The sequence below is a fragment of the Bos grunniens genome, chromosome 5 (assembly GCF_055505025.1).
Source record: "Bos grunniens cultivar Pamir isolate PY7600 chromosome 5, Bosgru_T2T1.0, whole genome shotgun sequence".
NCBI lineage: Eukaryota > Metazoa > Chordata > Mammalia > Artiodactyla > Bovidae > Bos > Bos grunniens.
The window spans coordinates 75,434,546-75,495,493 of NC_141169.1; the positions used below are offsets into that span (position 1 = coordinate 75,434,546).

A 60,948-nucleotide genomic window follows, 5' to 3' on the forward strand; every position below is an offset into this window, starting at 1 on the left:
CAACTCTGCATTCAAATGGGTATATCTTTCCTTTTCTCCTTTGCCTTTCGCTTCTTTTCCATTCACAAATATTTGTAAGGACTCCTGAGACAGCCTTTTTGCATTTCTTTTTCTTGGGAATGATATGATCCCTGCCTCCTGTACAGTGTCATGAACCTTCGTCCATAGTTCATCAGGCACTCTTTCTATTAGATCTAATCCCTTGAATCTATTTGTCACTTCCACTGTATAATTGTAAGGGATTTGATTTAGGTCATACCAGAGTGGTCTAGTGGTTTTCCCTACTTTCTTCAATTTAAGTCTGAATTTGGCAATAAGGAGTTCATGATCCGAGCCACAGTCAGCTCCCAGTCTTGTTTTTGCTGACTATATAGAGCTTTTCCATCTTTGGCTACAAAAAATATAATCAATCTGATTTCAGTATTAACCATCTGGTGCTGTCCATGAGTAGAGTCTTCTCTTGTGTTGTTGGAAAGAGGGTGTTTGCTATGACCAGTGCATTCTCTTGGCAGAATTCTGTTAGCCTTTGCCCTGCTTCATTCTGTACTCCAAGGCCAAATTTTCCTGTTACTCCAGGTATCTCTTGACTTCCTGCTTTTGCATTCCAGTCCCCTATAATGAAAAGGATATCTTTTTGGGGGGTTAATTCTAGAAGGTCTTGTAGGTCTTCATAGAACCATTCAACTTCAGCTTCTTCAGCATTACTGGTTGGGGCATAGCCTTGGATTACCGTGATATTGAATGGTTTGCCTTGGAAACGAACAGAGATCACTCTGTCGTTTTTGAAACTGCATCCAAGTACAGCATTTCAGACTCTTTTGCTGACTATGATGGCTACTCCATTTCTTCTAAGGGATTCCTGCCCACAGTAGTAGATAAAATGGTCACCTGAGTTAAATTCACCCATTCCTGTCCATTTTAGTTTGCTGATTCCTAAAATGTCTATTTTCACTCTTCCCACCTCTTGTTTGACCACTTTCAGTTTGCCTTGATTCATGGACCTAACATTCTAGGTTCCTATGCAATATTGCTCTTTACAACGTTGGACTTTACTTCCATCACCAGTCACATCTACAACTGGGTACTGTTTTTCCTTTGGTTCCATTTCTTCATTCTTTCTGGAGTTATCCCTCCATTGATCTCCAGTAGCATATTGGGCACCTACCGACCTGGGGAGTTCACCTAAGATAGGACCTCACCTGTGGACGTCTCTGCCCACATGCATTTCTCACAAAGGTGGCAGTGGACATGGGGGCTCAGGTAACATTGCTTTAGGCGACTAGAGAAACAGAGTTTTGTTTTTAAGGCAGTTCAAAGTCAAGAGACCTAACATACTTAGGAGCCAGAGGAGCAAGTGCAGGAGGACAAGCATTGGCAGGCCAGATGTGGAAGTAGAGGGAGAGAACCACACAAGGCTTGTGAACAGCGCTGTGTCAGCAGAAGCGTCTCCCCACCAATGGGGAGGCAAAGGGCAGCCTTGCTCATCAAAGAAAGGGAAACGACTTATCCGAGATCTCAGAGATATAAAGAAAAATAGAAGCCCAGATCTGACTCTAAAGTTGGGATCTTCACCATCCTGATTTATATCCAAGGGGAAGGGGGTGGGAGGGGGGCTGAAACACCGAGGTCCAAGTTCTCCCTCCCCATAAGGGCCTGCTTCCCTAGGATAGAGGTCATGGGGCACCCTGGACCCTGGAGAGCCTGTGGAAGGACAGGAGGAGCGAAGGGTATGATTCTATCAGAAGAGCACTTGGCCATTTGCAATTCATTTACTTTTTTATCATGTGATTCTTCTAAAGAGGGGCAGAATTATTATTTTTATTATGTAGATAGGGAAACAGGCAAAGGCAGGGATGCGACTTCTCCCAGATCACACAACAAGTTAGCAAATGAAGTAAGGCTCAAAAATCATTTCAGACAAGCTCCTGACAAGCAGACTCTCCTGCAGGCAACAACCACACACTCTAGTCCTGGTACAAAGTACAAAACACAAAAGTGCAGAGTGCAGAACCGCCACGTGAGGGCTCAGGAGAAGCAGAACAGGAAGACTTTGAGGGGAGTCAAACACATATTGAATGACGGGCAAAGGATGAGATAGACATTTTTTGTGGATTTCCCTTGAAGGCAGCTGCAGTTCTTGGATGGATAGAAGTGACTGAAATTCTGATAAGTCTGCTACCCTTCTGGCCTGAAAAAACCCCAAGGACAGAGCCCAGAATTGCCAGCAATCCTCAGCCTTCCCCAGCATCAGGCTCTTTTCCAGTGACTCGCCTCTTCACATCAGGTGGCCAAAACATTCATTCTGCAAGAACCCCATGAACACGAACAGTCCGAACCGGATGAGAAGGTGGTGCACTTACTGTCGCGTGTGGGGTGCTTGGACCCAGAACAGGGTGAGGAGAGTCATTTTGTTGGTCGGAGAAGAGGGCACGTGTACATCCAGGAAGCACTCAGTCTGGAGCCTCTTGACCTGAGACTTTCCCCTCAGGGTCCAGGTCCTTATTACCCATTCATCCTTCTCATCCTTCAGCCTGACCTACTGGGCCCAGAATACAGTCTCCCAAGCCAAGCTCTCCTGTGTCCTGGGATTTTGACTCTGAGATTCTAGGTGCCAGGACCTAAGCCCCGCTGCTGGCAAGGGCCTCAGGGGCCAGACCATGAGCTCCTGGAGGGGGCCCAGACCTGCTTCCTGTGCTTCTTGAACTGTGCAGGTTTGGGGGCTTCTTTCCTTTCTCTGACCTGCCCCGGTTCCCTCCAGTGGGCCCTCTTCTGTGCTCACTTAGCCAGACGCAGTTTCTGTTGCTCAGAACCACAGGAATCTCACCTGAGACAGGGGTCACGATGGGATGGGAGCCTGTTAGGTGCTCACATGCTCCACATGGAAACAGAGAGTTGGTGCCCCATGGAGCAGGCCCATGGGGGTGAGAGCAACACCTAGATGCTCCCCTTTCCTCCCTGGACTGGAGGAGCCTGAGGCCATTCCATGAAGGCTCCTCAGAAGATCGTGGCAGGTGCAAGCCCAGATGGGTGACCAGGTCAGAGCATGGCCTTGTATGGGCCTTCCCTCCTTCCTGCCCACTCTCCCCAGCCCCTCAGTCCTGCCTCCAGGGATGGAGTGAGCCTGGCCTCTGCCTCTGCCTTCAAGGGACCTGAAGCTCCAACAGAATACTTTGGGCTGCCTGTTTTATTGAATGCAAGTCCATATTTCCAACACACAGTGAGGCCAAAAATACCAAAATGTTGGAGTTTGGAACCGAAGAAGGTTCATTGCAGGGCCGTGCAAAGAGACGGATGGCTCATGCCTTAAAAATCCCAGGCTCCCCGAAGCTCTCAGCAAAGCCCTTTTATGAGAAAGCTAAGCGAGGGGCCTGGTTAGTTGTTGCAACCTTCTTGGTGTCAGAGCCTTTTTTCTTGATGTCAGGTCATGATATTCCTGTGAACCTCCAGCAAAACAAATTATTCTCTTTTATGATAAGAAAGAACAAGGTCCCAAAGCTCAACCTTCACCCTCTGAAGTCCAGGCTCTGGCCAAGAGGAGAGGGGAAGCTCCTGCAGGAGTCCTGGTGAAACATGAAGGCAGCCTGGGTGAGGTGTGTGCTCTCTCTCTGCCCCTCTGTTTACAGCTGACCCTCTCTCACACCTGCACACAAGCCCTCTGCCCTCAATCACCCTTGGGTGCCCCGTGTCCATTTTGGTCCCCGGGGCCAGAGGAGGAGTATCCCCATACTCAGCCCAAGTCAGATGACACGGGCTCCCCCAGGCATCCCATGGGGCCTGGGGGCTCCAAGGTCTGAGGGAAATGACTGGATGGGAGCCCAGCAGGCAGGCAGGAGAAGCCATGGAGGACGTGCGCCCTGAGATCCTGGGAGACATGCTCCCGGGGAAGGAGGTCAGGCATCTGGAGCCCAGCTGAGCCCCTCAGTCAATGCAAGGAAGCCTCAGTGAATCAGCTCGTATTTATTGAACCAGAGTCTGGAGAACAAAAGGTGGGGAGAGACAAAGAAACCTGAAATGTCTTGCCCAGCCCCACCCACAGCTGAAGAAGAAACCGAGGGTCTGAGAGGCTGCCTCTCTTCACCTCAGGCTGGTTGATCACCTTGATACACCACAAAGTTCCTTGATCAGTTGTTGCCTTCTGGTGTTGTTGTTTCTTTCTTTTGTAATTTTTTTTTTTTAATCAACCTCTGTTTCACACAGCATTTGGAATTTCATAGGAACTTCATTAGTCACTCAGTGTATCCTGGTCCCAAATATCACCTGCATCTCGACAAATGTTCCACCCACTGAGTAGTCATCGCTGCCACCACCACCACCACCACCACCATCTTCATCAAGAAGTCACTGCCTAACTAAGATAAACCTGCTGGGATCAAAGGTGCATTGATGCTGGAGAAGGAGGGCTAGAGACCACCACCAGGGGGAGACTCTTCTTGCTGGGACAGCAAACCCTGGGGAGGGCGATAGAGGAGCCCAGGCTACTTCTCCTGGATCCCAGCTATGGTTCCTCTTTGACTTTCTCCCATTTTAAAGCCTTTCGTATTCCTGGCCTCTCGTTGTTAGTTGCCGTGCAATGAGGGAACTCTGCCCCCAATGTGTTCTTTAGTCCAAAATAAGTGGTTTCTCCCCTCCAATCACTCACTAGTCCCCTCCTCCTTAGTCTAGGCCCCAGGCTCCTTCCTTCTCTCTTCCACCTGTATGCATTCCTCCTCTGCTGTGCTCAGCTGCAGAAATGCCAGATTCCTAACACCCAGCTCCGTCAGTGTTGTCTCCCCTCCTTTCCCCTCTAACAAGGTGCTCTCAACCTTGGTCTCACGTGTGTCCCTGGTTCCTGCACTGCTCTGGGGGTGGGGGAGTCGGGCCTTACTTCAGCCTCTCATAGGTCTGTATGACCTGCTTAAACTTCTCCTCCAGCTCCTTGGCCGGCTGCCTCAGCTTCTCAGCCAACTCTGTCTTTGCCGCCTCATGCAAGTGCACTGACTCTTTTACCAGGAAGCCCACATCCACTAGAAGGGAGATTGCTGCAAAGCCTCCAGCAATATCCAGGTCTTTTAGGTCATTGCCAGAGCCACACCTTTGAAAGCTTCACTCACCTCCTTGCTGGTTTGGACAGAGACTTGCCCAGTGCTCGTGAAGCTTTTAGCATGGGCTGCTGAGAGTTGTCTTTCACCAGCTTTGCAGCATGGACATTTTTCCTAACCCCTTTCATGAATTTGTAGACTTTTGCCGTAGAAAAAGCAATCCCTAGTGCACACAGACATCGAGCTCCCACAGACACCTTTCTTTGATGCTAGTTGACAACAGCCCACTGGCTTCCATTTCCTCTGATAACCTACTAAGGTGTTCCATGATGCTGGTGGACACAGTGGTCACAGCAGCTGCTGCTCCCAGCCCTAACCCAATGGTCAAGAGCGCCACCTGGCCCCTGCTGTCAGGGGTGCCAGAGCCAGGCCAAGGGTGTTCAGAGCATCAGACACAGTGCCGGTAGAGCTGGCCACCACCTTGAAGATGGTACAGTCCCTGTGCAACTTGTCAACCCTGTCTGCAGGTGCATAGAGCTTTATGCTCTCTTCCAGCTCCTTTTTCACTGAGGAAACTCCTTTAAAAACCTCTCCCTGTCTAGCAGGTCCTGTTGGAATCTCTCTTGGTCTTCCATCTCCAAGTCTGTCTTCAACTCATTCAGAAATTCACGCAATGCCTCCACTTCTTCCCTATAACAAGGAACATCAAGGGATTAAGAAAGACACTTTGCTTGTCTGTAAAATAAGCTCAATGGATCTATTCTGCATAAACCACAGAGATTTTATTATAAATCACAAGGGAAATTTTTGCAAAAGTAAATTATTTTCAACATTAAACACGTTTGTACCTCATGGATACTCCATTATTCAATCATGAAATAAACAAGCAAAAGACATTTTAAGATAGTCTTAAGAGAGGTATTTGATAAAGATGCTCAGAGGCAGGTCAACAGCATCACTTCCAAAGGACTTGTGGGTGGAAAGTCCGCAGAGAAACTAACACAAGTGGGATTGGGGGAGAAAACCTTCATTCAAGGGCCTTAGTGTGCAGTGAGGAGTCAACTTGCTCTTTGCCCTTAGCAACTGGGAAGTGGCCCCTAAGCTCCTGGAATATTCTGGCTGATAGGAGTGTGCTTGTCTGCCTGGGCCTTTGGCCACTGGACAGTCTGACAAAGTGACATATGATGGTGGCTTCGAGTCATGTAATATCTGCACTGCCTTCCAGAGGAGCTGGACACTAGGGCATTAGTCTGACCTCTGGGAGTACTCAGAGACAACAGGCCAGGGTATTAGTAATTTGTTTTTAATTTTTTAGCTTGGAAATGGTCACAGTAATAGACAAATAAAGCATCACGATAATAAATAAAGACTGAGGCCTGGACCTATTCTCATTCAACATCACAAAAGGGCTTTTGTTGTTGTGCATTTAAAACTCTTTAACTCCGAATTAACTTACTGGCAACTAACAGAAAAGAAAGACTATGACAACATGAAGAGAGGCACAAATTGAGCACTGTAGACATTGCACGGATAAGCAAAATACAGAGTACACATACCCAGAGCTTTCCAGAAATCGCATCCTATGACAGCTCCCCAACTTACTTGATGCTATATTTCAGGCAAAATGAACATTTTAAAAAACGTCATGATTTGTTTTGAGCAGGGTGAGCACCCCTGGGGCAGTGCTCTGTGCGCCCTTCCGCACACTGAATCCAGGGCAGTTACTCGTCCTGAGGACAATGGAAGCTTCATGTGTGAAACCCGCCCAGACGCTGTCCGGAAGCTGATGGAACCTGAATTCTGCTCTGCAATAAACTGTAACTGGAATCCTGATATCCTTCAGTGCCCAGCACCCTGACCTCTCGGGGGTCACCAGCCTAACTCACACCTTACCTGGCGACAGCGTCACATACCTGCACCCTAAGGCCGTGTGCAACTTTATGGAAACTCTAAAGATTCAAGAGACGAGGAAACACCCGTCTGAACGGCTGAGCCTGAAGAGACCGGCACTTGCACAGCTGGTGGAGGAAATGTTTTCCTCTTGTTGGGGATGCGTGAGGCTCCTCAGAATCCCTCAAATGACACACAATCGCAGCCACTCACTGTGACCCTGGAGGGCTCCCTGAGCCACACGGCCTTCCACTGTCAGGGTGGCTCCACGTAGACTAGAAGAAGGTCCCAGATGGAGGGAGAAGCCAGGTCCCAGGCAGGGTGTGCAGACACAGTCACCCAGGGCCCTCTAGCCCAGTTTGAGGGGATCCTGTCAGGGAGGGAAGAAATGTTCCCCTCCCACTCAGGGGACCTCTGCCAGGGTCACAGCCCCTTCAGTTCTGTGTCCTTGGGGCCCACTCTCCTCACTCTAGTCCTGGTCCTGCTGCCTAAGCCTGCCTACTAGTCCCCCAGCCTGAACCCTCTGCTCCACTCTGACCCCTGGAGGAGGCCTGCCAGGAGGAAGCTAGCCTGAGGTGGGGGGATGTGGGAAACATTCCTGATGCACCCATGTAGGTTACCTGGACAAACGGGCCTCAATCACAAAATTCTCCTGGGTTTTGACTTCAGTGAGCAGGTCTTGCATCTCTTCGTTGCTTACTCTCTTCTGGATATACTCAATGATATCCTCAAAAAAGCTTTTACCCTAGCTGGATAAAAGACTAGGATGAGAAGAAACTATGGTGTAATGTAAATGGTAAATGGTACTGAGCATAAAGTGGTTAATGTTAATCTTCCTGAGCAGCAGTCACCTGGGGATACTCTAGAGGGATTCATCTGGGGTTATGGGTGGACTGTGTCCAACCGCCCCAATCATATGTTGAAGCCACAGCCTCACCCCCACCTCAATGAGTCTATTTGAAGATAAGGCCTTTAAGGTGGAAATTACAGTGAAATGAGGTCATAATTGTGGGGCCCAAATCCAAGAAGATTTGTGCCCTTATTTGAAGAGGAAGAGATACCAGCTCACTACTCTCTCTGTCTATCCTGCAGCATGAAGGGTTGTTAATTTTTTTTCTTTCTCCTGTTTTAGTAAGAGTGAAAGGAACCCAGGTCTCATATGGAGGGATCCCAGAGCACTAAATCTGTTTGTTTATTGATTGGGGTGTGGGTGGGTGTGGGAAATGACAGAGAACTTGGTTATCTGCAGAGGTGTTTGAGATCAGTAGAGCCAGTACCTGCCTGAGGTATCAGACCTGGTTCAGTTCAGTTGAATTCAGGTCAGTTGCTCAGTCATGTCTGACTCTTTGCGACCCCATGAATCACAGCCCGCCAGGCCTCCCTGTCGAAAACCAACTCCTGGAGTTCACTCAAACTCATGTCCATTGACTCGGTGATGCCATCCAGCCATCTCATCCTCTGTCATCCCCTTCTCCTCCTGCTCCCAATCCCTCCCAGCATCAGGTTCTTTTCCAATGAGTCAGCTCTTCGTGTGAGGTGGCCAAAGTATTGGAGTTTCAGCTTTAACATCAGTCCTTCCAATGAACACCCAGGACTGATCTCCTTTAGGATGGACTGGTTGGATCTCCTTGCAGTCCAAGGGACTCTCAAGAGTCTTCTCCAACACCATACTTCAAAAGCATCAATTCTTCAGTGCCCAGCTTTCTTCACAGACCTGGTAAGCACATGCTTATATATGAGATCCCTGGGCGGGTGTGGTGACACAGCATGGAGGGAGAGGTGATTCTGGGGGAGGGGGAGTTTTCCACCTGCATCTAACACAGTCTAGGTAGAGGGGACAGTTCCATACTCAGCAGGACCTACTGTGTGGCCCAGGCCACAGAGCACATTACATTTCATCCTCATAACAATATAGGGAAATATTCTTCTCATTTTACAGGTGAGGTCAGATAACTGTGCTCCAGGTCACACAAAGGGGAGGCGACAAAGGCCAGACTGGGGTTCAGTTCAGGGTCCGCTGATCCTTGCAGAGCAGCTGGGCAGGCGACAGGGCAAGAGTTGGAGGAAACAGCCTCTGTGGTGATGCCCCAGGGTTTGGGAGCACGAGGAGTCTCGGACCAAGAGAGAGGGCAGGAGAAGCTTCAGGGATGCTGCGGGACCTCCACTCCCTGCCCTGTCTGGTCTTGGGGACTCCATCTGCTGTCCTCTCTGGCTGTGGGCTGTTCTGGCCTCACTTCTGAGTCATGAGCTGGGATCTGAGGGACCAGGAGGGAGAAACCAAGCACCTTGGCCATGGCTCCCAGAGAAGAGGGCCAGAAAGGAGGCTATGGGACAGACCCCAGGGTGGGGGAAGTCCCCTTGGCCTCCATGGACACGAGGATGCTTATCTATTCCCTTCTGATTCTTGATTCTTCTCTAGGTTAATTCGGATAGTTGGCAGCATCTCAGTTCTGGGTCATAAGTAGGAACCACCCAAACAAGCAACAGCTGACTACCTGAGCAGTCCCGGAGGTCTTTTGGGTTCATGGCAATAGCAGGATCTCAGAGATCTCCTTTCAGCTCCTTGTCCGTGTCAGGCTAGAAGGAGGTGTGGCTTCACCCTTGGGAAGGAAAAACAGACTGCAGGCTCCATCATAAGTGAGCAGTGACTGCAGGGAGCAGCGAGGGGTTTGGTCTCCAGCGGCTTCCACTAGGACGGCCACCAGTGCCACCATGGACTTAGCCCAGCGTGCTTCTCTGTCCCCTGGGCTCTGCTGGCCACTAGTTAAGGAAAGTTACTCATCCTCCCACTGCTCTCCTCACCCTGAGTTAGAGTCCTGCTCTCCTGTTGGGGCACAAGGAGAAGGTAATCAGACAGGAGACAGCCATCTGCGAAGTTATAGGGGCAATAAAACCAGACACAGAAGAACAGATAGGAGGGGATACTCTGGAAATTACGTGAGGGAACACTTGTGTGTACTAATTGGTAATAACTAATATTGATTCATTGTCTATGACATGCAGGCTCCTGAAACTCACCTAAAATTAGGTCAGCCCAAGTTTTCATGCTGGTTCCAGAGCCTGGTCTTTCTGATCTACATCCCACATTTGTGATGACTATGCCCTATGCCTTTTTTAATATAAAAATATTTATTCGTAGACATGTTTATTAACAAATGAGTGTTTTCATTCTAAAATGATGTCTTGCTCCCTGTGCTCCAGTCTCTGCTTTAATAAATTTCCTGATGCTGCAGCTCCCACAGCCCAAGCCCTCCTAGCTTCTGCAACAGCCTTTATCCCACAAGGGCCTGAAGTCCCTCCGACCCCACCCAATCCCTGAAGTTCTGCCCTGGGTGGCTGAGGACCCCTGATGGTGCCCAGTCCTCTCTGCTGTCATCCCCTGACTGTTGAACTTTTAGGCTGTTTCTAATTATTTATGTAAATAATAGTGCAAAGAACACCTTTCTTGTAGAAAAGTTTGCCTTCATTTGATAATATTTCTTTAAGCTATTTCTGGAAGTAAAATGACTGAGTCTGAGGGTATCAACACGTAAAAATTTTTCATACCTAGAGCCACACTGTTATGCAAAGAAACTACCCATCTATATTTAGACTCATGATATAGGAGAGTGCCATCCCTTCAATCTTGTCAGTTCTCAGTTGTCTTTTTTTTTTTAAGCAGATCTTTATATTGAGAGATTTTCTTTTGGTTCTGGTTGTAAATATCATGTGCTGGGAGGTAAAGAAAGAAAGCAAATGTTGATTATGTTTAATCCTTTTTTAGAAGGCAAAAGAGCATTTATCAACTACCCCTCCTGAGACCCGACTGAAATGATAAAGATCATTATTGATATAGCAACAGCTATTGATGAGAGCCTCAGGTGTTTCTGATTTTGCTCTACACTTCAGTTGCTCTAAGATTTTATAAATTATAACGTATATTATTCCAATAACCCTGAGGTGTGTACTATTGTATCCCTGTTTGAAGATAAGGAAACTGAAGCATAGATGTTATGTGTTTCGCCTAAGGTCAGAAATCTTGTTCATGGTAGACTGGGATCCGATTCACTCTATGGGCTCAAGATGCCATACCTGGCCTCTCCTCAGTTCAGTTCAGTCCTTCAGTCCTGTCTGACTCTTTGCAACCCCATGGACTGCAGCATTCCAGGCTTCCATGTTCATCACTAACTTCCAGAGCTTGCTCAAACTCATGCCCATTGAGTCGGTGATACCATCCAACCATCTCATCCTCTGTTGTCCCCTTCTCCCCCCTCCTTCAATCTTTCCTAGCATCAGGGTCTTTTCCAATGAGTCAGTTCTTTGCATCAGGTAGTCAAAGTATTAGAGCTTCAGCTTCAGTGTAAGTTCTTCCAATAAATATTCAGGACTGATTTCCTTTAGGATTGACTGGTGTGAACTCCTTGCAGTCCAAGGGACTCTCAAGAGTCTTCTCCAGCACCATCGTTTGAAAGAATCAATTCTTCAGTGCTCAGCCTTCTTTATGGTCCAACACTCACAGCCATACATGACCACTGGAAAAACCATAGCTTTGACCCGACGGACCTTTGTTGGCAAAGTAATGTCTCTGCCTTTTAATATGCTGTCTATGTTGGTCATAGCTTTTCTTCCAAGAAGCAAACATCTTTTAATTTCATGGGTGCAGTCACCATCTGCAGTGATTTTGGAGCCCAGGAAAATAAAGTCTGTCACCGTTTCCATTGTTTCCCCATCTATTTGCCATGAAGTGATGAGGCCCGATGCCATGATCTTAGTTTTTTGAACACTGAGTTTTAAGCCAGTTTTTCACTCTCCTCTTTAACTTTGATCAAGAGGTTCTTTAGTTCTTCTTTGCTTTCAGCCATAAGGGTGGTGTTATCTGCATATCTAAGGTTATTGATATTTCTCCTGGTAATCTTGATTCCATCTTGTACTTCATCCAGCCTGGCATTTCTCATGATGTACTCTCCATATAAGTTAAATAAGCAGGGTGACAATATATAGCCTTGATGTACTCCTTTCCCAGTTTGGAACCAGTCTGTTGTTCCATGTCCAGATCTAGCTGTTGCTTCCTGACCTGCATACAGATTTCTCAGGAGGCAGGTCAGGTGGTTTGGTATTCCCATCTCTTGAAGAATTTTCTAGTTTGTTGTGATCCACACAGTCAAAGGCTTTAGTGTAGTCAATGAAGCAGAAGTAGATGTTTTCTGGAATTCTCTTGCTTTTTCTATGATCCAATGAATGTTGTCAGTTTGATCTCTGGTTCCTCTGCCTTTTCTAAATCCAGCTTGAACATCCGGATTTTCTCTGTTCACATACTGTTGAGGCCTAGCTTGGAGAATTTTGAGCGTTACCTTGCTGGTGTGTGAGATGAGTGTAATTGTGTGGTAGTTTGAACAGTCTTTGACATTGTCTTTCTTTCCGATTGGAATGAAAACTGACCTTTTCCAATCCTGTAGCCACTGCTGAACTTTCCAAATTTGCTGGCATACTGAGTGCAGCACTTTGACAGCATCATCTTTTAGGATTTGAAATAGCTCAGCTGGAATTCCATCACCTTCACTAGCTTTGTTTCTAGTGATGCTTCCTAAGGCCCACTTGACTTCACATTCCAAGATGTCTGGCTCCAGGTGAGTGACCACACCATCGTGGACATCTGGGTCATTAAGAACTTTTTTGTATAGTTCTGTGTGTTCTAGGCCAAAGGACCAGAGCACCCCCAAAATCCCCTTCCTTCTCGGGTATCCAGTCACATCTCAGGAGTCCACATCCTGAGCTGAGCCCACCTGAGCAGGTGTCACCCTCCCTCTGCACTGTTTAGGGGCCCCCGGGGGATGGGAGGAAGCCCTCAGACACACCTGCCTCCATATCCAGGCTCTGTCCCTGCTTAACCTGCTGCCTCAGACCCTGACCTCACCTCTCTGAGCTTCCATTTCCCTTCTTCTGTCAATTAGTGGCAATCATCCTTTTCTCAGACATGCATCCTGAGGATGGGGAGTTAGGCGGAGTCTTAACCCCCTGCTTACCCAGGAGTCTTCCTCTGCCTGAGTGTGAACAAGATCCAGTTGTTCTCAGCTCTGCAGATGCAGCCACCAGCTGTGCATCTCTTCAATAAACCGCACACACCCTCTGGGCCCAGATATACACCAGGAAGCAAAAGGGAAAGTGAAAGCCCTCATGTCTGAGTCATTCAGGCCTGCCCACCTACAGGGCCCCACCCTGGGCTATTGCCCCCTCCCTGTTGACCCCTTAGAAAAACAAGCTCAGCTCTGACAAGCCAGGTCCTTCTTGGCTCAGCACATCCTACCCTGGATCTGTGAAGGAAGACCTGCCACCAACAGAGCGTGAGGCCCTTGGCAAATCACTCTCCCACCCTGTGGGCTTCTTCCCAGCCCCTCCCTCTCTCCCCCTTTCCCATGTGATACCTGCCTGACTTGCTGATGTTGCTCTGGCCAATGGGGTAAAGGTTGCTGTCCAGGTCTTTGATCTAGAAGAGGAGAGCTGGATGCTTACCCCATACCACACCCCACTCCCCGCACCAGTACCCACCACTGAGCTCTGGAGCAAGGCCAAGGCTGGGTGAGGAGCCTGGAGTCAGGGTCAGTCCTGCTTCACTATGAGCAGGCTTTTCCAGATACAGGGAAAGCAGGACCTGGGGGTATAGTGGAGAAGGGGTTGGGAAGGGAACAAGTTGCGGTCAGCAAAGGGGAAGTAATGAGTTAGACTTGCAGACAAACACAGAACCTCAGCCCTGAAAGAATCTTACATCTGGGTGTCTCTGCCCACGTGCACTTCTACTAAAGGTCACAGTGGACATCAGGGTTCAGGCAGCTTTACCTTAGGTAAATAGAGAAAAGCTTTTCTAATTTTTTATGTTTAACAGGTAATGTAAGTCAAGAGTGGGTTTAGCAGCCTTCGGAGACAGAGGAGCTAAGCAACAGAGGCTGAGCATGGTGCAGCCACAGGCAGGAGGGTCAGCTGGGACTACACGTGGTTTGGAAGCAGGGCTGTGACAGAACAAGTCTCTTATCACCGATTGTCACTGACAGGGAGACGGGGCCCAGCCCAGCTCATCACTCATCTGAGTGTAAACACTTGGTAGATATTCTGTGCAAGCAACACAACTTGCTGAAAAGAAGCAGCTTTAGCGTAAATACTGACCTCTGCAACTTAGAACAACACTGCTCAGTTAGGTTTAAGCCCCAGGAACAAGCCAACAGGAGGCTGTGTGCAGCTGGTGTGAAGGCGGCTCTGTGAATTGCAAGGTACCTTTGAGACATGGGAGCAGCAGCTTAAAACCACCCAGTGCCAGGGCCTGCAGAGAAACTAGAAACCACACCAGAGGCCCTGCTGGGAGGGACTCGGGTCCTGGGTGGTGGGCACGTGCGTGTGGCACAGACCCCTGCCAGTCTCTCCCCACGTGGGACAGGACAGCAGGTGGCGACAGACAGCCGTGTGACCTGGGCTCAGGGAAGGCAGGTACACTGGCCCGGACCCAGGACAGCTGTGCTACAGAAACACCACGTGCTTGCTTCACTTCCTCCTGGGACAGGACACCCTGTGTCCTCCCGACCAATCAGCTCAACCTGGATGCAGGAAAGAGGCTGGAAGCACACAGAGGCCCCTCCCCGGACAGTCCTTCCCAGGCAGGGGACGTGGCCACGTTTCTGGACCCGGGGCCCAGCTTCCTCCTGTTCTCCGTGGGGGTGATACCACCTGCTCTCAGAGGTGCAGTGAGGATCCGATGAGGATCCAGGTGACAGTGCTGTCACAGCGATGGCCCAGCCCAGGCTCCACAGGAGTGAATTTCCCTGCAGGAAAGAGGAACAGGGAGTGGGATCCCAGTGAAGACTGGTATCAGGGGAGCAATATTCCTGGGGGTCGGGTCCCTACTGCACCTCCCTGTTGCCTGCACATGTATAACATACATGCAGAGTACTGAGAAAGGGGCTCAACAGAGCAGGAGAAGCACTGGCATCGCGCTGGGGCCCTTCACCCCTGACATCCCTGCGACATGCACCAGGTGGAGGGGATTCGTGTTTGTCTCCAGCTGGGGAAGTGAGCTGTGCACCTACTGTCATGTGTGGGGTGCTTGGACCCAGAACAGCGTGAGGAGAGTCATGTCTGTTGGTCTGAGAAGAGGGCACACGTGCATCTAGGAAGCACTCCATCTGGAGCCTCTTGACCTGAGACTTTATCCCCAGGGTTCAGGGTCCCTGTTACCCATTCATCTTCCTCATCCTTCAGCCTGACCTACTGGTCCAAAAACATAGTCCCTGGACCCAAGCTATTCTGTGTCCTGAGAATTTGACACTGGGATTCCTGGTGCCTGGACCTAAGGCCCCTGCTGGCAGGGGCCTCAGGGGACAGACCGTGAGCTCCTGCAGGGGGACCTGTCCTGCTTCCTGTACTTCCTGAACTGTGCGAGTTTGGGGGTTTCTTTCCTTTCTCTGACCTTCTCTGCTTCCCCCAGCACCCTCTTCTGTGCTCACTTAGTCAGACTCAGTTTCTGTTGCTCAGAACCACAGGGATCTCACCTGACACAGGGGTCACTGTGGAATTGCATCCACCACACACTGAGCTCAGTGGGGTCCAGCTCTAAGGGTTCAGGGAGACATGGGGGTGGACACTGAATGGTTCTGTATCCAGTGCCTGAAACCCTGCCCAGAAGTCTGTGCAGGATGGGAATTCTCCAGGAACTGATGAAGAAATGAACTCCTATTTCTGAAGGTCAGGCAGGCGATGGCCATGACTGCTGATGGTTCGATCCCTGAATTGACCCTTCTCCAGGTCCCCTGGAGAAGGAAATGGCAACCCACTCCAGTATTCTTGCATGGAAAATCCCATGGATGGGAGAGGCTGGCAGGCTACAGTCCATAGGGTCACAAAGAATCAGACATGACTGAGGGACTTCACTTTGCTTTTTTTCTTGCTGACATCTTCAGGAAGGAATGGAAGGGCCAGTTGAAGCCTCAGGGAAACACGGGCTGAGAGGGAGCCTGAGGCACTGAGGAAAGTCTTCCAAGGAAGGTTTGGACAAAAGTGCGGAGAGGGCTCTGCAGCACGTGGGGAGGGTCTTAGGAGACGTGCTGGGACCATTTCCAGGTCCCAGGTCTCTGGCTTCCTGCCCTGGGCTCCAGGCATTGGAGCCAGTTAGGTGCTCACATGCTCCACACATGGAAACAGAGAGTTGGTGCCCTGTGGAGCAGGCCCGTGGGGGTGAGAGCCAAACCCTGATGCTCCCCTTTCTTCCCTGGAGAGAAGGAGACTGAGGTATCCCATGAAGGCTCCTCAGAAGGTCCTGGCAGGTGCAATCCAAGATCGGTGACCATGTCAGAACATGGCCTTGGATGGACTTTCCCTCCGTCCCTGCTCCCATCCCCCAGCCCCTCAGTCCTACCCCTAGGGATGGAGTGAACCTGGCTTCCAGCTCTGCCCTCAGGGGCCCCCAGGCTCTTGCATGCTGCTTTGGTCTGCAGTTAAGGTTTGGCATCTGTGCTCAGAGTCATGGGCAGCCAGAGAAAAGCTGGAGGCAGGTACTGCAAAGGTCAATATACTTAAGGGTCATTCTAGCCCTGTGTGGGGAGTAGATGAGTGGGGCAGGGCAGTACCCAAGGTAAACACAGGAAGACAGTTCTGGAAGCTCCTGCAGAAGTCCTGGTAAAACATGAAGGCAGCCTGGTTGAGGCGTGTGTTGTCTCTCTCTCCCCTCTGTTTATGGCTGACCCTCTCTCACACCTGCACACAAGCCCTCTGCTCTCAATCACCCTTGGGTGCCCTGTGTCCATCCTGGTCCCCAGGGCTAGAGGAGGAGCATGGCCAAGCTCAGATCAAGTCAGATGACACGGGTATCCCCAGGCATCCCACGGGGCCTGTGGGGATCCAGGGTCTGAGGGAAACGATTGGATGGGAGCCCAGCAGGCAGGCAGGAGGAGCCATGGAGGATGTGCTCCCTGAGACCGGGGTGACAGCCTCCTGGGGAAGGAGGTCAAGCATCTGGAGCCCAGCTGAGCCCCTCAGTCAATGCAAGGAAGCCTCAGTGAATCAGCTCATATTTATTGAACCAGAGTCTAGAGAACATGAGGTGGAGAGAACCAGAACCACCTGAAATATCTTATCCAGCCTCACCTCCAGCTGAAGAAGAAACCGAGGGTCAGAGAGTCGTGTCTGTTGGCCCCAGGCTGTTTCATCTCCTGACACACCGAAAAGTTCCTTGACCTGTTTCTGCCTCCTTGTTTCATCCTTCTTTCTTTCTTTTAATCAACCTCTGTTCCTCCTCCACATTTGGATTTTCATGGAAACGTCACTGGTCTCTCGGTGCACTCTGGACCCAAAGAGCTCCTGGCAACGTGTCAGATGTTCCATCCACTGTGTTGTCACACCACTGCTGCCACCAACATCATCACCACCATCGTCATCAAGAAGCCACTGCCTGAAGATCTACACAGACAATTCTTCATGAAGACATACAGATGGCCAGCAGGTACGTGAAAACATACTCAACGTCACTAATTATTAGAGAAATGAGAATCAAACTACAATAAGTTATCTCCCCTACAGCGATCACAGGGGCCATCACCTACATCTACAATGCTCTGAAGCTGTGGAGAAAAGGGAACCCTCTACACTGTTGCTGGGAATGTAAATTGGTGCAGCCACTATGGAAGGCCATATGGAGTTTTCTTAAACAAGTAAAAATAGAGCAAGCATATGATTTAGCAATCTCACTTCTGGGCATATTTCTACAAAAAAATTAAAGCTCTAATTTGAAAAGATACACATACCCTGGTGTTCATAGCAGTACTATTCATAACGGCCAAGACACGATATTAACCTAAATGTCTGTTGACAGATTAATGAGTAAAGCAAATGTGGTACATGTATACACTCCATGGAATCCTACTCAGCCATAAAGAAGAATGAAATAATATTATATGTAGCAATAAATATGGATCTACAGATTATCATACTGAGTGAAGTAAGTCAGACAAATACGTGATACTAACTTATATGTAGAATCCAAAAAATAATACCAATGACCAAATGAATAGAAACAGACTCATAGACAAAGAAAACAAACTTTTTACCACAGTTTTGGGGGGATAGGTAAATTAGGAGATGGGATTAGCAGATACACACCAATAAACAAGGGACTGCCTACTGTAGTAGCAAAGGAACAGTATTCAATATCTTGTAATAAACTATAATGTAAAAGAATAAAAACGAATATAGATACACACACGCTCAGACGTTCTGTTGTGTCTGACTCTTTGCAACCCCATGGACTGTAACATGCCAGGCTCCACTGTCTATGGGATTTCCCAGACAAGAATATTGGAGTGGGGTGTCATTTCAACCTCCAGGGAATCCCTACCCAGGAATCAAACCTGTGTCTCTTGCTTAGCAGACACATTCTTTACCACTAGCGCCACCTGGGAAGCCCAGATAAATACATAGATACCTGTATAATTGAAGCACTTTGCTGTATACCTGAAATTAACAGAATATTGTAAATCAATTATCCTTCAATAAAACAAACAAATGAAAGAAGTCACTCCCTAAGTAAGACACATCAGCTAGGACCAAAGGTGAGTTGATGTTGGAGGAGAGGTCTAGAGACCACCACCAGGGGAAGACTCTTCTTGCTGGGACATCACAGCCTGTGGAGGGCGATAGAGGAGCCCCTGCCACTTCTGGATCCCAACAATCCTAACTGACGTTCTGCCATTTCCAACCCGTTCGTACACCTGGCCTCTCATTGCTAGTTCGCCTGCCTCTCCCTTTATTCTGCCTCCAGTGTCATCTTTAGTCCAAAGTGGTTTCTGATGGGAGGGGAGTTTGGGGGAGAATGCGTACATGAATATGAATGGCTGAGTCCCTTTGCTGTTCACCTGAAACTATCACGACATTGTTAATTGGCTATACTCCAATACAAAATAAAACGTTCTTAGTATGAAAAAAAGTGCTTTCTCCCCACCTCTCATTCTCTGGTCCCCCCTCCTCCCTTAATCTAGGCTCCAGGCCCCTTCCTTCTCTCTCCTCATCTATCACCTACATCCATCCCTTCCCTGATGTGCTCAACTAATGCCAAATTCCTAACACCCAGCTTCATTAATGTGGTCTCCAGCTCTTCCCTCTAACAAGGTACCTCTGCACTTTAGCCTCTCACATGTCCCTGGACCCCACACTGCTCTGGGGGTGGCTGAATCAGGTCCTCCTGCAGACGCTCATAGATCTGGGTGAGCTCCTCCAGCTTCCTCTCCAGCTTCCTGGCCCACTGCCACAGGTTTTCAGCTGATGCTGCCTTTGCACCGTCATGCAGGTGCTTTGAATCCTTCACCAGGAAGCCCACATCCACCAGGAGGAAGACCCCTGCAGTGGTCAAACCCACGATCTGGCCTCCTTTGGTAATTGTAAAAGCTGGGGCTTTGAAAACTGCCTCTTTCTTTTGGATGGATGGGGATGATAATATCATAAGGCCCATCAAGATGTTTGCTGCAGAGTCAGAAATGGCTTTGCCTGTCTGCATGTCATGGATGTGCATTTCAATGCATTGTACAGCTTTTGTGACTTTCTCTGTTGTGGGGTTGCTCTTGAGTATCTCTAGGAGAACCTTCCATTTTTTGATGAGAGTTGACATCATGCGACTGGCTATAGTTTCTACTGATGACCTCTTCATATGTTCCAGGATACTGGTGGACACACTGGTCACAGTACCTACTGCTCCCAGCCCTGTCACAGTGGCCAAGAGCACCACACTGGACCCCATTGTCATGAGTGCCAGAGCCAGGCCAACGATGGTCAGAATACCAGACACAGCACCGGTGCTGTGGGCCATCACGTTGGAGATGGTACATCCCTTATGGACCTTCTCAGCCTTGTCTGCGAGCTCACGGAACTTGCTTATGCACTCCTCCAGCTGCTGTTTCACCCGAGGAAACTGATTCAGAAACCTCCTCCTGTCCAGCTGCTCTTTGGAGAGTCTTTCTTGGTCCTCCTCAACCAAGGCTCGTTTCAATTCGTTCAGATATTTATGTAGTTCATCCACATCTTCCCTGTAACAATGAAGGTCAAGGGATTAGAAAGGCAGTTTGCTTGTCTGTAAAATAGGCTCCATAATATCTATTCTGCATAAATACAGATATGTTACTATAAATCATTAGAAAAGAATTTTATAAATGTAAACTTTTCTCTTTCAACCTTAAACACGTTTCATACTTTATAGATGCTCCATCTTGAAATAGCTAGACTTGGAATAGGTAGACGAAAGTCAGCTTAGGATACTGGCAACTTAAGAGAGGTATTTGAGAGAATTCCCAGGTGGCCCAGAGGTTTCAACTCTGCATTCCTGCTGTCGGCCTTGACTCAATCCCTGGTTGGGGAATGAGGATCCCACAGGCCATATGGCTCAGCCACAGAAAAAGTATGTGGTAAAGACGTCTCACAGGTGGGTCAACACCACCACTTTGAAAGAGTTTTTGGAGTGGGAACTCCACAGATAAACAAAGACAGGTAGGACTGGAGGAGAAAACCTTCATTCAAGGGCCTCAGTGTGTAGTGAGAAGTCTCCCTGCCCTTTGCCCTTGGCTACTGGGAAGTGGTCCCTAAGCCCCTAGAATTCTGGCTGATAGGAGTGTCCTTGCCTGCCTGGGCCTTTGGCCACTGGTCAGTCTGAGAAGGTGACAAGTGACCCAGGGTCACTGGGTCCCATGGTATCAGTTCTGCCATCTGGTAGAGCTGGACACTAGGGCACAAGTCTGACTTCCAGGAGGGGCTGGAGATGACAGGTCAGGGTAATTTGGCTTGTAAGCAAGTGAGTGTCCCTGATAGGCAGTACTCCGTGCATCTTATCACACACTGAATCCAGGTCAGTAACGTGTCCTGAGGATAATGGAAGCTTCGTATGTGAAACTTGTCCAGACTTTGCCCTTTGGCTGGTGGGAACTTTTATCCTTCCCTGTAGTAAACTGTAAGAGAAGGCGATGGCACCCCACTCCAGTACTCTTGCCTGGAAAATCACATGGATGGAGGAGCCTGGTAGGCTGCAGTCCATTGGGTCTCGAAGAGTCAGACACGACTGAGCGACTTCCCTTTCACTTTTCACTTTCATGCATTGGAGAAGGAAATGGCAACCCACTCCTGTGTTCTTGCTTGGAGAATCCCAGGGATGGAGGAGCCTGGTGGGCTGCTGTCTATGGGGTCACACAGAGTCGGACACAACTGAAGTGACCTAGCAGCAGTAGCAGTAGTAAACTGTACCTGGGATCATGAAGCTTTCAGTGAGTCCTGTCCATTCTATAGGGAATTCTTGAACCTGAGAGTTGTTTTGGGGATCCCCTAAATTTGCCATTGAAGTCAAAGTAAGGGCAGTCCAGAGCTTTGTGCTTATGGGCCTTTGTCCCTTACGGGCCAGCAGGATCCTGCAGGGTTCGTACAGCTCCTAACATCGGGAATAAAAAGACTGTAGGCAGAAACCCAGGACACAAATGGTGGTGTCAGGATTTTCCCACTTGTCCCAAAGGACATTCTGCTTGGTTCTCCTCACCAGAAAGAAGATCCTTGACCCCTGTCTCTTCCCAACAACTTTTTAAATGTTACTATTGATTGAGTACATACTCAGTGTCAGTCATTATGGGAAGCACTTTACATGCATGATATCAGTGTCCTCACAGTAAAAATGAAAAGATGAAGAAACTAAAGCAGAGAGTAGTTCAGTAACTTGTCCAAGGTCATATAACCTGCACCTTCCTTGCAGGTTTCATCTCTTCTGAACCCACGATCATTCACTGTCAGCAAATGACATGGAGGAAACATTCCTGATGGGATCATGAGAAGGAACATCCTTGACCCCAACAGTAGGGTCCTGCCTGGAGGAGGCGTTACTCCAGGAGGAAGCCAGCCTGGAGCTGGGGGAAGTGGGTGACCCTCCTGGTGCACCTGTGCCGGTTACCTGGACAAACTGGCCTCAGCCTTAATTCTCTCCAGGAATTCATTCAGCAGGAGTAGCAGTTCCTCTCTGCTCAGTATGTTCCAGAGACACTGAACGACCTCCTCAAAAAAGGTCTCAATATCTAGATGAAAGAAAAGGGAATAAGTTTATAAGAATATTTGGTGGGACATAAATGTTATTGAGTATAAAATAGTTAAAATTGATCTTGCTGAGCAGCAATCACCTGAGGAGCTCTTGGTGAGGTCACCTAGGGTTATGGATGGACTGTCCCCCCTCTCCCCGCCCCCATTTGTGTTGAAGAGTTAACCCCCTGGTGACCTTTCTGAAGATAGAGATTGTAAGGAGGTTAGGTGAAATGAAGTCCTACATAGGATTCCCAGGTAAATTGAGGTCATAGGTGGGATTCCCTGGGAGTTCTAGTGGTAAAGAACCTGCCCGCCAATGCGGGAGATATAAGAGAGCCAGGTTTGATCCCTGAGTCAGGAAGATCCCTTGAAGGAGGGCATGGCAAGCCACTCCAATATTCTTGTTTGGAGAATCCCATGGATAGAGGAGGCTGGCAGGCTGCAGTCCATGTGGTTGCAAAGAGTTGGACATGACTGAGCAACTCAACACACACACACAAAGAGAAGAAACAGCAAGTGTGATTTGTTAGTTATCACTTCCAGAATAGACAGGCAGCACCCTATAAATGAATGCTTTCATGTTTGGGCAGTGAAACAATTGAATACTTACATTAAATGGGATAAAGTAATGACTACAAATAGCCTCAGATCACTACAGGGTAAGATTAGTCCTCAATGAGTTATCAAAATCCCTGAGTGATTTCAGAGATCTGGAGGTTATGGAATTGTAGGTAAGATTGCTGGCCAGGCTATATATGTTTGTGTGGGCTGGGACTTGATATCAAATGTGTTTCTTGATAAATCTGCACAAAGAAGCATTATCCTTATTTCACAGAAGAGAAACTCAGACAGGACAATGGACATCCCAAGGCCACAGAACTGAAAGCTCTGAGGTTGAATCCAAGGTCAAGATTCAATCCAAGGTCAAATGTCAAGTCAGACATTTCTTGGACAAGACTTTGAATCCTTCTTCCATTTAAAACTCCTTTGATTTGTCCATTCTACTCTACAGCACACAAGGGGAATTCTTTGCAACTCATTTTTGGTGGTGAGCATGCAGTAGCGTATATAGAAGTACAAATATAATGTTGTACACACGAAACTTAGAAAACATTACAAACTCATGTTACCTAATTTTAAAAAAGACTTTAGGACCACATGCCATTGAGTAAAACTACCATGTGAGAGGATTCCTGCTTCTGATCACAGACTCTAGGATGGGCAGGGGAGGGAATCAACCAGATGGAGGAGGGGTGGAGCCAGATGTGATCCTCATCACCCCTCCCCTGCAGGTGGGAGGTGGCAAAGGCCAGACTGGGGTTCAGAGCAGGGTCCACTGACCCTTGCAGAGAGGCTGGGCTGGTGGCTGGGAAAAGCCGGAGGAAACAGCTTCTATAGTGATGCCCCAGGGTCTGGGAGCAGGAGGAGGCTTGGGCCAAGGGATAGAGCAGGAGAAGTCCAATGATGCTGGAGGACCTCCTCTCCCAGGCCTGCCTGGCCTTGGGGACTGCCATCTGCGGTCCATGCTCAGCGTGTGCTCTCCAGGCCACTGTACTGAGTCACTTGCTGGGTGGTGGGAGAGGCAGGAAGTCAGCACCTTGGTCATGGCTCCCTGAGGAGAGGGCCAGGAAGGAGGCTGTGGGCAGACCCCAGGGTGAGGGGAATCTCCTGGTCTCTCTTGGAAGCTCAAGGATGTTTATCCATCCTCTTCATGGTTCTTGATTTCTCTGTAGTTTAACTCAGCCTGGAAACACATTCCCTCAATTCTGGGTCACAAGTAGGAACCTTCCAGAGAAGAGAGAGCTGACTACCTGAGCAGTGTCTGAATTTTTCTGAGCTCATGGTGGCAGCAGGGGTTCCCAAAGATCTCCTTGCAACTCCTTGTTTGCATCAGGCTGGAAGGTGTGGCTTCACCCTTGGGGAAGAGAAAACAGACTGTGGGCTAGATCACGAGTGAGCATTGGCTGCAGGGAGCAGCGAGGGGGAGGCCTCTGGTGGGTTCCCCTGGGACGGCCACCAGTGCCACCAGGGACTTAACCCTCTGCGTTTCCCTGTCCCCTGGGCTCTGCTGGCTGTTAGTTAAGAAAAGTCACTCACCTCCTACAGCTCCTTCCAAGCTGAGTCAGAGTCCTGCTCTCCTGTTGGGGCACAGGGAGAAGGTAGTCAGACAGGAGAAGCCATCTGTGAAGTTATAGGAGCAGTAAAACCAGAGATGAAGAGCACATAGAAAGGAGCATAGAAAGGAATACTCTGGGAATTATATGAGGTCGGGACACCTGTGTCACTAATTGGTAATAACTACTATTGATTCAGTGTCTGTGATGTGCAGGCTCCTGAAACTCACCTAAACATGGGTCAGCCCAAGACTTCATGCTGGTGCCAGAGTCTGGACTTGAACCCAAGTCTTTCTGATTCAAATAGCAGGTTAATGATAACTATGCTGTACTCTCAACAATATTCAAAAATACTTACCTGGGGATATATGTTAATTGGTAAATGACTCTTTTTATTCCAAAATGATGTCTTGCTCCCTGTGCCTGAATCTCTGCCTTGATAAAGTTTCTGGTGCTGCAGCTCCCACAGCCCACATCCTCCTGCCTTCTGCAGGAGCCTTTCTCCCACAAGCCCCCTCCCTGCAGCCCTTCTCTGGGCAGCTGAGGACCTGGATGGCGCCCAGTCCTCTCTGCTGTCCTCCCCTGACTGTGGCACTTTGGGGTGTTTCTAATTGTTTGTGTAAATAATAGTGTAAAGAACACACTTCTTGTATGAAACTTTGCGTGTACTTGAGACCGTGTCCTTAAGCTGTTTCTGGAAGTAGAATGATTTGGTCAGGGCTCTAAACATTTTAAATATTTTCATACCTAGAGTCGCTCTGTTGTGCCAAAAAATTGCACCAATTGATTACAGTTATATTCATATATGAGGGTGTCAATTCTTTTAATCTTGCCAATTCTTAGAAGTCTCCTCTTCAAAACAGATCTTTATTGAGAGACAATTTTTAAATTCTGTTTGGGATTACATTGTCTTGGTAGATGATGGAAGAAAGCAAATGTTGATTACATTCAGCAGTATTGTAAGAAGACAAAAGTGCATTTATCAGCTCCTTCTCCTGACACCTGACTGAAATGATAGGAAACATGCTTACAGTTGTAATAATGGCTACTGATAGGAGGCGTCTCTGTGTTTGTGGTCTTTGTTCTGTACTGATAGTTGATCTAAGACTTTACCGAATATAATTTGGATCATTCCAGTAACCCTTGAGATATGTACACCAACTCCCCTCCTTTTTTCATAGATGTTATGTTACTTGCCCAAGGTCAGAAATCTTGTCCATGATAGATTAGGTTTCAACCCACTTACTGGGCTCCAAGAGCCCATACCTTGCCTCTCGGTGCTCTGCTGCTAATATAAAGCCGGGAATGTGGGCAACAGGAGCCCAGAGTCTTCAGCAATAGTTTGAAGACTGAGTGGATGAAGAAGTGACTGCTGAATAAAGAGGGGTGGAGGAAAGAAATGGAGAGAAGGTGTACAGGCTAGAGGAATGCTTACTTAGAGCAAAATGAGAGTGACACAGAAGGAGAAAGCAAGGGATAGTCCAGCAACCCACATCCCATCACATATTCACCCAACTCCACACCAGACGGAGGAAAATCTTAATTCAGAGACTCCAGAAAAAATATTTCTGTATTCTGGAATTTAGGGGTCCTCAGGCAAGCACTCTACAGGGCAGCTTACCAGTCAACTCTACTCCCTCTTAAATATGAATGGGTCATCCAGGATTAGATACATGGAAAGGATCACAATGTGGAAAAGATGACTTAGACAAACAGATGAGAAATGACAACAGGAGAGATGGATGGACAATTCTGAAGGAAGAAAATAATTTTTAAAACTTGAACTCAGATCGTTAAGTCAATTAGAAAGGATTTTTATTCATAAAATGAGATGCACTGAGAAGTGGGAAAAATTGAAACAGACAAAAAAAAATCTTGGGAATTAATAAGTGTTTACCAAATAAGTCTAAAGAAAGATTGGAAAAGAAGGTCAAAAAAAGCTTCCAGAAATTTTTTTAAATGACAGAAGAAATGAAGCTAAATGGCGAATCGAAACGTTGCTATTCACAGTCGTTCCTGAGCAAGTTACTTGAGAGTGAGGTGCAGAGGGAAAGAAAAGATGTGTGTGTGTGATGATGATGCAAAGGATAACCAAGAGAAAGAAAGATTCCTGAATGTGATCCAGGAATCAGGAACATCAACCCAGAGAGAAGGGAATCCAAGGATCACAGCTGGGCACACAGCAGATCTAGAGAGAAACCAGTTCAGAATGGGGTAAAAAGTCCAGAGTCTGTGGGGACAGGGGACTCGGTATCATATGAGGCACAGGTGCAAAGAAATGGAGGAAATTTGAAGACAGACAGTGCAAGGGGTGAAAACAAAGGCAATTCCAAACATCAGGAAAAACTGAAGCTGTGCCAAAATGTATGTGCAAATAGATAGTGTTAATACAAGTTACTCAAGGGAAAATATTTAAAACATCACAAAAATGTAAATTCTCTTCTTTGACTTTTAACTTTTAGAACAAGGCATTTAAATATGAGAACTTAATTTATTTGCTGTCAATCAATATAAACATTAAATCACACTTCTAGAAGTTGGGAACTGAAGCACAGAAGGGAGAAAGAGAAAGTCTCATTTTACAAAGTGGGGAATCAAGAAACACCAGTTGAACCTGAGCGCCTAAGAAACAATGGCACAAATAAAGTGCATATAACCACAAAGTTTTCTAATAGAAGAGTAAGATTAGTGATATAATGATATTAGGAGAAGATAGGGACGGATATAAGAAAAAGTATAAGAATAACTGAAATCATTATCTTCCCTGGTAAGAAGTAAGTTAATAGTATCAAACCTTTTAAATTAGGAAAAGAAAAATATGATACTTAATGTTTATTAGCTATTGTGGTTGACTTCCCACTCTGCACCAGGCAGCATTCTAAGTGCTTCTCAAGCATTTACTTATTTTTACTTCTCTCAATGACCCTGTAAGTAAGGATGTTATCTAAGGATGTTGCTTAATTACCTAAAGAAAAAGCAAACAACTGAAAGTGCTTTTTACTACGAGGTGTGCAGAACCCTCTGTATAAACTGATTTGTTTTAAATATATGCATTTAGTATTTTGGATTTTTTTAATTTTATAAAAGCAGAAGTCACTTCATAGTAGTTAGTAACCCATAAGAATGGATTGATTTCTGGCACCACCACATAAAAGTGGTGGAAGCAATTGGATTAAGAGACAATAAGAAGTAAGCTGACACCCGATGTGACAACTGTCAGTGTAGCAGACATGTTTGTGATGATGAAGCCAAGCTCTCTAGGAAAAGGAGGGATGATAATACACATAAACCAGGACAATCACAGTGACCGGTGGCCTTAAACAGAGCCATCATCTGGCAGCACCTTGCCCACAAACATGTGCACCCATGGGCTTCTGTCCACTCAAAGGAAGCAAGAGTCCTTGAAGGGGAGGTCAGTTCCACAGGTCGGCATCTATATCCACAGGTTGGCATCTATACACCCCCAAAGGCAAAGATTCTCTTGGAAACGTTTAGAGCAGCATTTAGAAGGGGCACCCACATAAAATGAGCTTCCCTGGTGGCTCAGATGGTAAAGAATCTGCTTGCAATGTGAGAGACCTGGGTTCGAGCCCTGGGAAGATCCCTCAGAGAAGGAATGGCTACCCACTCCAGTATTCAGGTCTAGAGAATTCCATGGACAGAGGACCCAGGCTCCTCTGACAGGCCATGCGATCACAAAGAGTCGGACCCAACTGAGCAACTTTAATGTAACTCACATATAATCATGGTGCTGACGATGGAAAGTGAATACTATGATTATGTTTCATTGGGCCAAGTTGAGTCTGAGAAAGGCCATGAGTTCATAACAATTCAAGGAGAAGAGTTTATATCAAGTGTGGCTAAGAAGGGAGACATAAAGCTTACAAAAGGTAGCTATGCTGCAAAGAGGAGTAAGTGTAGTGGGAAATATTTCACTGTTAACTGAATTTAATAATAAGAGGAGTATTAAAATCAATGGATATATTCCTTTCTGTCTGTTTATGTGACCATTATAAAGGACTGAGAAGGAAAGAATACCCCTGACATCCTAAGGCTGGCCTGGTATCACAACAGGGTGCTGCTCTTCTCCCGTTGGATGTAAAGGCTCTCACAGAATTCCAGACTCACACAGGGTCACCCTGAGAGCAGGAACAAAGGAGACAGCAAACACCCGTCACTGTGCCCCCATCAACACCACACCCCCTCCCTTGGGTGAAAAGCATGACTGCTCCTTCTTTACCAGTCACACCTTTATGCTCACTCTGGTCTCCTCTCTCCATAGATGAGTTACCGAGACCCCCACTGATAGAAGTGCCCCTCATTTTCTGTGTCACCTAATCTAGAGTGGACCCATTTCCTTAGTGAGTGAGTGAAAGTCTCTCAGTCATGTTCAACTCTTTGCAACCCCATGGACTGTAGAATCCATGGCATTCTCTAGGCCAGAGTACTGCAGTGGGTAGCCTTTCCCTTCTCCAGGGGATCTTTCCGACCCAGGAATCAAATTGGGATCTCCTGCATTGCAGGCAGATTCTTTACCAACTGATCTATCCGGGAAGCCTCCATTTCCTTAGAGCCTCCCCCAAATCCCCTCACCTGAGCTCCCATCCTAGAATCTTTCTATCACCTTCTCTCTGTGATGCCTGGGGTTGTCCCTCAGGAAGAGTAACTTGTTCACTAGGGAGTGTGCCTGTTGGTGGAGGCTGGAGGCACTGATTGTGTGATGGGAGAAAATTCGCACAGGCAGGTCTACCTTGAAGCAGGTGGGAGAAGAGAGCTGGCTGGTCCCGCTCCACCCTCTCTGCCTGGAAGCTGCATGACCCAGGAGCCAGGGAAGCCAAATGACATCATGAAACACAAGGACCAAGAGCCAAGGCAGAGAGAAGAGGAGGGCTTGGGCAGAAAGGGCTGGATCCTGGGTGATGCCAAAACTTTGTGAACGCATCTGAACCATCAACCTCATCCTTCATCCTTCCGTCGCATTCTTGGCCTGGTCCTGACCCTTGTCTGGGGCCTCAGATGCATGTGGATGCTGATAGTGCTTCCTCTGCTGGATTCCTATCCAGGCTTCCTCCTCTGTTAGCCTCTGATTGGTCCCTTTCTGGAAAGGCTGTTGGTGGGAGAGGGGAGGACCCTGGAGAAGACTGGCCCTGCCAGGCTGCATGGCCAGTCATGCATCCCTTCCCTCCTCGTAGGCAGACAGATTCTCCCCAACCATCTCCCTCCTGTGCCTGCAGTCACCCTCCCTGGGAAGGGAAAGGGGCATTAAGAAAGTCCCTGGCCGAGCACCCGCACCCTCTCGACTGCCCCAGCTCCTGTCTTCCTCACACTCTCTGTCTCCACAGGGCCTGCTGCACGAGACTGGCACCGCACTTGGCACAGGCTGCCCCTCTCCAGGACATGTGCTTCCCCACTGGCCTCACCGTGTGACGGGTTACTTGTCCCTGGAGGCTCAGCTCCAATCCTCCCTCTGCCACCTTCCCCCAGTTGCTCTTCAGCCCCTCTTGAAGGCCGCACTTTCCTGGTCATGGTCCTTTTGTTCAGTTTCTCCAGGTCTGAGAACCCTTCCCGCATCATCAGGGGCCCTGTCTCTTCTCTGCTGCTCCTCCTGTCCAGGGCCTCTGGGCACCCTCCACCCTTCTGGGCACAGCCGGTTCAAAATATGAGTGGCGGGACCCCTTATGGGGACATGAAACAAGCAGCCTCTCAGTGACACAGCACAACCCCACTTTCCCCTGTTAAAATTAGAAAGGGAGGGATGGGAGAAGGGGATAAAGAGGAAGAGAATGGAGAAGAAACTAAAGATCCTAATCAATCAATCTTTCAAAAGGATCCAACGTGCACCAGAGAGAAAAAACTGAAGGGACTGAAGGAAGCATTAAAAATAACATTGATTTGAGAAAGCCTTTCTAAATGCACACATTCCACAAGATATAATGGAAATTCTGACCTACTGAACTCTTGGAAATGAAAATTGCCAAGGATCCCATAAACCAGGTCAGAAAAAACATCTGCACCCACAGAGAAAATTGGAAATCAGCTTTTAAAAACTTAGTAAGAGAATAGAACAAACAATTCCCCAGGAGGTAGCTTGCCCAGGGTCACACAGCTCTCTGTGGGCAGAGAGGAGGCCAAGGCCAGGCCTTTGGACATGGGTACAAGGGCTGGGTGGGAATGTGGTTTTAATACCCCAACGTTTCTAGGGTTGTCTCTGCCAGTAAAAAACATAGATCTAAGCTCATGCCCCTCCTGTTATACTGATGTCTGTAGAGTTCGGCTTTTTATCTTAACATTGCAACACTGGGATGTATGTGGACCTTGTGCAGTGAGCCCTTCTCACTTCTTCCAGCAGCGCCACCTTCCCCACACAGGACCTCCCATCACCCACATCCTGAGCAGAGGTCCTGGCAAACACAGGAAGCCAACGCCCTTTGACTCCCCACTTGGTTTCCTGTCTATTTCCAAGGCTCACTGTCCCCAGGGCCTGGCACTGAGCCTGGCTTTCAGAGGTAGGGTTTTTCAACAAACCTTTATTCCTTGTAACTGAAAAAAATCTCCTTTCCCCCATCAGCCCCAGCCTAGCAGCCTGGGGACAGCTTTAAGGTGGCCAGGCCATAGGAGGGGAGGCTCTGATTCCCCTGTCCTCCTCTACCCTCTCTGTTTCCTCCAATTTCCCAAAGTACTAAGCACACCCAACACCCACCTTCCTTCTGGGGTCTCCCGCTCATGTCTCAGGAATCCACATCCTGAGCTGAGCCCACCTGACCCGCTGTGGCCCTCCCTCTGCTCTGTTTAGGGGCCCTCGGCTGGGAGGAAGCCTTCAGACACACCTGCCTCCACATCCAGGCTCTGCCCCTGCTTAACCTGCTGCCTCGGCCATGACCTCACCTCTCTGCACTTCCAGTTCCCTTCTTCTGTCAACTAGTGACATCATCCTTTCTCAGACATTCATCCTGAGGATGGGGAGATGGGCAGGGTCCCTCCCCTCTGCTTACCCAGGGGTTTTCCTCTGGCTGAGTGTGAACAAGATCCAGACGTTCTCAGCTGTGCAGAGGCAGCCGCCAGCTGTGCATCTCTGCAATGACCACACACACCCTCTGTGACTAGATATACTCTGGGAAGCAAAAGTGAAAGCAAAACCCTCACTTCTGAGTGGTTCAAGTCAAACAAACACCCTGCCCACCAGGCCTTCCCTGGGACTATTTCCACCACCAGCTGACCCGCTTAGAGAAAGAAGCCCAGTCCTGACATTCCACATCCTTCTTGACACAGTCCACTCCGTCTCGGGCTCCATGAAGGAAGACCTGCCACCAACACACCGTGAGTCCCTTGGCAAATCACACTCCACCCGCCTCATTCCATCTTCTCACCCCTCCAACCCCACACTCACCAGCCTGCCTGCCTCATTCACCTTCGTGCCACCAGCATGAGGTACAGTCCTAGAACAGACCAGCTGCTCAGTGCACACTGGTCACACTCTACTGCTGAGGGCCATGTCCAGGTAGCTTCTAGGATTCACTCACACTTCTAGGTTCTTCTTCCAGGGACACCTGCTGCATCCAACCAGGAGAAATGCTTTCTGCAAAGCCCAAATCTGGCATCACCTCCTCTGAGAAGCCCTCCATGACCTCACCTTAGAGTCCACTGTTTCCTGTTCTCCTCCCATGGTATCTAGAAGAGGGGCCTAAGGCCACCCCTCAGCCACTCTGTCCATGCACTTCCCCCCATCCCTTTTGATCAGATCCCTCTAGACTTAGCCCTGCTGGCAGGGACAGAACTAGTGCATTTAGTCCACATGAGGAGGGCTGGCCTTGGTGGTCACTGCCATAATGTGGATGCAGAAGTTTGTGGGAAGGGCTGAGAGCACACTGCCTTTTTCTATCTCGGCTTATCTCCACCTGACAACAGATTTTTTTCTCTCCAAATGGAGGACTTTTATCAGAAACCAGTGTCCTGGCGACTCAGAGAAGTCTGCAGTGGAGAGCTGGCCAAGTCTCCGTTTGGTTCCTGAGCAAAGAGCCTCTGTGGACGGGGCTGAGCGTGTGGCAGGTGCTGTGCTCGCACCGTCCACACCTTTCCTGTTGAATCTCACATCAGCTCTAGGAGGGCCAGCTCCATTTCATAGATGAAGAAATGCAGGTCAAGTTCCCACAGTCTGAGAGTCCTGCAGCTGGACTGCTGGTGAACTTCTCGGTTTGCCTCAAGCAGAAGTGACTGCAGTGGACCTGGATGCCCCATGGAGGCCCGCCTGCCCTTCCCTCAGGGCTGCTTCACCCCTGGAAATGTCCCTGGGCCATTATGGTCCCCTCCCCCCAGGTTTTGAGGGAGGGACAGGAGATTATTCCATGAGGATAGCCAACCATAGTTTGTTTTTAAAGCCAACTGTTATGTATCTGACGTGTTTTGCAGATAAGGGAGCTGAGAGGAAGGGAGAGGTGGGCACTTTGTTCCAGCAACTCAGGGACTTGTGTTTGGTGGGAGAATGTCAGCAGCTCACATCCTGCAAACATTCATTTGACACCCTGTTCCCAGAGCTCAGGGCTCAGGCCAGGACACAAGCCCCAGAGCCCAGACACAGAGGAGTCAAGGGGCAAATGGGCAGCTGCCCGGCCCACTGACCTGCACAAGTCTGCCTCTGACCCCATGGGAGCTGCTGGAACTCAAGGATGCCTCTTCCTCAGAGTTCGGGGTCCTCTGGGGACAGCCAGATCTGGGTGTCACACCTACAGAAGGGACACAGGGAGGAAGAGAGGGAGGCAGGGGTTTTTCTGCAGGGAAAATCGGAGCACAGTCACCATTCCCACCTGCTCACTTTAAACCTCAGGCAGAAATCCAGGAAGCAGCCGGGCGGGAAAGCCACGTGGGTCTCCCCGGGGGACACCTGCCTGGGTGAGGGCGGCCAGTCCCTGCTTCCTCAGTGCCTCCACACAGGACAGCTGGGAGCCCCGAGCTGCTGGTGGGCGTCCCGGGACTCACTTCCCGGCCAGGTAGCCCCTGCATCAGGCCTGGAAGTCGATGATGACATTGGTATCTTCAGGTTCTGCTCCTCCTCCAGGTGGGCCAGCACAGTAGCCCAAAGAAAACCTTGCTCTGGCCCATGTAGTACAGGTTGCTCTCGATCTCCAGGACCCTGATGTAGAAGAGGAGAGCTGGCCGCTGACCACATGCCACCCCAGCCACCACGGAGTCCTAGAGAAAGACCAAGGCCCTGGATCGGTCTTAACGCTCTGCGCACAGACTTCTCCTGATGCAGGGAAAGCGGGCTGGAGGAACTCCAGGAAGGGGGCACGTGGGGGCCAGCACGGGACAGGTAAGGAGTCAGACTTGCAGAGAAACACAGAACCTGGGCCCTGAAGGGATTTTACCTGCTGGCATCTCTGTCCCCATGCATTTCTAACAAAGATGGCAGTGGATATCGGGGCTCTGGTACATTACCCTAGGTAATTAGAGAAAGAGTGTTTCTTTAAACAGGTGAAGTCTAGAGGGGCTTCAGCATACTTAGGAACCTAAGGAGCGAAGCAGGGGAAGCCAAGAAAGTGGGGCCAGGTGCAGGATGGCGTGCAAGGGCCACAAGTGGCTTGGGAGCAGCGCTGTGACAGGGCAAGTCTCTCATCAACAACTATCATTGATGAGGAGGCTGGGCCCAGATTGGGTGTAACCCAGCATCCGAGTGAAACCAGTTGTTAGCTACTCTGTGCAAGCAACACAATTTGCTGAGAAGAACCAGCTTTCGTCTAAGCCAGGACCTCCACAGACTGAAGACACCCCTGTTCAATTAGGTCTGCGCCCTGGGTTCCATCCACTGGAGGCTGTGCACCATGCGGTATGAACATGTGCTCATAGGTGGCCTTGGCCACACCTCGATGGCTAAGCCAGCCTGCAGGGACACCCGGGGCCGGGGGCGGTGGCGGCGGGGGGTGGTGGGTCAGACACAGGGAGCCTTTAAGCGCTCATTCCCTTTGCCCCAACAATGTCATCTGCAGAGCCCACCCCCAGAAAAACAGTCTCAAAGATGAGGGGGAAACTTCATACACAAATATGTTCAGTGCAGTGTTATTTAAAAGGAAGGAAGTTGCAAGAGCCTAAATTCCAACAATATGGGCAGAGCCAACTTAGACATTTGCGATGTGTTAGTCATTCAGTTGTGTTCAAGTCTTTGAACTGTAGCTCAAGCCATGGACTGTAGCTCACCGGACTCCTCTGTCCATGAAATTCTCCAGGCAAGAATCCTGGAGTGGGTTGCCATTCCCTTCTCCAGGAAGTCTTCCCGACCCAGGGATATGAACTCGGGTCTCCCACATTGAGGGCAGATTCTTTAGGGTCTGGCCACCAGGCAAGTGAAGTAAAGTCGCTCAGTCGTGTCTGACTCTTTGCGACCCCGTGGACTGTAGCCTACCAGGCTCCTCCGTCCATGAGATTCTCCAGGCAAGAATACTGGAGTGGGTTGCCATCTCCTTCTCCAGGGGATCTTCCCAACCCTGGGACCGAACCAGGGCCTCCCGCATTGAAGGCAGACACTTTAACCTCTGAGCCACCAGGGAAGTTACCAGGCAAAGACCTTTTTAAAATATAGGGATGAACTGAAGTATGTACAGAAGAAATGACAAGATTTTTGAGGTTTGCTTCTAAAAACACAGCTGCACTGTAGGGAGATGGCCAATAATCTTACTGGGGGAATTATTTTACTTCTCTAGGTTTTACCCCATTTTCTGAATCTGAACCATTAGTTGTAGTGTTTTCATAATGAAATATACAGCTTCTTTAATTATCAGGTTAAAGAATGGTTGGGCATAACACGTCTGCTGTCTTTCAAAAACAATGTCCCTATCTTTGGAGGGAGGGCTCTGCCCAGACTCAGCAGTCATCACCGGTATGAGGTCCAGGACAGCACCCTTTGAAAAAGAACAACTTAATGTGAACTTCCAGGCATTTTTGAGAGATGGGAGAAGGATTTTAAAGATATCCAGCACCAAGGCATGAGAGAAACATGAAATTGTCAGCAGAGGCTCTGCCCGGAGGCACTCAGGCCCTGGGTGGCAGGCACATGTGTGCAGCACACATCCCTGCCCACCTCTCGCCACGGGGGATAGGACAGGAGGTGAGGACAGACAGCTGCATGGTCTGGGCTCCCAGGGGGGTGGGTACTCTGCACTGGACCCAGGATGAGCTGTGTTACAGAAACATCACATGCTTGCTTCACTTCCTCCTGGAACAGAATACCCTGCGTTCTCCCAACCAATCAGCTCAACATGGATCAGGGAGGAGGCTCAAGGCACCCAGTAGGCCACCGAGGATGGCCCTCCCCAGGCAGGGGCCTCAGCCACTCTCCTGGTCCCTGGGCCCAGCTTCCTCCTGCTCTCCGTTGGGGTGACAAGCACCTGCTCTCAGAGGTACAGTGAGGTCCTGATTAGGACCCAGGTGACAGTGCTGACACAGTGATGGCCCAGCCCAGGCTCCACAGGGGTGAATTTCCCCGCAGGAAAGAGGAACAGGGAGTGGGATCCCAGTGAAGACTGGTGTCAGGAGAGCAATGTTCCTGGGAGCCGGGGTCTCTACTGCACTTCCCTGTTGCCTGCACATATATAATACACATGCAGAAGACTGAGAAAGGAGCCTGATGGACCAGGAGATGCACTGGCATCGCGCTGGGGCCCTTCACCCTTGACATCACTGCAAGATGCAGCAGGGGGAGGGGATTCCTGTTTGTCTCCAGCTGGGGAAGTGGGCGGTGCACTTACTGTCATGTGTGGGGTACTTGGACCCAGAACAGCGTGAGGAGAGTCATGTCTGTTGGTCTGGGCAGAGGGCACGTGTGCATCCAGGAAGCACTCAATCTGGAGCCTCTCTACCTGAGACTTTCCCCCAGGGTTCAGGTCCCTGTTACTCATTCATCTTCCTCATCCTTCAGCCTGATATATCAGTCTAAGGATACTGTCCCCAGGCCCAAGTTATTCTGTCTCTTGGGAACTTGACATTGAGATTCCAGGTGTTTGAACCAGAGCCCCCTGCTGATGGGACCTCAGGGGACAGACTGTTGGATCCTGGAGGGGGACGTGTCCTGCTTCCTGTCCTTCCTGAGCTGTGCACGTTTGGGACTTCTTTCTTTCCTCTAATCTGGACTTCTTCCCTCTCAGTGCACCCTCTTCTGTGCTCACTTAGCCAGATATAGTTTCTGTTGCTCAGAACTACAAGGATCTCATGTGATACGAATCACCGTGGAGTTGCATCAGCCACACATTGAGCTCAATGGAGTCTAGCTCTAAGGGTTTGGGGGGAGATGGGGGTGGACACAGAATGGTTCTGTACCCAGTGCCTGAAACCCTGCTCAGAGAAGTCTGTGGAGGATGGGAATTCTCCAGGAACTGATGAAGAACCGATGAAGGAATGAACTCACATTTCTGAAGGTCAGGCAGGTGATGGCCATGACTGCTGACATCTTCAAGAAGGAATGAGAGGACTGGTTGAAGCCTCAGGAAAACACGGGCTGAGAGGGAGTCCGAGGCACCGAGGAAAGTCTTCCGAGGGAGGTTTGGACAAAAGTGTGGAGAAGGCTCTGCAGCATGTGGGGAGGGACTTAGGAGATGTCCTGGGATCATTTCCAGCTCCCAGGTCTCTGGCTTCCTGCCCTGGGCTCCAGGCATGGGAAACTGTAAGGTGCTCACATGCTCCACACGTGGAAACACAGAGAGTTGTGCCCTGTGGAGCAGGCCCATGGGGGTGAGAGCCACACCCAGATGCTCCCCTCTCCACACTGGAGAGGAGGAGCCTGAGGCATCCCATGAAGGCTCCTTAGAAGGTCTAGGCAGCTGCAATCCCAGACGGTTGGCCAGGTCAGAACATAGCCTTGGATGGACTTTCCCTCCTTCCTGCCCACTTCCCCAAGCCACTCAGTCCTGCTCCTGGGGATGGAGTGAGCCTGGCATCCAGCTCTGCCCTAGGGGGGACCGCAGGTTCTAGCAGGCTAGGCTGCAGCGAGGCTTTGAGCATCTGTGCTCAGAGTCATAGGCAGCTGTGGAGGAGGGGAAACAGGTAGAGCTAAGATCAATATTCTTAAGAGTCATTCTAGCCCCATGTGGGGAATAGATAGGTGAGGCAGGGCAGTGCCCCAAGGTAAACACAGGAAGACCATTCTGGACGTTCCTACAGGAGTCCTGGTGAAACATGAAGGCAGCCTGGGTGAGGCGTGTGCTCTCTCTCTGCCCCTCTGTTTACGGCTGACCCCCCTCCTCACTCCTGCACACAAGCCCTCTGCTCTCAACCACCCTCGGGTGCCCTGTGTCCATCCTTGTCCCCGGGGCTGGAGGAGGAATATCCCTGTGCTCAGCCCAAGTCAGATGACATGGGCTCCCCCTGGTGTCCTATGGGGCCTGCGGGGCTCCAGGGTCTGAGGGAAACAACTTTATGGGAGCCCAGCAGGCAGGCAGGAGAAGCCATGGAGGATGTGCTTCCTGAGACCCTGGGAGACAGGCTCATGGGGAAGGAGGTCAGGCATCTGGAGCCCAGCTGAGCTCATCAATCAATGCAAGGAAGCCTCAGTCAATCAGTTCATATTTATTGAACTAAAGTCTGTAGAACACAATGTGGAGAGAGGCAGATGGTCCTAGAATATCTTGTTTTGCTTCATCCCCAACTGAGGAGGAAATTGAGGGTCAGAGAGGCCTTGTCTGTTGACCCCAGGCTGGTTGATCTCCTTGATACACTGCATAGTTCCTTGACCTGATGATGTCTTCTGCTTCATCTTTCTTTCTCTTTATGCCAAATCAATCTCTGTTCCTACACAACACTGGGAATTTCATGGGAACTTCACTGGTCTCTCGGTGCACCCTGAACTCAAAGGGCACCTGGATACTTGTCAGATGCTCCATCCACTGAGTTGTCATCACCACTGCTGCCGCCACCATCATCACCACCACTGTCACCAAGAAGCCACTGCCTGAAGTTCTACATAGACCATTCTTCAGAGAAGATATACAGATGGCTAGCCAGCATATGCAAAGAGGCTGAACACTGCTAATTATTCAGTTCAGTTCAGTCAGGCACTCAGTCGTGTCCGACTCTTCACGACCCCATGGACCACAGCACGCCAGGCCTCCCTGTCCATTACCATCTCCCGGAGTCCACTCAAACTCATCTCCATTGAGTCAGTGATGCCATCCAACCATCTCATCCTCTGTGGATGCTAATCAAAACTACAATAAGAGATCACCCCCTACCAATCAGAAGGGCCATCAAGTCAAAGTCTACAGACAATCAGTATTGGAGATGATGTGGAGAAAAGGCAAGCCTCCTACACTGTTGCTGGGAATATAAATTGGTGTGGCCATTATGGAAAACAGTAAAGAAGTTCCTTATAAATTAAAAATCGAGCTATCAGGTAATCCAGCGATCCCACTTCAGGGCATATATTTGGAAAAGAAAAAGTTCCAATTTGAAAAGATACATGCACCCCATGTTCATAGCAGCACTATTTACAACAGCCAAGACATGGAAGCAACCTAAATGTCCGTCAACAGATGAAGGGATAAAGACAATGTGGCACATACAAACAATGGAATATGACTCAGCCATAAAAAGAATGAAACAATGCCTTTTGTAGTAACATGTATGGATCTAGAGGTGATCATACTAAGTGAAGTAAGTCTGGCAGAAGAGACAGATACATAATATCACTTATATGGAGAATCTAAGGAATAGTCTAGGTGGTTCCCTGGTGCTCTAGTGGTTAGCATTTGGTGGTTTTGCTGCTATGGCCACGTTTATCCCACGTCGGGGATCTGAGATCCCACAAGCTGCTTGGCATGGCCAAAAGAAAAGAGTCCAAACTTATGAACAAACCAAAACAGACTCATAAAAACATAATTTGTTGTTACTAAAGAGAGAGAGGGGTAAACTAGGAGTATGGGATTAACAGATGCACACTACCATATATAAAATGGATTAAAAAAACAAGGACTTTATGTATAACACAGGGAATAATAGTATTTTATAATAATCTGTAATGAAAAAAATTAAAAAGAATATAGGTATATACATAGATTATGTATAATTGAATCACTTTGATGTTCACCTGAACTAACAGAATATTGTGAATCAACTCTACTTCAATTAAAGAAACAAGCAGACAAAAGAACTCACAGCCTAATTAAGATAAAATGCTGGGATCAAAGGCGAGTTGTTGGAGAAGTCGGGCTAGAGGCCACCACCAGGGGGAGACTCTTCTTGCTGGGGCATCAGACCCCGGGAAGGGCGAAAGAGCAGCCCCTGCTACTTCCCCTGGATCCCAACGATCCTGCCTCTCTGACTATCCCCCATTTTCAGCCCTTTTGTCTTTCTGTGTCTCATTGCTAGTTCCCCTGCCTCTACCTGTATTCTGCACCCAGTGTCGTCTTTAGTTCAAAGTAAGTGGTTTCTGAGAAGGCTTTCTTATCTCTCCTTGCTGTTCTTTGGAACTCTGCATTCAGATGCTTATATCTTTCCTTTTCTTCTTTGCTTTTCGCTTCTCTTTTCACAGCTATTTGTAAGGCCTCCCCAGACAGCCAAGCAGAGATAAGAAAGCCTTCCTCAGCGATCAATGCAAAGAAATAGAGGAAAACAACAGAATGGGAAAGACTAGAGATCTCTTCAAGAAAATTAGAGATACCAAGGGAACATTTCATGCAAAGATGGGCTCGATAAAGGACAGAAATGGTATGACCTAACAGAAGCAGAAGATATTAAGAAGAGGTGGCAAGAATACACAGAAGACTATACAAAGAAGATCTTCAAGACCCAGATAATCAGGATGGTGTGATCACTGACCTAGAGCCAGACATCCTGGAATGTGAAGTCAAGTGGGCCTTAGAAAGCATCACTACGAACAAAGCTAGTGGAGGTGATGGCATTCCAGTTAAGCTATTTGAAATCCTGAAAGATGATGCTGTGAAAGTGCTGCACTCAATATGCCAGCACATTTGGAAAACTCAGCAGTGGCCACAGGACTGGAAAAGGTCAGTTTTCATTCCAATCCCAAAGAAAGGCAATGCCAAAGAATGCTCAAACTACCACACAATTGCACTCATCTCACATGCTAGTAAAGTAATGCTCAAAATTCTCCAAGCCAGGCTTCAACAATATGTGAACCATGAACTTCCAGATGTTCAAGCTGGTTTTAGAAAAGGCAGAGGAACCAGAGATCAAATTGCCAACATCTGCTGGATCATGGAAAAAGCAAGCAAGTTCCAGAAAAACATCTATTTCTGCTTTATTGACTATGCCAAAGCCTTTGACTGTGTGGATCACAATAAACTGTGGAAAATTCTGAAAGAGATGGGAATACCAGACCACCTCACATGCATCTTGAGAAATTTGTATGCAGGTCAGGAAGCAACAGTTAAAACTGGATATGGAACAACGACTGGTTCCAAATAGTAAAAGGGGTACGTCAAGCCTGTATATTGTCATCCTGCTTATTTAACTTACATGCAGAGTACATCACGAGAAATGCTGGGCTGGAAAAAGCACAAGCTGGAATCAAGATTACCAGGAGAAATATCAATAACCTCAGATATGCAGATCACACCACCCTTATGGCAGAAAGTGAGGAGGAACTACAAAGCTTCTTGAAGAAAGTGAAAGAGGAAAATGAAAAAGTTGGCTTAAAGCTCATCATTCAGAAAACTAAGATCATGGCATCCAGTCCCATCACTTCATGGGAAGTAGATAAGAAACAGTGGAAATAGTGTCAGACTTCATTTTTGGGGGCTCCGAAACTACTGCAGATGGTGATTGCAGCCATGAAATTAAAAGACACTTACTCCTTGGAAGGAAAGTTATGACCAACCTAGATAGCATATTCAAAAGCAGAGACATTACTTTGCCAACAAAGGTCCGTCTAATCAAGGGTATGGTTTTTCCAGTGGTCATGTATGGATGTGAGAGTTGGACTGTGAAGAAAGCTGAGTGCCAAAGAATTGATGCTTTTGAACTGTGGTGTTGGAGAAGACTCTTGAGAGTCCATTGGACTGCAAGGAGATCCAACCAGTCCATCCTAAAGTAGATCAGTCCTGGGTGTTCTTTGGAAGGACTGATGCTAAAGCTGAAACTCCAGTACTTTGGCCACCTCATGCGAAGAGTTGACTCACTGGAAAAGACTCTGATGCTGGGAGGGATTGGGGGCAGGAGGAGAAGGGGATGACAGAGGATGAGATTGCTGGATGGCATCACTGACTCAATGGACATGGGTTTGGGTGAACTCCGGGAGTTAGTGATGGACAGGGAGGCCTGGCCTGCTGCAATTCATGGGGTCACAGAGTCAGACACAACTGAGCAACTGAAATGAACTGACTGAAGTGGTTTCTGATGGGAAGGGAGTTAAGGGGAGAATGGATACATGTACATGTATGGCTGAGTCCCTTCACTGTTCAACTGAAACTATCACAGCACTGTTAATCGACTTTTCCTCAATACAAATAGAAAGTTTATAGTGTGAAAAAAGTGCCCTCCACTACAGGATAGCTAGGGACCCTGAGTGAGGATCAGGCTGGGTGAGGTAGGTGTCCCGGGACTCACCTCCTGGCCAGGTAGCCCCAGTAGCAGGCCTGGAAGCCGATCATGATGTCCGTGATCTTCAGGTCCCACTCCTCCTCCAGGTGGGCCAGCACACCGGCCTGGAAGAACACCTAGCCCTGGCCCATGTGGTACAGGTGGCTCTCGAGCTCCAGGGCTTCGATCCAGAGGAGGAGAGTCTGCTGCTGCCCATGGGGCACCCCATCCACCACAGAGCCGTGGAGCAAGGCCAAGGCCAGGGAAGGGGCCTGGAGCCTGGGTTGGCCCTGCTGCTCTGTGGGCAGCCTCCTCCTGGTGCAGGGAGAGTGGGGCTGCGGGGACGCAGGAGGGGGCAAGTGGGGGTAGCATGGGACAGGTAACCAGTAAAAGCTGCAGAGAAATACAGAACCTCGGCCCTGTAGGGACCTTACCTGCGGGAGTCTGTGCCCACGTGAATTTCTAACAAGGGTGGCAGTAGATAGTGGGGCTCAGGAGGCTTTACCTTAGGTAACTAGGGAAACAGTGTCCTTGTTTGTTTATTTGACTGCCCTGGGTCTTCCCTGTTGTGCGAGCAGGGGCTGCTTTCTCTAGCGGCAGCGAGTGCACTACTCTTGGTTGAGTACATGGGCTTCTCATTGCAGTGGCTTCTCTTTTTGCAGAGCACGGGCTCTGGGGAGCGGGCTCAGTGGTTGCGGTGCACGGGCTTAGTTGCTCCCAGCATGTCGAATCTTCCCGGACCAGGGATCAATTCCGTGTCCCCTGCATTGGCAGGCGGCTTCTTTACCACTGGACCACCAGGGAAGTCCCAAAAGGTTTCTTTTGAAAAAGGTACTTTAAAGTCAAGACTGGCTTCAACGTCCTTCAGAAGCACAGGGGTTAAGCAGGGGTGGCTGAGCAGTGTGGAGCCATGTGCAGGGTGACGGGCAACACCACAGGTGGCTTGAGAGCCTCACTGGGACAGTGCAAGGTGCTCCTCACCAATTGTCCTTGTCGCAGAGGCTGGGTCCAGACCAGCTCCACAGGCATCTGAGTGTAACCAGTTGTTAGATATTCTGTGTCAGCAGCACAACTTCCTGAGAAAACCTGTGGATTCTAAGTACGGACCTCTGCAGACTCAAGACACCCCCGTTGTCTTTGGTCTGAGCCCCAGGAACAAGGTAGCCAGAGGCTGTGTGCCACTTGGTATGAGGGCAGCTCTGTGAAATTCAAGGCATTTGTGAGAACTAGGAGCAGCAGCTTAAAACCAGCTAACTGAGGGCCAAGCGAGGAGCTAGAAGCCTCCAAAACTGGCCCTGCCAGAAGGGACTCAGGTCCTGGGTGGTGGGACAGACCTGTGCCCATCTCTCCCCACATTGGGAAGCACAGCAAGTGGCGACAGAGAGCTCTGTGGCCTGGGCTCCAAGGAGGTGGGTCCACCACCCTGGGCCCAGGATGAGCTGTGTTACAGAAACACCACATGCTTGCTTCACTTCCTCCTGAAACAGGACACCCTGCATCCTCCTGACCAATCAGCTCAACATGGATCCAGGGAAGAGGCTCCAGCTCCCGGAGGCCCCACCCAGGATGGCCCTTCCAGGTGGGGGCTGTGGCCACACTCCTGGACCCTGGGCCCAGCTTCCTCCTGTTCTCTGTTGGGGCGACAAGCACGTGCTCTCAGAGAGTCAGTGAGGTCTTGATAAGGACCTAGGTGACAGTGCTGACACAGCGATGGCCCAGACGAGGCTACACAGGGGTGAATTTCCCCGTAGGAAAGAGGAACAGGAAGTGGGATCCCAGTGAAGATTGGTTTCAGGGGAGCAGTGCTCCTTAGGTCCTGGGGTTTACTGCACCTCCCTGTTGCTGCACATGTATAACATATGTGCAGAGTACTGGGAAAGGAGCCCACAGAGCAGGAGAAGCACTGGCATCGCGCTTGGGCCCTTCACCCCTGACATCCCTGCAACACGCAGCAGGGGGAGATGATTCATGTTTGTCTTCAGTTGGGGAAGTGGCCGGTGCACTTACTGTTGTGTGTGGGATGTTGGACCCAGAACAGGGTAAGGAGAGTCATTTCCATTGGTCTGAGAAGAGGGCACATGTGCATCCAAGAAGCACTCAATCTGGAGTCTCTCTTCCTGAGCCTGTCCCCCCAGAGTTCGGGTCCCTGTTAACCATTCATCTTCCTCATCCTTCAGCCTGACCTGTTGGTCCAAGAATATAGTCCTCAGACCCAAGCGCCTCTGTCTCCTGGGAACCTGACACTGAGATTCCAGGGCCTTGGACCTAAGCTCCCTGCTGGAAGGGGCCTCTGGGGACAGACTGTGAGCTCCTGCAGGGGGACCTGCCCTACTTTCTGTCCTTCCTGAACTGTGCAGGTTTGGGGGCTTCTTTCCATTCTCTGACCTGGCCTGCATCCCTCCAGTGCACGCTCTCTGTGCTCACTTAGCCAAACTCAGTTTCTGTATTCAGAACCACAGGGATCTCAGCTGACACAGGGGTCACTGTGGAATTGCATCATCTGCACATTGAGCTGAATGGGGTCCAGCTCTAAGGGTTCAGGGGGACGTGGGGATGGACACTGAATGGTTCTGTATCCAGTGCCTGGAACCCTGCCCAGGAGAAGTCTGTCCAAGATTTGAATTCCCCAGGAACTTACAAAGAATTAAAGAGGGAATGAAACTCATGATTCGGGGATCAGACAGATGCTGGCCATGACTGCTGACATCTTCAGGAAGGAATGGAAGGGCCGACTGAAGCCTCAGAAAAACATGGGCTGAGAGGGAGTCAGAGGCACTGAGGAAAGTCTTCCGAGGGAGGTTTGGACAAAAGTGTGGAGAAGGCTCTGCAGCACGTGGGGAGGGACTTAGGAGACATCCTGGAATCATTTCCAGGTTCCAGGTCTCTGGCTTCCTGCCCTGGGCTCCAGATTTGGTAGCCAGTTAGGTGCTCACATGCTCCGCACATGGAAACACAGAGAGTCAGTGCCCCGTGGAGCAGGCCCATGGGGATAAGAGCAACACCCAGACACTCCCCTTTCCTCCTTGGAGACGAGGAGCATGAGGCATCCCATGAAGGTTCCTCAGAAGGTCCAGGCAGGTGCAATCCCAGATGGGTGACCAGATCAAAACATGGCCTTCGATGGACTTTCCCTTCCTTCCTGCCCACTTTCCACAGCCCTCAGTCCTGCCCCTGGTGATGGAGTGAGCCTGGCAACCATCTCTGCCCTTGGGGGACAACAGGCTCCAGCAGGCTAGGCTGCAGGGAAGCTTTGAGCATCTGTGCTCAGAGTCATGGGCAGCCGTGGAGGAGGTGAAGCAGGTAGGGCTAAGATAATATTCTTAAGAGTCATTCTAGCCCCGCGTGGGGAATAGACAGGTGAGGCGGGGCACTGCCCCAAGGTAAACACAAGAACATGGTTCTGGAAGCTCCTGCAGGAGTCCTGGTGAAACGTGAAGGCAGCCTGGGAGAGGCATGTGCTGTTTCTCCCTGCCCCTCTGTTTACAGCTGACCCCCGCCTCACACCTGCACACAAGCCCTCTGCTGTCAGTCACCCTCAGGTGCCCCGTGTCCATCCTGGTCCCCGGGGCTGGAGGAGGAGCATCCTCGTGCTCAGCTCAAGTCAGATGACACGGGCTCCCCCCGGGCGTCCCATTGGGCCTTGGGGCTCCAGGGTCTGAGGGAAACGACTGGCTGGGAGCCCAGCGTGCAGGCAGGAGGAGCCATGGAGGACGTGCTCCCTGAGACTCTGGGAGACAGGCTCACAGGGAAGGAGCTCAGGCATCTGGACCCAGGTGAGCCCATCAGTCAACACAAGGAAGCCTCAGTGAATCAGTGCTATTTATTGAAATAAAGTGTAGAGAACACAAGGTGAGGAGATCCAATGTTAGTCGTCAGTTGTGTCAGGCTCTTCTTGACCTTATGGACCGTAGCCTGCCAGACTCCTTTCTCCATGGACTATTTCCAGGCAAAAATATTTGAGTGGATTGCCATTTCCTTCTCCAGGGATCTTCCCAACCCAGGAATCAAACACACATCTCCTGTATTGGCAGGGGGATTCTTTACCACTGAGTCACCTGGGAAGCCCATGGAAAAGCATGGAGTTTCCTTAAAAAACTAAATATAGAGTTAGTGTATGAGTCAGCATAATTTAAAAAGTAGCACAAATGAACTTATTTACAAAACAGAAACATACTCACAAAGAAAACAAACTTTTGGTACAAAATAGGAAAGGGGAGGAAGGGTAAATAGGAATGTGTGATTAACAGATGCACATCACCCTACATAAAATAGATGAACAATAAGGATTTACTGTATAGCACACAAAACCGCATGTATAATCAATACATTTGGCTGTACACCAGAAACCCACACAATACTGTAAGTCAACTGCACTTCGATAAAAACAAACAAAAGAAGTCCCTGCCTAATTAATAAAAACCTGCTGGAATCGAAGGTGAGTTGATGCTGGAGACATAGGGCTAGAGAACACCACCAGGGGAGACTCTTCTCGCTGGGACATCACACCATGAGGAGGGTGATAGAGGAGCCCCGGCTACTTCTCCTGGATCCCAACACTCCTTACTCTGACTTTCTCTCATTTTCAACCCTTTTGTATTCTTGGCCTTCCACAGCTAGTTCCACCTGCCTTTGCCTTTATTCTACCCCCAGAGTGTTCTTTAGTCCAAAATAAGTGATTTCTCCCCTCCCCTCACTCTTTAGCCCCCCTTCTCCCTTAGTCCAGGCTCCAGGCTCTTACTTTGCCCTCATCTGCCTCCTGCATCCATCCCTCCCTTGCTGTGCTAAGCTCCAGAAATGCCAAATTCCTAACACCCAGGACCATCAATGCTGTCTCCCTCCTTTAATCCTCTAACAAGCTGCCTCTGAGACACCCAGCAAATGTCCCAGGTCCCTGCACTACTCTGGGGTTGACGGAATTGAGCCCTCCTGCCAGATTCTCATGGATCTCAGTGACAAACTCCAATGTGCTTTCCAACTCCTGGGCCTGCTGCCTCAGCTTTTCAGCTGACTCTGCCTTTGCTCCATCATGTAAATGTATTGACTCTTTGACCAGGAAGCCCACATCTATCACAAGGCCAATACTTGACATGACTATGCCAGCGATACGGGCTCCTTTGGCCATTGTAAAAGCCGCGCCGCCAATAGTTTTCGGCACCTGAACGCTGCCACGAATGAAGGTTTTCCCATTGGTTATGAAGAACTTGACTTGGGCTGTTAAGGCAGGGCTGCCTTTGATCACCTTGATGAATTGGTCGATATTCCCAATGATTTTTAGGGAATTGATGAATAATTTCTTTGCAAGATTAATATGAACTTTCCTTTCATTGAGTACATCCTCGATTACCTTCCATCTCTTCCTGTAACGGGACAGCAGTTGAGTGGTTTTGGTTTCTGCTGATGACGTGTTTACATGTTCCACGATCCTGGTGGACACATTGGTCACAGTAGCCGCTATGCCCAGCCCTAACCCAGTGGCCAAGAGAGGCAGAGTGGCCCCCATTGTCAGAGGTGCCAGAGCCAGGCCAACGATGCTTAGGACGCCAGACACAGCGCCAGTGGAGTGGGCCACCACATTGGAAATCGTGCAGTCCTTGTGTACCTTGTCAACATTGTCTGCAAAAGCATGGATCTTTTCTGTGTCTTTCTCCAGGTCCTGTTTCATCATAGCAATCTCCTCCAAAAGCCTCTTTCTGTCCAGCTGGTCTTGTTGGAGTGTGTCTGGGGCCTTTACACTCAAGTTTGTTTTCAGCCTGTTCAGATACTCATATAGTGCCTTTTCCTCCTCCCTGTAATAATGAAGGTCAAGGAATTAAGACAGTTTGTTTGTCTGTAAAAATAGGCTGGGAAGGTTCTATTCTGTTTTAATGGAGCAGAAAACCCTTCACTCATGGACCTTAGTGTGTAGTGAGGAGCCAATCTGCTCTTAGCCCTTGATCCTGGGAAGTGGGCTCTAAGCCCCTAGAATATTCTGGCTGATAGGAGTGTCCTCATCTCCTCGGGCCTTTGGCCACTGGACAAACAGAAAAGGTGACATTCGTGGTGGGGCCTCTGGGTCATGTGGTATCAGTTCTGACCTCTGGAGGAGCTGGACTCCAGGGCATTAGTCTGACCGCCGGGAGGAGCTGGAGACCACAAGTTAGGATAATTTGTTTTTAGTGGGTGAGATTCCCTGGCAGACAGAGCCCTGTGTGTCCTGCCACACACTGAATCCAAGGCTGGAAAGCATCCTGGAGACACGGAAGCTTTGTGTGTGGAACCCGCCTAGACCTCCCCTGTGGCTGAAACTGCATCCTTTCTTGTAATAAACCATAACCGGGATGACGACATCTTCAGTGAGCTCTGAGAATCCTTTTAGGGAATTCTCAAACCTGAGGGTGATTATGGGAACCTCCAAATGTGCTACTGGTGTTATATGTAAGCACAGTCCTGGGGACTGTGTGCTCAGATCTTGCAGGTTGGCTAACTCTGCATAATTAGGAAAAAAAAAAAAACCCACCAAAAGTCAGAGGTAGAAGGCACCTTAAAGATAATTTTCCCTGGCATCTGCTCTCTTCCAAGGCTTGTGCCCTTGATCTTTCCATTGAATAGTCACTGGGTCCATCCACTTCCCAACTGACAGGGAAGCAGGAGATGTGCTGTGAGCCCTGGTTCCCTTGGACTCTCCAGCTCACCTCACGGACTCCTGACCCATCACCCAGCATCCTTGACCTCTCGGATGTTACATGTTAGCTGGTAAACGTGCCTGCACCCCAAGGCCACGTGCAACTTTATAGACCCTCTCCAAGACTCAAGAGACTTGAGGAATCACGCATCTGAATTGTTAATCCTGAAGAGACCGGCACTTGCACAGCTGGTGGTGGAACTGTTCTCCTCAGTGGGGATGCATGAGGCTCCTCAGAATCCCTCAAATGACACGCAATTGCAGCCACTCACTGTGACCCTGGAGGGCTCGCTGAGCCACACTGCTTTCCCACTGTCAGGGCCGCTCCACGTAGACTAGAAGAGGGTCCCAGATGGAGAGAGAACCCAGGTCCCAGGCAGGGTGTGGAGGACATGATCACCCAGGGCCCTCTAGCCCAGCATGAGGGGATCCCATCAGGGAAGAAAGAAATGTCCCCCCTCCCACTCCTGGAACCTCTGCTAGGGTCACAGCCCCTTCACTTCTGTGTCCTCGGGGCCCACTCTCCTCACTCTAGTCCTGGTCCTGTTGCCCAACACTGCTTACTCGTCCTCCAATCTGGACCCTCTGCTCTACCCTGACCCCTGGGTCTCACCCTGGTCCAGGCCTTCCTGGGCCCTTAGATGAGATGATTGCATTTGCTTCCCCACTTCTGACCTGCAGTTCACTCTGAGGCCATCACCATAGTCTATCAGATTGAATTGTTATTCCCACTGGACACAGGACAGATCTGGGGCTCCAAGACATAAGCCCAGAGCCCCAGAGTTGGGCAGGACTAGGGCCTGGACCCCACCAGCTCTACCCAGTTCCTCTCTAGCCTCTCTGCCATATGGACCAGCTGGATCTTGCAGGGTTGGTACAGTTCCTAAGATGGGGAAGGAAAGGACTCTAGTCAGAATCCCCAGCAACACAAAAGGATGTTGGAAGAATTTACTGACTTGTTCAAAAGTGAGCCCTGCTTTGTCCTCCTCTCTAGGAAAAAGATCTTTGGCCCCTATCTCTTCCCAAGAAGTTTTTTTCAAAGTTAGTATTAATTGAGCACCTACTCTGTGTCAGCCATCATGCAAAGCACTTTGCATGCATGATCTCAGTGTCTGCACAATAAAACTGAACAGATGAAGAAACTAAGGCAGAGAGTAGTTCAGTCACATGACCAAGGTCACATAACCTGCCCCTGTAGCAGGTTTCATCTCTTCACCACACAAGGCCATTCACTGCCACCAAATGCCATAAAGGAAACACTGCTATTGGGATCTTGAGAAGGAACATCCTTGACTCCAACTACAGGATGCTGCCTGGAGGAGGTGTCCCTGCCAGGAGGAACCTAGCCTGGGGCAGAGGGATCTGAGTCACATTCTTGGTAAACCCATGCATGTTACCTGGGTATATCGGCCTTAACCACAAACATCTTCCAGTTTCGGAGTAAGACCGTCAGTTTCTTTTCTGTGACCTGGGAACGTTCAACAACAACTTGAAAAACAGTTTCACTCTCTAGATGGAAAAAGAAAAGAATAAAATTAGAAGAAAGTGTGGTGGAATATAAATGGCATTGAGTAGCTTGCTCCTTGGAAGAAACGTTATGACCAACCTAGACAGCGTATTCAAAAGCAGAGATATTATTTTGCCAACAAAGGTCTGTCTAGTCAAAGCCATGGTTTTCCAGTAGTCATGTATGGATGTGAGAGTTGGACTATAAAGAAAGCTGAGTGCCAAAGAATTGATGCTTTTGAACTATAGTATTGGAGAAGACTCTTGAGAGTCCCTTGGACAGCAAGGAGATCCAACCAGTCCATCCTAAAGGAAATCAGTCCTGAATATTCACTGGAAGGTCTGATGCTGAGGCTGAAACTCCAATGCTTTGGCTACCTGATGCGAAGAACTGATTCATTTGAAAAGACCTTAATGGTGGGAAAGATTGAAGGCGGGAAGAGAAGGGGAAAACAGAGGATGAGATGGTTGGATGGCATCACCAACTCAATGGACATGAGTTTGAGTAAACTCTGTGAGATGGTGATGGACAGTGAGGCCTGACGTGCTACAGTCCATGGGTTGGAAAGAGTTGGACATGACTAAGCGCCTGAACTGAACTGAACTGAAAATGTTTAAGGTCCATCTTCCTGACCAAAGGTCCCTGGTATTATGGGTGGAACATATGTGTCCCCTCTGCCCCAGTTCATATGTTAAAGCTCTGACCTCCCCTCCCTGAGGACTGAGGTGGCACAGTCCTGACCTGAGTTCAATTCAGGGTCCCCTAACCCTTGTGGAGTGGCTGAGGTGGAGGGGGTGGCAGGGCGAGAACTGGAGGAAACAGCCTCTATGGTGACACCCCAGGGTCGGAGCACAAGGAGGCTTGGAGCAAGGGAGAGGGCAGGAGAAGCTCCAGGGATGTTGGGGGACCTCCCCTCCCTCTCCTGCCTGACCTTGGGGATCCCCATCAGCTGTCCCCCTCACTGCGGGCTGTCTTGGTCTCACTTCTGAGTCCCGTGGAGGAGGAAGTAGACAGCATGCTCTGGTGCCCTGAGGAGAGGGCTGGGATTGAGGCTGTACGGATAGAACCCTGAATGCAGGGGGCTCCCCTGGCCTCTCTGGAGGACTCTGGAATGCTTAGCCACCCACTTCTTGGTTTTTGATTCCTTTGTGGGTTGTCTCAGCCTGGAAGCACCACCCTCAATTCTGGATCACAAGTGGAAACCAGCCAGACAAGAGACAGCTGACTACCTGAGCAGTAAAAGAGGTCTATCGAGTTCATGATGGCAGCAGCAGGGTCTTGGAGATGTTCCTTCGGCTCACTCGTCCAAGTAAGGCTGGAAGGAGGTGTGGCTTCACCCTTGGGGAAGAGAAAACAGACTGTGGGCTAGATCACGAGTGAGCATTGGCTGCAGGGAGCAGCGAGGGGGAGGCCTCTGGTGGGTTCCCCTGGGATGGCCACCAGTGCCACCAGGGACTTAACGCTCTGCGTTTCCCTGTCCCCTGGGCTCTGCTGGCTGTTAGTTAAGAAAAGTCACTCACCTCCTACAGCTCCTTCCAAGCTGAGTCAGAGTCCTGCTCTCCTGTTGGGGCACAGGGAGAAGGTAATCAAACAGGAGACAGCCATCTGTGAAGTTATAGGAGCAGTAAAACCAGAGATGAAGAGCACATAGAAAGGAGCATAGAAAGGAATACTCTGGGAATTATGTGAGGTCGGGACACCTGTGCCACTAATTGGTAATAACTACTATTGATTCAGTGTCTATGATATGCAGGCTCCTGAAACTCACCTAAACATGGGTCAGCCTAAGACTTCAGGCTGGTGCCAGAGTCTGGACTTGAACCCAAGTCTTTCTGATTCAAATAGCAGGTTAATGATAACTATGCTGTACTCTCAACAATATACAAAAATACTTACCTGGGGATATATGTTAATTGGTAAATGACTCTTTTTATTCCAAAATGATGTCTTGCTCTCTGTGCCTGAATCTCTGCCTTGACAAAGTTTCTGGTGCTGCAGCTCTGACAGCCCACATCCTCCTTCCTTCTGCAGGAGCCTTTCTCCCACAAGCCCCCTCCCTGCAGCCCTGCCCTGGGCAGCTGAGGACCTGGATAGTGCCCAGTCCTCTCTGCTGTCCTCCCCTGACTGTGGCACTTTGGGGTGTTTCTAATTGTTTGTGTAAATAATAGTGTAAAGAACACTCTTCTTGTATGAAACTTTGCGTGTACTTGAGACCATGTCCTTAAGCTGTTTCTGGAAGTAGAATGATTTGGTCAGGGCTCTAAATATTTTAAATGTTTTCATACCAAGAGTCGCTCTGTTGTGCCAAAAAATTGCACCAATTTATTACAGTTATATTCATATATGAGGGTGTCAATTCTTTTAATCTTGCCAATTCTCAGAAGTCTCTACTTCAAAACAGATCTTTATTGAGAGACATATTTTTAATTCTGTTTGGGATTAAATTGTCTTGGTAGATGATGGAAGAAAACAAATGTTGATTACATTCAGCAGTATTGTAAGAAGACAAAACTGCATTTATCAGCTCCTGCTCCTGAGACCTGACTGAAATGATAGGAAACATGCTTACAGTTGTAATAATGGCTACCGATAGGAGGTGTCTCTGTGCTTGTGGTCTTTGTTCTGTACTGATAGTTGATCTAAGACTTTACCGAATATAATTTGGATCATTCCAGTAACCCTTGAGATATGTACACCAACTCCTCTCCTTTTTTCATAGATGGTATGTTATTTGCCCAAGGTCAGAAATCTTGTCCATGACAGACTAGGTTTCAACCCACTTACTGGGCTCAAGAGCCCATACCTTGCCTCTCCGTGCTCTGCTGCTAATATAAAGCCAGGAATGTGGGCAACAGGAGCCCAGAGTCTTCAGCAATAGTTTGAAGACTGAGTGGATGAAGTGACTGCTGAATAAAGAGGAGTGGAGGAAAGAAATGGAGAGAAGGTGTACAGGCTAGAGGAATGCTTGCTTAGAGCAAAATGAGAGTGACACAGAAGGAGAAAGCAGGGGATAGTCCCAGCAACCCACATCCCATCACATATTCACCCAACTCCACACCAGACGGAGGAAAATCTTAATTCAGAGACTCCAGAAAAAATATTTCTGTATTCTGGAATTTAGGGGTCCTCAGGCAAGCACTCTACAGGGCAGCTTACCAGTCAACTCTACTCCCTCTTAAATATGAATGGGTCATCCAGGATTAGATACATGGAAACGATCACAATGTGGAAAGATGACTTAGACAAACAGATGAGAAATGACAACAGGAGAGATGGATGGACAATTCTGAAGGAAGAAAATAATTTTTAAAACTTGAACTCAGGTCGTTAAGTCAATTAGAAAGGATTTTTATTCATAAAATGAGATGCACTGAGAAGTGGGAAAAATTGAAACAGACAAAAAAAATCTTGGGAATTAATAAGTGTTTACCAAATAAGTCTAAAGAAAGATTGGAAAAGAAGGTCAAAAAAAGCTTCCAGAAATTTTTTTAAATGACAGAAGAAATGAAGCTAAATGGCGAATCGAAACGTTGCTATTCACAGTCGTTCCTGAGCAAGTTACTTGAGAGTGAGGTGCAGAGGGAAAGAAAAGATGTGTGTGTGTGATGATGATGCAAAGGATAACCAAGAGAAAGAAAGATTCCTGAATGTGATCCAGGAATCAGGAACATCAACCCAGAGAGAAGGGAATCCAAGGATCACAGCTGGGCACACAGCAGATCTAGAGAGAAACCAGTTCAGAATGGGGTAAAAAGTCCAGAGTCTGTGGGGACAGGGGACTCGGTATCATATGAGGCACAGGTGCAAAGAAATGGAGGAAATTTGAAGACAGACAGTGCACGGGGTGAAAACAAAGGCAATTCCAAACATCAGGAAAAACTGAAGCTGTGCCAAAATGTATGTGCAAATAGATAGTATTAATACAAGTTACTCAAGAGAAAACATTTAAAACATCACAAAAATGTAAATTCTCTTCTTTGACTTTTAACTTTTAGAACAAGGCATTTAAATATGAGATCTTAATTTATTTGCTGTCAATCAATATAAACATTAAATCACACTTCTAGAAGTTGGGAACTGAAGCACAGAAGGGAGAAAGAGAAAGTCTCATTTTACAAAGTGGGGAATCAAGAAACACCAATTGAACCTGAGCACCTAAGAAACAATGGCACAAATAAAGTGCATATAACCACAAAGTTTTCTAATAGAAGATGTAAGATTAGTGATATAATGATATTAGGAGAAGATAGGGACGGATATAAGAAAAAGTATAAGAATAACCGAAATCATTATCTTCCCTGGTAAGAAGTAAGTTAATAGTATCAAACTTTTTAAATTAGGAAAAGAAAAATATGATACTTAATGTTTATTAGCTATTGTGGTTGACTTCCCACTCTGCACCAGGCAGCATTCTAAGTGCTTCTCAAGCATTTACTTATTTTTACTTCTCTCAATAACCCTGTAAGTAAGGATGTTATCTAAGGATGTTGCTTAATTACCTAAAGAAAAAGCAAACAACTGAAAGTGCTTTTTACTACGAGGTGTGCAGAACCCTCTGTATAAACTGATTTGTTTTAAACATATGCATTTAGCATTTTGGATTTTTTTAATTTTATAAAAGCAGAAGTCACTTCATAGTAGTTAGTAACCCATAAGAATGGGTTGATTTCTGGCACCACCACATAAAAGTGGTGGAAGCAATTGGATTAAGAGACAATAAGAAGTAAGCTGACACCCGATGTGACAACTGTCAGTGTAGGAGACATGTTTGTGATGATGAAGCCAAGCTCTCTAGAAAAAGGAGGGATGAAAATACACGTAAACCAGGACAATCACAGTGACCTGTGGCCTTAAACAGAGCCATCATCTGGCAGCACCTTGCCCACAGACATGTGCACCCATGGGCTTCTGTCCACTCAAAGGAAGCAAGAGTCCTTGAAGGGGAGGTCAGTTCCACAGGTCGGCATCTATATCCACAGGTTGGCAACTATACACCCCCAAAGGCAAAGATTCTCTTGGAAACGTTCAGAGCAGCATTTAGAAGGGACACCCACATAAAATGAGCTTCCCTGGTGGCTCAGATGGTAAAGAATCTGCTTGCAATGTGAGAGACCTGGGTTCGAGCCCTGGGAAGATCCCCTGGAGAAGGAATGGCTACCCACTCCAGTATTCCGATCTAGAGAATTCCATGGACAGAGGAGCCAGGCTCCTCTGACAGACCATGGGATCACAAAGAGTAGGACCCGACTGAGCAACTTTAATGTAACTCACATACAATAATGCTGCTGACGATGGAAAGTGAATACTATGATCATGTTTCATTGGGCCAAGTTGAGTCTGAAAAAGGCCATGAGTTCATAACAATTCAAGGAGAAGAGTTTATATCAAGTGTGGCTAAGAAGGGAGACATAAAGCTTACAAAAGGTAGCTATGCTGCAAAGAGGAGTAAGTGTAGTGGGAAATATTTCACTGTTAACTGAATTTAATAATAAGAGGAGTATTAAAATCAATGGATATATTCCCTTCTGTCTATTTATGTGACCATTATAAAGGACTGAGAAGGAAAGAATACCCCTGACATCCTAAGGCTGGCCTGGTATCACAACAGGGTGATGCTCTTCTCCCGTTGGATGTAAAGGCTCTCACAGAATTCCAGCCTCACACAGGGTCACCCTGAGAGCAGGAGCAAAGGAGACAGCAAACACCCGTCACTGTGACCCCATCAACACCACACCCCCTCCCTTGGGTGAAAAGCATGACTGCTCCTTCTTTACCAGTCACACCTTTATGCTCACTCTGGTCTCCTCTCTCCATAGATGAGTTACCGAGACCCCCACTGATAGAAGTGCCCCTCATTTTCTGTGTCACCTAATCTAGAGTGGACCCATTTCCTTAGTGAGTGAGTGAAAGTCTCTCAGTCATGTTCAACTCTTTGCAACCCCATGGACTGTAGAATCCATGGCATTCTCTAGGCCAGAGTACTGCAGTGGGTAGCCTTTCCCTTCTCCAGGGGATCTTTCCGACCCAGGAATCAAATTGGGATCTCCTGCATTGCAGGCAGATTCTTTACCAACTGATCTATCCGGGAAGCCTCCATTTCCTTAGAGCCTCCCCCAAATCCCCTCACCTGAGCTCCCATCCTAGAATCGTTCTATCACCTTCTCTCTGTGATGCCTGGGGTTGTCCCTCAGGAAGAGTAACTTGTTCACTAGGGAGTGTGCCTGTTGGTGGAGGCTGGAGGCACTGATTGTGTGATGGGAGAAAATTCGCACAGGCAGGTCTACCTTGAAGCAGGTGGGAGAAGAGAGCTGGCTGGTCCCGCTCCACCCTCTCTGCCTGGAAGCTGCATGACCCAGGAGCCAGGGTAGCCAAATGACATCATGAAACACAAGGACCAAGAGCCAAGGCAGAGAGAAGAGGAGGGCTTGGGCAGAAAGGGCTGGATCCTGGGTGATGCCAAAACTTTGTGAATGCATCTGAACCATCAACCTCATCCTTCATCCTTCCGTCGCATTCTTGGCCTGGTCCTGACCCTTGTCTGGGGCCTCAGATGCATGTGGATGCTGATAGTGCTTCCTCTGCTGGATTCCTATCCAGGCTTCCTCCTCTGTTAGCCTCTGATTGGTCCCTTTCTGGAAAGGCTGTTGGTGGGAGAGGGGAGGACCCTGGAGAAGACTGGCCCTGCCAGGCTGCATGGCCAGTCATGCATCCCTTCCCTCCTCGTAGGCAGACAGATTCTCCCCAACCATCTCCCTCCTGTGCCTGCAGTCACCCTCCCTGGGAAGGGAAAGGGGCATTAAGAAAGTCTCTGGCCGAGCACCCGCACCCTCCCGAATGCCCCAGCTCCTGTCTTCCTCACACTCTCTGTCTCCACAGGGCCTGCTGCACGAGACTGGCGCCTCACTTGGCACAGGCTGCCCCTCTCCACGACATGTGCTTCCCCCCTGGCCTCACCGTGTGACAGGTTACTTGTCCCTGGAGGCTCAGCTCCAATCCTCCCTCTGCCACCTTCCCCCAGATGCTTTCCAGCTCCTCTTGAAGGCCATACTTTCCTGATCGTGGTCCCTTTTTGCTCAGTTTCTCCAGGTCTGAGAACCCTCCCACATCATCAGGGGCCCTGTCTCTTCACTGCTGCTCCTCCTGTCCAGGGCTTCTGGGCATCCTCTGCCCTCCTGGGCACAGCCGGTTCAAAATATGAGGGGTAGGACCCCTTATGGGGAAATGAAACAAGCAGCCTCTCGGTGACACAGCACAACCCCAGTTCCCCCTGTTAAAATGAGAAAGGGGGGGAGGGGAGAAGGGGAGAAAGAGGAAGAGAATGGAGAAGAAACTAAAGATCCTAATCAATCAATCTTTCAAAAGGATCCGACGTGCACCAGAGAGAAAAAACTGAAGGGACTGAAAGAAGCATTAAAAATAACATTGATTTGAGAAAGCCTTTCTAAATGCACACGTTCCACAAGATATAATGGAAATTCTGACCTACTGAACTCTTGGAAATGAAAATTGCCAAGGATCCCATAAACCAGGTCAAAAAAACATCTGCACCCACAGAGAAAAATGGAAATCAGCTTTTAAAAACTTAGTAAGAGAATAGAACAAACAATTCCCCAGGAGGTAGCTTGCCCAGGGTCACCCAGTTCTGTGGGCAAAGAGGAGGCCAAGACCAGGCATTTGGACATGGGTACAAGGGCTGGGTGGGAATGTGGTTTTAATACCCCAACGTTTCTAGGGTTGTCTCTGCCGGTAAAAAACATAGATCTAAGCTCATGCCCCTCCTGTTATACTGATGTCTGTAGAGTTCGGCTTTTTATCTTAACATTGCAACACCGGGATGTATGTGGACCTTGCGCAGTGAGCCCTTCTCACTTCTTCCTGCAGGGCCACCTTCCCCACACAGGACCTCCCATCACCCTCATCCTGAGCAGACGGCCTGGCAAACACAGGAAGCCAACGCCCTTCGACTCCCCACTTGGTTTCCTGTCTATTTCCAAGGCTCAGTGTCCCCAGGGCCTGGCACTGAGCCTGGCTCTCAGAGGTAGGGTTTTTCAACAAACCTTGATTCCTTGTAACTGAAAAAAATCCCCTTTCCCCCATCAGCCCCAGCCTAGCAGCCTGGGGACAGCTTTAAGGTGGCCAGGCCATAGGAGGGGAGGCTCTGACTCCCCTGTCCTCCTCTACCCTCTCTGTTTCCTCCAATTTCCCAAAGTACTAAGCACACCCAACACTCACCTTCCTTCTAGGGTTGCCGCTCATGTCTCAGGAGTTCACATCCTGAGCTGAGCCCACCTGAGCCGCTGTGGCCCTCCCTCTGCTCTGTTTAGGGGCCCTCGGCTGGGAGGAAGCCCTCAGACACACCTGCCTCCACATCCAGGCTCAGCCCCTGCTTAACCTGCTGCCTCGGCCATGACCTCACCTCTCTGCACTTCCAGTTCCCTTCTTCTGTCAACTAGTGACATCATCCTTTCTCAGACATTCATCCTGAGGATGGGGAGATGGGCAGGGTCCCTCCCCTCTGCTTACCCAGGGGTTTTCCTCTGGCTGAGTGTGAACAAGATCCAGACGTTCTCAGCTGTGCAGAGGCAGCCGCCAGCTGTGCATCTCTGCAATGACCTCACACACCCTCTGTGCCTAGATATACTCTGGGAAGCAAAAGTGAAAGCAAAACCCTCACTTCTGAGTGGTTCAAGTCAAACAAACACCCTGCCCACCAGGCCCCGCCCTGGGACTATTTCCACCACCAGCTGACCCGCTTAGAGAAAGAAGCCCAGTCCTGACATTCCATATCCTTCTTGACACAGTCCACTCCGTCTCAGGCTCCATGAAGGAAGACCTGCCACCAACACACCGTGAGTCCCTTGGCAAATCACTCCCCACTCACTCCCCCATTCCATCTTCTCACCCCTCCAACCCCACACTCACCAGCCTGCCTGCCTCATTCACCTTCGTGCCACCAGCATGAGGTACAGTCCTAGAACAGACCAGCTGCTCAGTGCACACTGGTCACACTCTACTGCTGAGGGCCATGTCCAGGTAGCTTCTAGGATTCACTCACACTTCTAGGTTCTTCTTCCAGGGACACCTGCTGCATCCAACCAGGAGAAATGCTTTCTGCAAAGCCCAAATCTGGCATCACCTCCTCTGAGAAGCCCTCCATGACCTCACCTTAGAGTCCACTGTTTCCTGTTCTCCTCCCATGGTATCTAGAAGAGGGGCCTAAGGCCACCCCTCAGCCACTCTGTCCATGCACTTCCCCCCATCCCTTTTGATCAGATCCCTCTAGACTTAGCCCTGCTGGCAGGGACAGAACTAGTGCATTTAGTCCACGTGAGGAGGGCTGGCCTTGGTGGTCACTGCCATAATGTGGATGCAGAAGTTTGTGGGAAGGGCTGAGAGCACACTGCCTTTTTCTATCTCGGCTTATCTCCACCTGACAACAGATTTTTTTCTCTCCAAATGGAGAACTTTTATCAGAAAACCAGTGTCCTGGCGACTCAGAGAAGTCTGCAACGGAGAGCTGGCCAAGTCTCTGTTTGGTTCCTGAGCAAAGAGCCTCTGTGGACTGGGCTGAGCGTGTGGCAGAGGCTGTGCTCACACCGTCCACACCTTCCCTGTTGAATCTCACATCAGCTCTAGGAGAGCTGTCTCCGTTTCACAGATGAAGAAATGCAGGTCAAGTTCCCACAGTCTGAGAGTCCTGCAGCTGGACTGCTGGTGAACTTCTCGGTTTGCCTCAAGCAGAAGTGACTGCAGTGGACCTGGATGCCCCATGGAGGCCCGCCTGCCCTTCCCTCAGGGCTGCTTCACCCCAGGAAACGTCCTTGGGCCATTATGGTCCCCTCCCCCCAGGTTTTGAGGGAGGGACAGGAGATTATTCCATGAGGATAGCCAACCATAGTTTGTTTTTAAAGCCAACTGTTATGTATCTGACGTGTTTTGCAGATAAGGGAGCTGAGAGGAAGGGAGAGGTGGGCACTTTGTTCCAGCAACTCAGGGACTTGTGTTTGGTGGGAGAATGTCAGCAGCTCACATCCTGCAAACATTCATTTGACACCCTGTTCCCAGAGCTCAGGGCTCAGTCCAGGACACAAACCCCAGAGCCCAGACACAGAGGAGTCAAGGGGCAAATGGGCAGCTGCCCGGCCCACTGACCTGCACAAGTCTGCCTCTGACCCCATGGGAGCTGCTGGAACTCAAGGATGCCTCTTCCTCAGAGCTCAGGGTCCTCTGGGGACAGCCAGATCTGGGTGTCACACCTACAGAAGGGACACAGGGAGGAAGAGAGGGAGGCAGGGGTTTTTCTGCAGGGAAAATCGGAGCACAGTCACCACTCCCACCTGCTCACTTTAAACCTCAGGCAGAAATCCAGGAAGCAGGGGGGCGGGAAAGCCACGTTGGCCTCCCCGGGAACACCTGCCTGGGTGAGGGCGGCCAGGCCCTGCTTCCTCAGTGCCTCCACACAGGACAGCTGGGAGCCCCGAGCTGCTGGTGGACGTCCCGGGACTCACTTCCCGGCCAGGTAGCCCCTGCATCAGGCCTGGAAGTCGATGATGACATTGGTATCTTCAGGTTCTGGTCCTCCTCCAGGTGGGCCAGCACAGTAGCCCAAAGAAAACCTTGCTCTGGCCCATGCGGTACAGGTTGCTCTCGATCTCCAGGACCCTGATGTAGAAGAGGAGAGCTGGCCACTGACCACATGCCACCCCAGCCACCACGGAGTCCTAGAGAAAGACCAAGGCCCTGGATCGGTCTTAATGCTCTGCACACAGACTTCTCCTGATGCAGGGAAAGCGGGCTGGAGGAACTCCAGGAAGGGGGCACGTGGGGGCCAGCACGGGACAGGTAAGGAGTCAGACTTACAGAGAAACACAGAACCTGGGCCCTGAAGGGATTTCACCTGCTGGCATCTCTGCCCCGTGCATTTCTAACCAAGGGGGCAGTGGATATCGGGGCTCTGATACATTACCCTAGGTGATTAGGGAAAGAGCGTTTCTTTAAACAGGTGAAGTCTAGAGGGGCTTCAGCATACTTAGGAACCTAAGGAGCGAAGCAGGGGAAGCCAAGAAAGTGGGGCCAGGTGCAGGGTGGCACTCAAGGGCCACAAGTGGCTTGGGAGCAGCGTTGTGACAGGGCAAGTCTCTCATCAACAACTGTCATTGACGAGGAGGCTGGGCCCAGACTGGGTGTAAC

At 49.2% G+C, this 60,948-nt stretch overlaps 2 protein-coding genes and 1 long non-coding RNA gene across 14 annotated transcripts; all 3 read right to left on the bottom strand.

Annotated features, from left to right (window-relative positions):
* Window positions 1-8,068: 8,068 nt before the first annotated feature.
* LOC147372426 (uncharacterized) lies at window positions 8,069-14,182 on the bottom strand. The gene is made up of 5 exons (XR_015164084.1): window positions 14,046-14,182; window positions 13,310-13,371; window positions 12,911-13,013; window positions 9,404-9,508; window positions 8,069-8,622 (listed from the first exon to the last, which is right to left on the bottom strand). It is a non-coding gene; the product is annotated as an uncharacterized LOC147372426 (long non-coding RNA).
* A 2,742-nt stretch (window positions 14,183-16,924) lies between these two features.
* On the bottom strand, window positions 16,925-31,152 carry LOC147372427 (apolipoprotein L3-like). 4 transcript variants are annotated; one of them, XM_086401307.1, is made up of 6 exons: window positions 31,066-31,152; window positions 29,029-29,180; window positions 24,057-24,097; window positions 23,771-23,874; window positions 21,835-21,955; window positions 16,925-19,939 (listed from the first exon to the last, which is right to left on the bottom strand). In XM_086401307.1, the coding sequence occupies exons 4-6, from the start codon at window positions 23,799-23,801 to the stop codon at window positions 19,042-19,044; spliced, it is 1,050 nt and encodes a 349-aa protein (XP_086257433.1). In that variant the 5' UTR covers window positions 23,802-23,874; window positions 24,057-24,097; window positions 29,029-29,180; window positions 31,066-31,152; the 3' UTR covers window positions 16,925-19,041. The 4 variants fall into 4 exon arrangements, with proteins under 4 accessions (XP_086257433.1, XP_086257432.1, XP_086257430.1 ...); XM_086401306.1 differs by having other exon boundaries at window positions 28,824-29,180; XM_086401304.1 differs by lacking the exon at window positions 29,029-29,180.
* A 14,239-nt stretch (window positions 31,153-45,391) lies between these two features.
* On the bottom strand, window positions 45,392-58,368 carry LOC147372428 (apolipoprotein L3-like). Of its 9 annotated transcripts, none has more exons than XM_086401315.1 (7): window positions 58,282-58,368; window positions 56,807-57,025; window positions 56,248-56,399; window positions 51,279-51,319; window positions 50,988-51,096; window positions 49,649-49,760; window positions 45,392-47,376 (listed from the first exon to the last, which is right to left on the bottom strand). In XM_086401315.1, exons 5-7 carry the CDS (start codon window positions 51,016-51,018, stop codon window positions 46,431-46,433), a joined length of 1,089 nt encoding a protein of 362 aa, XP_086257441.1. In that variant the 5' UTR covers window positions 51,019-51,096; window positions 51,279-51,319; window positions 56,248-56,399; window positions 56,807-57,025; window positions 58,282-58,368; the 3' UTR covers window positions 45,392-46,430. The 9 variants fall into 9 exon arrangements, with proteins under 9 accessions (XP_086257441.1, XP_086257442.1, XP_086257443.1 ...); XM_086401316.1 differs by having other exon boundaries at window positions 56,043-56,399; XM_086401317.1 differs by lacking the exon at window positions 56,807-57,025.
* Window positions 58,369-60,948: the final 2,580 nt, after the last annotated feature.

What these genes read in the sequence shown, in the direction of transcription:
- LOC147372427 (XM_086401304.1), bottom strand. Translation starts at nt 23,801, where the DNA reads ATGAGCTCAGAAAAATTCAGACACTGCTCAG. An exon ending in AAAATTCAGACACTGCTCAG is followed by an intron (nt 21,956 to 23,770) that starts GTAGTCAGCTCT and finishes TCTTTCATCTAG; the next exon opens with ATATTGAGACCTTTTTTGAG. An exon ending in GCTGAGGCCAGTTTGTCCAG is followed by an intron (nt 19,940 to 21,834) that starts GTAACCGGCACA and finishes TCATTGTTACAG; the next exon opens with GGAAGATGTGGATGAACTAC.
- LOC147372428 (XM_086401312.1), bottom strand. Translation starts at nt 51,018, where the DNA reads ATGAACTCGATAGACCTCTTTTACTGCTCAG. An exon ending in AGACCTCTTTTACTGCTCAG is followed by an intron (nt 49,761 to 50,987) that starts GTAGTCAGCTGT and finishes TTTTCCATCTAG; the next exon opens with AGAGTGAAACTGTTTTTCAA. An exon ending in GTTAAGGCCGATATACCCAG is followed by an intron (nt 47,377 to 49,648) that starts GTAACATGCATG and finishes TCATTATTACAG; the next exon opens with GGAGGAGGAAAAGGCACTAT.